At 45.9% G+C, this 72,089-nt stretch overlaps 1 protein-coding gene, 2 long non-coding RNA genes and 3 other non-coding genes across 6 annotated transcripts in view; 3 read left to right on the top strand and 3 right to left on the bottom strand.

The window, feature by feature from the left end:
- Window positions 1-10,797: 10,797 nt before the first annotated feature.
- LOC142769313 (uncharacterized) lies at window positions 10,798-16,407 on the bottom strand. Its single transcript, XM_075872453.1, has one exon. It carries the CDS (start codon window positions 16,146-16,148, stop codon window positions 14,289-14,291), a length of 1,860 nt encoding a protein of 619 aa, XP_075728568.1. The 5' UTR covers window positions 16,149-16,407; the 3' UTR covers window positions 10,798-14,288.
- Window positions 16,408-21,350: 4,943 nt separating this feature from the next.
- On the top strand, window positions 21,351-21,422 carry TRNAG-UCC (transfer RNA glycine (anticodon UCC)). Its single transcript has one exon. It is a non-coding gene; the product is annotated as a tRNA-Gly (tRNA).
- A 2,814-nt stretch (window positions 21,423-24,236) lies between these two features.
- LOC142768713 (uncharacterized) lies at window positions 24,237-39,885 on the bottom strand. Its single transcript, XR_012885410.1, has 3 exons — window positions 39,548-39,885; window positions 30,239-30,377; window positions 24,237-24,613 (listed from the first exon to the last, which is right to left on the bottom strand). It is a non-coding gene; the product is annotated as an uncharacterized LOC142768713 (long non-coding RNA).
- TRNAG-UCC (transfer RNA glycine (anticodon UCC)) lies at window positions 34,203-34,274 on the top strand. Its single transcript has one exon. It is a non-coding gene; the product is annotated as a tRNA-Gly (tRNA).
- On the top strand, window positions 37,905-37,976 carry TRNAG-UCC (transfer RNA glycine (anticodon UCC)). Its single transcript has one exon. It is a non-coding gene; the product is annotated as a tRNA-Gly (tRNA).
- An 18,800-nt stretch (window positions 39,886-58,685) lies between the features above and the next one.
- The window catches only part of LOC142769315 (uncharacterized), a 14,944-nt gene continuing 1,540 nt past the window's right edge, over window positions 58,686-72,089 (bottom strand). Inside the window, exons 3-4 of the long non-coding RNA XR_012885765.1 lie at window positions 67,656-67,851; window positions 58,686-59,977 (exon numbers count right to left, since the gene is read on the bottom strand). This is a non-coding gene — a long non-coding RNA (uncharacterized LOC142769315). The remainder of the gene's footprint in view (window positions 59,978-67,655; window positions 67,852-72,089) is intronic.

The following is a 72,089-nucleotide window of genomic DNA, read 5'->3' on the forward strand; positions in this document are numbered from 1 at the left end:
GTAATTGGACTTTCTGTTTACCGGGCACAGGTTCGCCCAAATAAACAGTTAAATCCCAACAAGAAGTCTCCTGTCTTCGGCCACGTCACGACCCCGTGACATTTGGTGGAGGTGCTGCTTCGTTCATGTACCGGACGCCCCCGTCAAGCCGTGAACCCAGCCCACGTCGCGGAGAAGACACCGACGCCAACCAGGAGCAGCGAACAAGCCGCCGACAGCAAGGGCTACCACCGGAGTACGGGCTTCTACATGTCAAGCCGCGGAAGACTAAGGCCATGACCGCGACTGCAGCGACAATGACAACCGCAGCGTCCCAGCCCACGATGGTCATGCATCAACCTAGGGAACCACCAATTTTCCATGGGTCATCGTTCGAAGACCCGGAGTCCTGGCTAGAGACATACGACCGTGTGGCCGCCCTCAACCACTGGGACCATGACGAAAAGCTGCGTCGTGTGTTCGTCTATTTAGAAGACACCGCAAGGACCTGGCTCGAAAATCGGGAGTCCACGCTCCGAACGTGGGATGTTTTCTGCAGCGCATTCCTGCAAACGTTCGCGAGCGTCGCTCGAAAAGAGAGGGCCGCTGCTTTATTAGAGACCCGGGTTCAGCTACCAAATGAAAATGTCGCCATTTTCACAGAAGAAATGACCCGACTATTCCGTCACGCTGACCCAGACATGCCTGAGGAGAAAAAAGTTCGTTTCCTCATGCGAGGGATCAAACAGGAGCTCTTCGCGGGGCTGATGAGAAACCCACCGAAAACCGTCCAAGAATTTGTAGCCGAAGCGACCACTATTGAAAAGACCCTGGACATGCGCACCAGACAGTATAATCGTCGCCTGACTGCAGACTGCGGTGCTGCTCAAGCCAGTAACTCCGGAGACCTGCGTGAAACGATCCGAGCGATCGTGCGGGAAGAGCTGCGCAAGCTGTTGCCTTCGGCGCAGCCCCAAGTGGATTCGATCGCCGACATTGTGCGAGAAGAAGTTTGGCAATCGCTTCAAATTCCCCACGCACCGCTGCCCGAACCGGAAGCTATGAGCTACGCCGCTGCACTGCGCCACAACGCTCCTCCCCGTCCGCGCCAAAACGCCGCCCCATCGCACTTCCGTCGACAGACGCCACCACCGCCACCACCCCCACCGACGTCATACCGTTCGCCAGCGGCCCAGCGCAGTGCACCGAGGAAGACTGACGTCTGGCGCACCCCTGACCATCGGCCGCTCTGCTACCACTGCGGCGAGGCCGGACACACATACCGCCGTTGCCAGTACCGACAGATGGGATTGCGTGGCTTCGCCGTCAATGCACCGCGCCCACAGCCAGGAGAACGACCACGTGACATCGCCGACTACCTGACAGGAACTCGGTGGACACCACGAAGCCCTTCGCGTTCGCCGTCGCCCAGCCACCGCACGTCACCGCACAACAGACAGTACTCTGGCCCAACGCGGGGCCGGTCTCCTAGCCCGTATCCGGGAAACTAAGGGCAGCAACCGATGGAGGTGCGGTTGCTGTGCGACGAACTACCGATGATCCTCCGACGACGACGACGCCGCGACGGAGCTTTCCGAACACAACGCCAACCAGGCAAAGCCCTGACAGCGAAAGCTCACTTACCGAAGGTGGCCTGACGACGCAACATGGAAGCAGTGGAACAAGCCGACGCAGCCGTGACCCGACGCCACGCCCTAACTGTAATGCGAGACGGCGAACTAGCGACCTCGACGTTCTTATCGACGGCCACAGTGTGACCGCTCTCATCGATACTGGAGCCGACTATTCTGTCATCAGTGGGTCGTTCGCCGCGAAGTTAAAGAAAGTTAGGACAGCTTGGAAAGGCCCTGAAATCCGCACAGCTGGAGGTCATCTCGTAACGCCTGCAGGAGTCTGCACAGCGAGAGTCACCATTAACGGCCGTATTTATCCTACAGACTTCGTAGTCCTACAGCGTTGCTCGAGAGATGTCATCCTTGGCGTGGACTTCTTATGCCTCCATGGTGCTGTCATCAACCTAAAAACAAAGTCGATAACGTTATCCACAGAAGAAGCACTACCGCCGCGCACGCCGTCTGGACACCATGCCTTGAATGTGCTGGAAGAACAAGTCACCATTCCGCCTCGCTCAAGCGTCATTATTTCAGTCGGCGCTCCTGAATCACCTGACTTCGAAGGCGTCGTTGAAGGCAGTCAGCATCTGTTGGTCACCCGAAATATTTGCGTCGCAAGAGGAATTGCAGAGTTGCGGGGAGGCAAAGCAACGGTTATGCTCACAAATTTCAGCAATGAGTACAAACATGTGAACAAAGGAACAACGGTCGCATACATCGAAGAAATTGTCGAAGCCACCAGTGCTTTCGCCCTCGCCGATTCTGCGGAACCTGCTCAGAAGAACCAAGCCCCTCCCATAGCTTTCGACGTCAATCCCAGACTTCCGAACGATAGGCAAGAACAGCTCAAGGCTCTGCTCCTGCAATACGAAGATTGCTTTTCGTCGTCATCGAAAGTTCGGCAGACCCCAATCACGAAACATCGCATCATAACCGAAGAAAATGCCAGACCACTCCGTCAGAGTCCGTACAGGGTTTCGACGCGAGAACGTGAGGCCATCAAGAGACAAGTTGATGAAATGCTGCGGGATGACATTATCCAGCCCTCCAAGAGCCCATGGGCATCCCCCGTGGTGTTAGTGAAGAAAAAGGATGGGACCCTACGTTTCTGCGTCGATTATCGCCGCCTGAACAAAATCACAAGAAAGGACGTGTATCTTCTCCCACGAATAGACGACGCACTTGATCGGCTCCATAACGCCAAGTACTTTTCGTCAATGGACCTCAAGACTGGCTATTGGCAAATCGAAGTCGACGAAAGAGACCGAGAGAAGACGGCGTTTATAACACCGGACGGCCTCTTCGAGTTTAAGGTGATGCCCTTCGGCCTTTGCTCAGCGCCTGCAACGTTTCAACGCGTTATGGATACAGTACTGGCAGGATTGAAGTGGCAGACTTGCCTTGTGTACTTGGACGACGTCGTCGTGTTTTCCTCGAGTTTCGACGAGCATCTTCGGCGCCTTGAAGCTGTACTTCAAGCCATCAAGACTTCCGGACTCACACTGAAGCCAGAAAAGTGCAGATTTGCGTATGAGGAGCTTTTGTTTCTGGGGCACGTTATCAGCAAGTCTGGAGTTCGTCCCGATCCACGGAAAACAGCCGCCATCGCCGACTTCCCGCCGCCCACTGACAAGAAAGCCGTGCGCCGATTTCTGGGCCTGTGCGCCTATTAGAGGCGGTTCGTGAAAAACTTCGCCCGCATCGCCGATACTCTCACTAACCTTACCAAGGCCGACGTCGAGTTCAAGTGGGAAACGCCACAGGAACACGCTTTCCAGGAGCTTAAACATCGCCTCCAGACGCCTCCGTTACTTGCCCATTTCGACGAATTCGCCGAGACAGAAATACATACTGACGCAAGCAGCGTAGGTCTTGGCGCCGTTCTTGTGCAGAGGGCTGACGGACTTGAAAGGGTTATTAGTTACGCCAGCCGATCGCTATCCAAAGCAGAAGCAAATTATTCCACAACAGAAAAGGAGTGCCTCGCCATCATCTGGGCTACGTCGAAATTTCGTCCATACCTCTACGGCAGGCCCTTCAAAGTTGTGAGCGACCACCACGCCTTGTGTTGGCTAGCCACTTTGAAGGACCCTTCAGGTCGCCTCGCACGATGGAGCCTGAGACTTCAAGAATATGACATTACTGTCATTTACAAGTCCGGCAAAAAACACTCCGACGCCGACTGTCTCTCTCGTGCGCCTGTCGACCAACCGCTACCCGACGACCCGGATGACGAGTACTTCTTGGGAACGATAACTACCGACGACTTCGCTGAACGACAGCGGGCCGACCCGGAACTTAAGGCCCTAATAGAATACCTCGAAGGCAGGACCACCGAAGTGCCGAAGGTATTCAAGCGCGCACTTACGTCGTTTTTTCTACGAAACGGTCTTCTACAAAAAAAAAACTTTTCACCGCTTCAGGATTAAGTATCTCCTTGTGGTGCCTTCAGCTCTGCGACCAAAACTCCTGCAGGCCCTGCACGACGATCCGACGGCAGGGCACCTCGGTGTTTCTCGCACGCTCGCGAGGATACAAGAAAGGTACTACTGGCCACGTCTTACCACCGACGTCACTCGTTATGTGAGGACATGCCGGGACTGTCAGCGACGCAAGACACCGCCGACAAGGCCAGCGGGACTTCTGCAGCCAATTGATCCACCTTGCCGACCTTTCCAGCAGATTGGTATGGACCTACTGGGGCCGTTCCCGACGTCGGCTTTCGGAAACAAGTGGATCGTGGTAGCTACCGACTACCTCACCCGCTACGCCGAGACAAAAGCCCTGCCAAAAGGCAGTGCATCCGAGGTAGCTAAGTTCTTCGTCGAAAATATCGTCCTACGTCACGGCGCCCCGGAGGTCCTTATCACCGACAGAGGAACGGCATTCACTGCCGACTTAACTCAAGCGATCTTGGCATACAGTCAAACAAACCACCGCCGGACGACAGCGTACCACCCACAGACCAACGGCCTCACCGAGCGGCTTAACAAGACGATCGCCGACATGCTGTCAATGTACGTCGATGTCGAACACAAGACGTGGGATGCCATTCTTCCGTATGTGACCTTCGCATACAACACGGCGGTGCAGGAGACGACGCAGATATCTGCATACAAATTGGTCTACGGAAGGAGCCCGGCAACGACGCTCGATGCCATGTTACCCAACGTCACCGACGAAGAAAACCTCGATGTGAGCGAGTACCTTCATCGCGCCGAAGAAGCCCGACAACTTGCGCGGCTCCGTATCAAGAATCAACAGACGACCGACAGCCACCGTTACAACCTTCGACGACGCTTCGTGGAATACCAGCCCGGTGAACGTGTTTGGGTGTGGACGCCGGTACGCCGACGTGGACTAAGTGAAAAGCTTCTGCGACGGTACTTCGGACCGTACAGGGTGGTTCGACGGCTCGGCCCACTTGATTACGAGGTTGTCCCCGACGGCATCACGAACTCTCAACGACGCCGATCGCGACCTGAAGTCGTCCATGTCGCGCGCCTCAAGCCGTTTCATGCGCGTTAACAAACTGAACTAGTGTTTTTTTGTATTATTGTTGTATCGTAATTTATTCATTGTACTTTCTTGCATTATTATTGTACTTTCATCTTTAGTTAAAGCATCGAGACGATGCCTTTTTCAGAGGGGGGCAATGCCACGTTCCATTTCCCAAGTTTTTGTTATCGTCCCAAAACACCACACGATTCTCAGCGCAAACCGCGCCTGCAGTTTTCGAGAGGGTTCCGGACTGTAGTAGATCATTTCGATAAGATCACGCCCACTGTGCGAATGGTACAGATTGTTCTGGAACGTACGCCGCCGCCGACGATAGCGCTAGAACATTCGACGGCGGGAGTATAAATGCCGACGCGCTTCGCCGCTTGTCAGTTGTTGATCGAAGGCCGACGCTCCGTTCGCCGCTATCAGTCTGAGACTGCTATCTCTGCGAGACTGCTGCTGTAATTGGACTTTCTGTTTACCGGGCACAGGTTCGCCCAAATAAACAGTTAAATTCCAACAAGAAGTCTCCTGTCTTCGGCCACGTCACGACCCCGTGACAATATGATCGTGCGTAATAATGCTACTGAGCACACTTTTCCAGACTGTATTTGCCGCAGTGCGTTTCCTGTGTATAATCGAAGGACCTATTTGAAACGCAAGAACTGGACATTCTACATATATTGTATTGTTGCTCACAATAGTACAATATGAATGCCGAGAATCGGAAAACCTCTCAGCCTTGCGTAAGAGCACCACATAGCCTACAGATATGTACTAACAGAAAGGCAGTGTGTCTAGTGTGTTGAGCTGTTGCAAACAGGAGAACTTGTCTAGGTACAACACAGCTGGCAGATGTGCTCTTATATATTACACAAACTACGCTCAAATGTTTTATTTTCTTCAGGCGAAACATCACGTAAGAGATATGGAGGCGCTACATTGAGAGAACATGAAGGAGCCCTGCAGTGAGCACAACACACTGCAATTTGTTAATTTATTTTGCTCGGCTACGTTCTTGACAAAATCTTAGGCTCCCCACCTGTCGTTTGTCAGTACAACAATAGAGAAAAAGAAATGATGTCATAACTTTTCTATGGCGCAGCTGGGCAGGCTCAAGTCCACATCTGCTACAAGAAGTGACTACGCGGTACATTGTAATTCAGTGAGCATTCTTTGCGGGCGTCATTCGCAAAAATTTTTATAAATGTGGTCCGCATGCCTCCCTCTTTTCTGGAAGCCAGTTGTGCTATTCGGAATCTTATAACCTATGCGTATAAAAGCACGGAGACTTGCGAATATGTCGCCAAAAAGCAATACATTACTTTAATAAACCTACATTTTGGAAGCTCCTACGAAAGACATGGTATGGATTCTTAACTTGATGTTGGGATAGTCAGTTCACTTAGTGTCTCCTTTTTTTTTCTTCAGTATAACAAATATGCGTCTTAATTAACGACAACTTCGTCGAGGATGGTCAAATTTGCGTCAAAAATATTTTTACCAGCTTAACACCAATAAGTCCTTAATTAAGTATATGGAAAGCAGCAGAGAGGCCATGTGTTTGAATGACAATCTAAAAACATAAAAAGCGATATTCATGAGTAACATGCTGCAAGCAGAAATCAAACTCAAGCCTTCAACTGTAACCTAGAGTAGCTGTTAATAAATATTGTTTCAGTGCACAATCAAACTATAACACTTTTCGTTGCTTTGCATCACACAGTTGATTGAATGAAAAACAATTGTAAAGTTAAGGGCTTGTTTTTGTTGTCAGGCATAATAGTAATGGAACAAACTGATGATAACACCATGTTAAGTATAATAAATTTTCTTTACAGAAAGCGTTAAATAAATGCGATGGAAGCAAAATTGAGAAAAATCTATAAATTTCCAGCGGCAAGCTATCATTTCGTCCACTTTTCTTCATTCTCATTACGTTACCCTTGCTACTAATAGCAATCTCTATGCTTTCCCTTGCAGCATTGCCTGCGCTCAATAATTAGTTCACTTAGCGTCACTTAACTAGTATAACGCCTATTCACCTTCGCGGTGGTGTTCTTGTGACGCTCCAGGAAAGTTATTCGCAAACGTTTGGACTGTACGAATGAAGTAGGGCACAGAAAAAAGAAGTGACAAGAAAGTGCTAAACAGGTGGCACTGTGCCCAGAATTTTCTCTCATTCATTCATTATTCCACTCATTTTTATTGTAGCCATGCAAAGTCTTAGGCTTGTACTGTCGAAGTGAAAAATAAGGTCGTGAAATTAAAGACAAATAAAATACTTATAGGAAGACTAAAAGTTGCAAAAGCCGACGACTGTAATTGGTAACATTTAAAAAAAATTAGACGTTTCCATTTTGTCGACCATGAATTAACAAGAACAACAAAAAATGGCAGCATATCCACGGAGTGAATGATGGGGAAAGGAGCGAAGCATTCGTCCGTCCATTCGTTCTTGCTTCCGTCCGTTCCTGCGTACGTCTGTGTAACCGTCCATGCGTCCATCCACCCGTCCGTGCGTGCGTCTGTTCGTGCGTCCGTCCCTGCGTTCGTTAATGCATCGCGCCTGCATCCGTTCATGCGTCCAACCATGCATCTATCTGTGTGTCCCTTCGTCCATCTCTTCAGCACTCCAAGTACCACCATCTCGCATCTTTTCATCATACAGTCTTCATATAGAAGCACCCCCATCCAACGGACATTTCAAGGACTAAACGGGAGGTGGCACATGCACACTTTCTTACGGCTTGCGCTTCGGGTTTACTTTCCACCTTTAACCACCTCGAGTTCATGGTATATACTGGTTCACTGTATTCATGGAGAGTGTGCCTCGGTCTGCCCAGATGTACGTCAACAGAAGCAACAATTGCAATTGCTGGTGACTATCCGATACAAACTCACATTGTTGTAGAAGTCCTGAGAACGCACATCCGACACTTTGCACGTGCTTCCGGCCATCACCTTGCACTGTTGCCTTCAGAGAGGCGCCAAGCATCGTTCTCCAAAATTATCGTGAAATACAACGATAAACTTCCCTCGGGCTTCACTCATGCATCTAAACCATCCATACCACCTTTGTGTCTTATTCGACCCACAGTGCATCTTAGTGTACCAGGGATCCGGAGGAAATCTGAGTTTTCGTCACCCGTGCTGAAACAACTGTCTCCTCTTCTTTTGCACGAGAAACATTCAGACAGCATACATGTATACACCGATGGTTCCACGAACCACCAGTGTTCGTCAGAGGCAGTAGTTATCCCAGCAAGAGGTGTTACCATCAGCTTTAGGACTGACCACTCCACGGCATCTACAGCAGCGGAACTAGCTGCTTTGCGCGCTGCACTTTGTGTGGTCAATCGGGAACCACCGCAACAATGGTCGATTTTCCGCGACTCAAGGACTGCCCTACAATCTGTGCTCTCAGCACTGCGTCGCGGCCCGTACGAACAGCTTGTTTTCGAAATTCGATGCCTTCTCCACACTTTACTCGAGAAAGGGCATCATGTGACGCTTCAATGGCTGCCAAGTCATTGCGGCATCATAGGAAACGAACATGCCGATACTGCCGCGCGGGCAGCCCTTGAAGGAACACGAAAAGAAGCCATACCACTTTCGAGGACTGATGCTGCCAGTAATCTTCGACGACTTGCGCGTGAAATCACGTTTTCACTATGGTGCTCACCAAGCATCGATACAAATCGTCAACACCATCTGTCCTATTTGATGGATCTTCGCATGCCCACTGGACTCGACCGAAGAGAAGCCACCCTACTTCATCGCGTATGGCTAGGAGTGGCATTTACAAAATCTTACTCTTTTGTCATAGGAATGGCCGACAACGCTCTCTGCGATGCCTGTCATTGCGAAGAGACGCTACACCACATCCTGTGTGACTGTCCATTGTATGAAATCCAGAGACAGTCACTGGCGTCTGCTTTTGCGCGCATCAACAACAGCCAAATGTCTGTGGACACTATTCTGTCAAGTGCCCGAGAGAAGACACTGCAACAGAAGGCGACAAAAGCTCTGTTGAAATTCCTACGCGACACCGACTTGAACAAGCGACTGTAACAGCAATGTCACACACCGCGAAAGACAAGACTGGACTATGACTGAGTGTGCGCGCATGTGCTCCCAAATGTGCTATTTCTATCTTCCCTCTCTGCTCTCTTTCATCTCCCCCATCCCTCCCCCATGCGCAAGGTAGCAAACCGGCTGCCTATAGGCTGGTTAACCTCCTTGCCTTTCTTTTCCCTCTATTTTCCTTCCTTCCTTCATGGCTATGCGGCCCAACGCTCGCTAAACCTTTCTAAAACCAAGGAGGTTACACACAGCAAGTATAACGTAGCAACCCTTTCTTGTCAGATCATGCTCAATGTACATGCCAATAGCTGCTAATGGGGATCGCAGCGTGCGCGTTACCTAAAGGCCGAATGCTTCTGTCTCTCATTTCCCCTTAGCAGCCATTAACATGTGCATTGAGCACTATCTTTTATTGTTCAAAAACGCACAGAAGAAAACTCTCACCGGAACCACCTTGGAGGTCAAAATCGTAAGGACCGCTATTTCGGGTACGTGCAACTGGTGGTTGCTTACTACGAGGAACGCACAAGCCACGCCATAAGGAGCTTCGCCCCTAAAAATGAAAGCCTTGATAATATGGCGATTTCAAATGTGTTCACCAACCACGAAATGCATGGAGCTAACCATCTTTTAAATAGCACGCCGCTCGGACGTGAATGTCTAGTGGAGCCGGTTCATGCACGGTGAACGACCTGGTCCCTCCTCACCCGCCAGCTGCTTGCTCTCTTGTGGACTGATGCCCTCGATAGGTCCTCAACGCCAACAATTCTATTGCGCAGCGTGCGGTGTCGGTGGTATAGCATTCTTTCGCCGGCACTCGCACGCGTCGGACGCAGGAATCATGGGCTCCCGCGGAGTGGCAGAGGCGGTCCTTGGTGGCCGCGGAAACAGGATTACAGACGAAAGTGACAAGGATTATGAGATCATCTTGCCGAATCTGCCAACAGGACGTATTGTTGTGAACACAGTGTTTTTGCACGGTGATATTCGAGTGAGGCCTTTCAAGGTCGAAGAGTTCCGAGACGCTCTGGACAAGGAACGACTGCTTCCCGACGTAATTGCATTGGGCGCCTACCAGATCAACCATGTGTGGGCCGTCACCTTTAACAGCCAGGAGGCGACGAAGCGGATCACTGATCTGAAAGAACTCCAGGTCAAAGGACGCCGCTGCCTCATTATCGACCCTCAGGAGCAGAAGGTGAGACTGCGGCTTCACTGGCTGTTACACGGCGTTTCGGACGAAGATGTCCGCACGGCGTTGGCAGCGTTCGGGAAAGTTACAGAAGTGACCCGGGAACGCTAGCGTGTGGAAGGAGTCAATGAGAAGAATTCGACGACCCGCACTGTTTTCATTAAGCTGAAAAGCGGTATGAAAGTCGAGGACCTGCCTCATCAGATACGAGTCGCCGGTGAATTAGCCTTAGTGGTAGCCCCAGGTCGGCCTATGCAATGCCTGCGTTGCAGCGGAACAGGACATGTGCGTCGCGAGTGTAAGGTGGTGGTGGTAGAAACATTTATTGCCACTGTGTAGCGTGGGGGCCGAGCCCCCTCATGGCACGTGGGTGCACCCTCGCAGTGAGGAGGCACCCTTACAAAGCAAAGGAAAGCCCTTGTAGTGCGATCCTCTTCATGGCGCACGAGATGATCCGGCGCTGATCGAACGCAGAAGTGCTGGTCATGATGGTCTCCCAGTATGACACTGCCACAGCCGGAGGTGGGGGATGTGGGAAGGTGGGACATGTGAGGAGGATGTGGAGGAAGTCTCCTGGTTTGTCGCAAAGTTTGCATGAAGAGGGGAAATGGTCTGGGTAACGGGCGTTTAGTAATACGGGATATGGAGCAGTTCGAGTTTGTAGGCGTCGCCAATGTGTGGCCTGCGCTATGTTTAGGGATGGGGCTGGGGGTGCGTATATTCTTCGTTGTTCCCGGTAATACGATAGAATATCACGAAAAGAGAGCAAGCGCTCCTCGACCTGTGGAGGGGGCTCCATTTCTCCTGCCCGGAATGTGAGACCTCGGGCTAGAGAATGAGCCTCCTCGTTGCCAAGGAGGCCGGCATGTGCTGGCGTCCAGATCAGGGTTGTGGAGCACTGAGGCTGCCAGAAGCGTAGCAAGCGAGCAGCGCTACATGATATCAGGCCATTGGCGTAGTTAAGAATAGCTGATTTCGAGTCGCTAATGATAGTGGTGGCAGGTGTGGAGATGAGAGCAAGCGCGATGGCTGCCTCTTCTGCCTCTGTGGTGGAATTTGTGACAATTGAGCAAGAAGTTAGGAGATTTGCCTGATTGTCAGCCACCGCAAGGGCCATGCGGGATCTTGACGCATATTCCGCTGCGTCAACGTAGACTACATTCTGGTCCTCGCCATATTGTCTCTGGAGGGCCCGGGCCCTTGCCTTTCTGCGTTTCTCGTCGCGTACAGGATGCATGTTCTTGGGAATGGGCGGTACGTTTAGGTGAGAGCGGAGGTTAGAAGAAAGAGGGACCCTTCCAGGTGATTCTGTTATTGGGGATAAGTCTAATTGGGTCAAAAGAGCGCGGCCACTCACCGAATTAGACAGACGACATATTTGTGCCGTAAAGGTGGCTTCAGCGAGTTCCTCAAATGTATTATGTACACCAAGTTTGAAGAGTCTGTCATTGGATGTGCTTGGGGGAAGGCGTAGAGCTGTTTTTGTGCAACTTCGTAGAAGCGCGTTAATGCGGTCTCTCTCTTTTTGTCGGAGAGGTAGGTATGGGAGGGCATACGTGGTGCGGCTGACGATGTAAGCCTGGGTGAGGCGAAGCGTGTTTCGCTCGCGTAGGCCAGCCCGACGGTTCGCTATGCGACGAATCAGCCGAATGGTCTGCTGAGCATGTGTTTGGAGAGTCCTGATGACTTCTCCATGTGCGCCATGTGAGTAGAGTACTAGCCCTAGCACCCGAATTTTTGAGACAAGTGGGATGGGGTGGGCACCTAGCGTGAGAGAGATAGGGGGAATGGCTGAAGCATGCTGCTTCGGTCGGTAAAGAAAGAGCTCTGATTTGGAAGGGGAGCAGGTAAGGCCACGTTCTCGAACATATGTGTCGATGGTGGTTAGTGCCAACTGTAAGTGTTCTTCTATTTCGGCGTCACTACCACGGTTTGCCCAGACGGTGATGTCGTCGGCATAGAAGCTGAAGTGGATGTCGGGGATCTGACCCAGTTTTTGGGGCAGATGTAGAAGTGCTATGTTAAAAAGAATAGGTGAGAGGACTGCTCCCTGGGGCGTACCACGGGCTCCAAGCGTGATGCCTGGCAGGCTGTGATCGCCAAAGGTAAGTGTTGCTGTGCGGTGGCTGAGGAAGTCGCGGACGTAGTTGTACATCTTTACGCCGACTCCCAGGGTTATAAGGTTCTCTAGAATAGCTGAGTGCGCAACGTTGTCAAATGCCTTTGTTAGATCTACTCCTAAGATAGCTCTGGTATCGCAGGTTTGAGAGTCAAGAATGTGATGTTTTAGTTGTAGGAAAACGTCCTGTGTGGAAAGTCCAGGGCGAAATCCAAACATGCAAGCAGGCAAGAGATTCTTGCCTTCTAGGTACTGGCAGAGCCTGGTTTGGAGTACGTGCTCCATGAGTTTGCCGACACAAGAAGTGAGGGATATGGGCCTGAGGTTAGACGTAAGGAGAGGTTTCCCAGGTTTGGGTATAAAGACAACCTTGGCCTCTTTCCATTGTGGTGGGAGGATGCCCCTTAGCCAGCACTCATTAAAGTATTCAGTAAGCTCGGCAATTGATTGGTCGTCGAGATTACGGAGTGCTTTGTTGTGAATATTGTCCGGACCGGGGGCTGAGGAAGTGTTTAGTTTCTGTAGTTCGGCTTGAACTTCGGCTACTGTAATGGGTTGGTCGAGGAGCTCATTAGGAGGACCTGTATAATCGGGATACAATACGGCAGGGTATGTTGGGAAGTACTGATTTCGAAGTTCCTGTAGTAGTTCTGGTGGAGGTTTATCGCAAGTATGTAGGAGTTTGGTGAGGTTGTGTCTTTGGGTAGTCTTTGACTGAGTTGGGTCAATTAAGTGTCGGAACAAATTCCAAGTCTGAGGCATACTCATATTGCCATCTAATTTGTTGCAAAGCGATTCCCAGTTCTGTCGCGAAAGAGTGGCTGCATGGGTCTCTATCTCTTTGCTCAGGCGGGCCAGGCGACGTCTAAGAGTTCGGTTCCAACGCTGGCTTTGCCAGCGTCGTTCTAGGCTTGTTTTAGCGTCCCATAAATGTAGGAGACGAGAGTCAACTGTGTCGCTTGGGCAGTCCTCTCGTACTAGACGAGTTGCGGATCGGACATCACTCCGGAGTTGTTCTGACCATTCAGTGATGTCCGTGATAGAGGCGTGGGTGCGTGTTGCCCTATAAGTGCGGAAAAAATCCCAGTTGGTAAAAGTGGAACCTCTGAGAACCCTGCGGGGTAGTTGCATATTTAAGAGAATTTCGATAATGTAATGGTCACTACCCAAATTCTCTTGTGTGTTGCACCATGTGGCATGAGGGAGGCGATGTGCGAACGAGAGATCTGGTGTAGTGTCCTTGCAGACACTATTCCCTATGCGTGTCGGAAAGGCAGAATCGGTGAGCAGTGAGAGGCCGGCTTGCTGCGCTGCTAACCACACCCGACGTCCTTTTGGTGTGTCGCGCGGATAACCCCAGGCTGTATGTGGGGCATTGAAATCTCCCACGACGAGTAGGGGGCACTTATTGGCTATGCGTTTCGCGAGCGTAAAGAGGCGCTGGAAGTTGCCCTGTAAGCACTTAGGGCTGCTGTATACATTCAGGATGAAGAGGCTTTTAGCTCTGGCATGTTGCGGCACAAGCTCAATTAAGAGGTGATCAATGTCTTGGACTGCTAAACAGTGGGAGATGGTGGTGATTGAGCGATTAATTAGAAACGCCACCCGAGAGGGTGTAGGGGATGTGGGTGTAATAGAAGTATAGCCGGGTAAGGTTAGGGGGTTGGAGGGTTCTTGTAGGGCAAGGATATCGGGTCCCGCAGCGCAAGATAGCAGTTGGTGGACAACATGACGCTTCTGGCCAAAACCTCGGCAGTTCCACTGCCAGAGTGTCAGATTACGGTTTAGAGCTGCCATCATGAGAATTGAGAAGGGGCGTAGCCGCCGCGCAAGGTTGGGAGTCGTTAGTGACGTCAGGGAGTGGATTGTCTTGCCCTTCAGTTGCTTTGGGCTTCTTGCGTTTACTTGGGGTGAGATCCCGTTTTGCAAGGCATGTTGCGAACAAATTGAGCTGTGATTCAAGATTGTTGTAGCGGTCAGTTAATGTTTGAGCTAGAGCATCAAGACGATGATTAAGTGCTGCATTGTCTGTTGTTACACGGATTACCGCATCTTGGAGCGTTGTGCATTCCTGATTGATGCTGGTGATACCTTCCTGCAATTTTGCCTCAAAACGAGCAGTAAAAGACTCAAGCATGGTTGGAATATCGGCTAGTGAGCTGTGTGTTGAGGGACGCGGGGTAATGTCCTGATTTGTGTGCCGAGGAAATGCCGTGTCGATATCTAACTCAAGCGAATCAGAGCAGGATGTCGCGTTGACATGGCTGGGTGGGAAAGACATGCTAGAGGTGTTGGGTGGGTTGTGCGCAGGAGTTTGGGATGTAGTAGGAGTTGGGGTAGGTGGAGTGGCATGGCTTGTGGCGAGAGTACTTATCTGGGTCTCCAGCTTCGCGATGTGTTCTCGAAGGGCAGCGGCTTCAGCTCGGGCTGCTTGAGCTTCTGCTTTGGCTGCCGCTGCCTCCTCCCGAGACTTGGCCAGAGCGTCTTGCAGACTGGAAGTCACTGTTGATGATAGTGCGTTCTTGCAGGGCGAACGGGGAGGGCCCCAATCTTGTTTAAGCGGCTCGGTCCAGGCTTGCTTGGGTTGGCTGAGTTGGCTGGGCTGAGTGGGTCCCGCTGACAACTGGGGGAAGTTGTCCCCGTGTGGAACCGGTTCTTGTCGCTGCGTTTGAGGTTGCTTTGTCGTTTTGCGTGGCTGGTGAAGGTTGCGTCCTTTGCATGAACCAGTGCCGGTAAGATGAGGGCCCTCGCACAGAATGCACTTAGGCGTGCAAGGAGGTTCCTGGGGTGAGTGTTGGCTGCCACAGCGTGGGCAAAGATTAGTCTTGGGGCTTGGGCATACGTCGTGACGATGGCCCGGTAGTCTGCAGTTCGTACAAGCATCCGGACTTCCGCGGTATGGAGTACAGCGGTGAATGGCTCCCATGTATTTAATGGAATGTGGCACCTCATTGGCGTCGAAGGTGATGAGAATGGAGTGCGTCTTCCCCATTCGTCGGGCTGCGAGTATAGAGTATTCAGGATTCCGTTTGACCAGGTCTTCGTACAGCTGGGTTGGCGTCTCGTCGTCAAAGGCGTTTGAGATGACCCCTCTTGTAGCTCCTGGTGGGGGTGCCACGTAAGCCATGCAGGGGTAAGCATGGCCACCAATGGTGAGTGAAGTCAGCGTCTTTAGGAGCTCGGCTGCGGCGGAGTGTGTTGTAGCTGCCGTGAATGTATTATTAGTGGGGTGTATGCGCAGGCAGAAATCATCGGGCAGAGTGGTTTGAAGTGCGGCCTGCACTGCCTTCATGAGTCGAGGCGTTGGGACATCTAGGAGTCGCAGTTGACCTCGCGGACGAACAACGACGCGAATAGCGTTCGGTGGGAGTGGCGGCAGTTGCTTGCTGCGTTTTACAATGATGCGCGTCTCCTTGGTAGCAGGTGGTAGGTGGGTTGGCGTCTTGCCTCTTCCAGTTGCAGCTGCTTCGACGCGCATGGCGTTCGGGTTGGTCTCCTTGACGGTAGCGTTGGGTTGCGAAAGTGGTTTCTGTGAACAGGCTGGTCGAGACGCATAGGCTTTATAGAGAACTGGTGTCCAATTGCCTGCCTGGAGCTCTTCAGCGGAGATGGTGTGGCCCTCAACCGTTACTTCCATAATAACGGGAGGCGTTGCTGCCAGTGTCGACGAAGGAGCGGAGTCTCAGAGAGGCTTAGCTCGGATGCTCAGCGTCTCGGTTCATGAATTGTTGCACACAGAACGTCGGAGCTTGCCCGGAATGGGCGTCGTCTCTGTCTTCCTCAGACCCTTATGTCGCTGTTCGAACAGGCTAGTGACCGCAGGAAAGGTTGGTAAAGAGTAGCACGTACCGTTTGCCGGAGCCGACGTTGCAGGCATCCGCTCACGTTGGCCCCCTAGCGGCGAATCGCGAGTGTAAGGTGCCTCGGTGCTCGCGCTGCCGGCGTTTCGGGCATGGAGACGCGGAATGCGTCCGTTCGTACGCCGCAGTGACCGCGTCAGCGGAGGCCGAAGATGCGTCAGAACACATTATGGACGTGACAGAAGCAGAGGACGCGGCTGAAGGTTGCGGAGATCAAGTCGCAGAAAATTTGAACTGCACATCTGCAACATCAGAAGACGAATATACACCGGCACCTGTTGACACTCAACCAGGTTCTGCAGCTGTATCGACCGATACAGCTGACAATGCGGTGACAGACGCAGGCTGTGAGGTACACGGAGCGTCTGCCCATGCGTCGGAGCAAGGCCAAGTTGTCGATGGTGCCTCCTGTAGCGTTGGTTTCGACACGAAGATAGAAGGAAACACGTGCAACGCCAGCCGCGTCTCTTGGCCCAGCGGTGCCGTTTCACCCATTAAAAGACCATTGGAAGACCCTGTGAAGACGGCAGACAAGAACAGTGCAAGTAGCGTGGAAGAACCACCGGCAAAGACGCCGACTGGCAGACGCACCAGCATGAGAGCAAGAGCTGGTGGCACCACGGACAAAAAAAATTGCCCGCAGCTTCCCTCGGGGGAACACTGAGGAGGATGCGGAGCATATAATTGGTTAACGGGGTGTTAAAGTGCGACTTACTTGGGTCGATGGCTAAATTGGTTAACGTGGTTGTGAAATGGGGTGTTAAATTGCGACTTACTTGGGTCGATGGCTAAATTGGTTAACGTGGTTGTAGGAGGGGGTGTTAAATGAGTGAACACGTACACACGTATGCGAAAGGGCGGCGCTGGTTGAAGGGACGTCGATCATTGTGTTTGTGGCATCGTTGGAATTCATTTCACCGCGACCTTGGACGTCGACGCGCCGTACAAACCAACCGACGAGCGGCAACTGAGCGAGCGAGCGCCGACCTTGAGTATATATACAGCGCGACGGCACATGCACTGTCAGCTGTCGAATGTTCGAGAAGGGGGAGAAGCGCAACGGCGCATGCGCGCGCGTCAGCTGCCGATGTTTCCGAAGCGCGACGGCGCATGCGCGCGCGTCAGCTGCCGATGTTCTCGAAGCGTGACGGCGCATGCGCGCTACATTATACAGCAGGCGAATGTTCGTGAAGAGGAGAAGCGCACGTGGTGTATAGAGGAGGAAGGGTGCACAGATGGTGGAGGAGTGAAGCGCGCGCGGTGTGTAGAGGAGGAAGGGATGCACAGATGGTGGAAGAAGGAGGAGGAAGCTTGCGGACGGCGCCGCACTACAAGCCTCGAGTATTAGATGCTCCGCATCTAAAAAGCTGTAAACAATTCTCTTCTACTGTGCAGTGAAACCGGGCGGTCGGACGGGCCTGGAGGCGTCTAGCGTAGCGCTGGACGTGCAAGGTAAGCGCCATGCTCCGGGCCTAACTCCTCCACATGGTTGTAATGGCACCTCAAGTATCATTTAGCTACGCCACGCTGAATGTTAGAGGCTTGGCTTCAAAGAAGAAGCAAAGCCAAGTATACCGGTTGTTACTGGAAGAAAATCTGGATGTGTTTGCAGTGCAGGAGACCAAAGTTGAAGGCGAGGAGGAGACTGGGAGCATGGTGCTTAAGTTTACATCACGGTATTTTGCCACTGTGAGCCAGGCCATAGGCACATCAGGGGGATGTGTTCTTTTTGTTAGAAAACTGCCAGGATTAGTCATAAAAAATGCCTTTTCTTGCTCTTCAGGCCGAGTAGTATGGTGTGATATTGTTTATTGTGACACTGAATGGCGCATTATATGTGTTTATGCTCCAACTATTGGCCAGGAAAGATCGGGTTTTTTTTTTCCAATTTACGACAACATATGTGTACTGGTAGGAAACTCTTATTGGTGGGTGATTTCAACTGTGTCTTGAATGAAAGGGATAGATCAAGCAGGCGCAACGTTAAAGATAGAAGCAGTGATGTCCTGGCACAGGTGATTATTGAACACGAATTAGTAGATGTTGCGGAGTGTTTGCATAGTTCCCAAGATGTGAAGTATACCCACTTTCAAGGCACAAGTAATGCCCGATTGGATCGACTTTACCTTACTGCAGATGCGATAACCCAGTGTAGCAGTTATAATGTTGTCCCTGTTTCCTTTTCCGATCACTGTCTTGTAAAATGCAATATCGGGTCAAAAAAAGAAAGGGACGCCTTTTCTTGGGAACAGTGGAAAATGAACTCTAACCTCTTAAAGGATGAGTCGTTTAGCGCATCAGTTATTAAAGAAATAAGTAATATTAACAAAGAGTGTATGGACAAAATAGGAGAAGAATCGGAGCTATTCAAGCAGCGAATCAAAATAAAAGCAATAGAGAGATCTAGCGTTTTATCTTTTGAATCTAAGAAGAATGAGAAAGAGCTTAGACGAACACTTGAGAGACTAACAGCTCTTGAATGTGAAAAACCTGGAGTATATGGTGACGATTTGCGGAGTATTAAACAGAGGATAGAGGTATATGAGGAGGAACGCTATCGCGGAGCGCTAGTGCGAGCCAGAGCAGCATCAATGACTGTGGATGATCGCCCGACGAAGCGAGCGCTTGGATTAGAGAAAAGTCATGCCAGACGAAATCACATAGATGCCACTGAAATCAACGGTATCGAAGTTTCGGACAATGAGAGCATAGGACGAGCGTTTGGCAAACACTACGAAGGACTCTTCGCTGCCACGCCCATTGATTCAGAGGAATTTAAGCAGGAGTTTCTTAGCAAAATGCCGAAGTTGTCAGATAACACCAAATCAGCTTTAGAGCTATCTATAACGCCGACGGAAGTAGAAAGGGCTATAGATAAAATGAATCCTGGTAAATCTCCAGGGCCGGACGGGCTTAGTGCTTCGTTTTATAAGGAGTTCAAAAATGAATTATCCCAAGTACTTGCAGATGTCTTCAATCAAGCTTATAAACTTAATGTCCTCCCTAGGTCCTTTAGTGAAGCACATACAGTTTTGATACCTAAGACAGAACACTCGGAGAAGTTAAAATTAGTTTCTTCGTATAGACCGATATCACTAACTAATTGTGATTACAAAATTTTAATGAAAGTACTAGAACGGCGACTTCAAGGGGTAATCAAAGAATTAGTAGGGCCTCACCAAACATGTGGGATTATGGGACGCTCCATTGTGACTAATATACACAAGATGCGCTGTGTGCTCGAGTGTAGCGATGCCAATCAAGTAGGGGTAGCCATTCTACAGATTGATCTCGAGAAAGCTTTTGATTGTGTTTCCCACAACCTTCTGCTTGCCATTCTTGACCATGTCAACGTTGGTTTTGTAATCAGAGATGGAGTATCTATGGCATACCGGAACTGCACAACCCGACTGGTAATCAATAAGACGCTAGGAGATACAATTAACATAAGGCGTTCTGTTCGTCAGGGCTGCCCGCTGAGCCCCCTACTTTTCAGTTTATATATAGAATTGTTGTGCTTAGCAATAGCTCAAAACATTTGCATTCGTGGCTATAGATTACAAGAATCCGAAGTTAAAATTTTGGCATATGCCGACGATGTGGCTGTTTGTTGTATCGATCAAGATAGTGTTACCACTGCCATCAGTGTGGTTAAAAGGTTCGGCAAGGCAACTGGCAGTCTAGTAAACTGGGGAAAGTGTCTGGGTTTCTGGCATGGAGAGTGGTCATCAAAACCAGACTATTTTGCCAATGTTAAATGGGTGACCACACCTGTCAAGTACTTAGGGGTGCCACTGGAATTTTATAAAGATAATGAGAACTACTGGCAAGAACAAGCCAAAGAAATCCGGAAGAAAGCTAATAGATGCAACGGTAATCATCTGTCAGTGTTTGCTAGGGCGACTGTCTGTAATCTTTTCTTTGCCTCAAAACTTTGGTATGTGATGCAAGTATTGCATTGTTCAAGGGCAAACATACAGAAGTTCCATCGTATCTTCGCTGTGTTCGTGTGGGCTTCGAACTGGGAGAGATGCAGTCGAACTAATCTGTTTCGAAAAGTGAAACACGGAGGGCTTGGTTTAACACATCTTTTCATACGCCAAGTCGTAAATAGGTTCTTTTTCTTTCGCTACACAAGGGACCCTTTCTTACGTACAGTGTGCCAAATGAGACTGACGCGGGCTTTACCTGGATATGTGGTTAGCACGCATGAAATGACCGGTGCTGTGCGCGGGTATCTTAAAGAGGTTATTCTAAGTGTACGGTTTTTATCGGTTAGATTTTCCAATGAATATTTGTTTTCAGTGACTCGAAAGAAGTTGTACAAAGATGTATGCGACGTTGTTTTACCTGAACCGCTGTACCGTGCCATGTACACTGGAGGTGAAGGGAAAGATGTGCTTAAAAGAGTGAAGAGAATGCAAGTGGCTCCTGGCGCGAAGTCTTTCTTTTTCAAGCTGCACACAGGTACACTATCAGTCAGGACATTTCAAGCAGACCGTGGTTTTTACTTACCTTGGGGGACAAATTGCCTTATCTGTAAAAAACCGGAAAATATTGACCATGTTTTCTCACATTGTTGGGAAGGAGTATATTTTTGGGATGTACTTCAAAGGACGTTACAGAAAGAATTACCTTTAAATTCATATGGTATAAGATTTCTGCCAATAGTGGACGAAGAGGGAATGCCTTTTGATTTGATTATGCTATGTGGACTTCACTGTTTATGGCGGGCCCGTATGGCGGGTTTCTATCGCGAGCAGGATGCACGGCCTGCACGAATGTATTTCCGTGAATGTATGGCCAAGTTTGTTGAACTGCAGAAAACTCAGGAGGTTTTACCTGAGTGGTTGTCGAGGGTGGAGCCCTTGGCAGCACTTAGGGAATTTTAAGTTTCTGTCCGACTGTTACTGCTTGTTTTTGTTCTGCTTGTGGTTTGATGTATGCGCCTGTAAACAGGCAAGAAAGCAAAAAAAAAAGCGTCGGTGGTATAGTGGTTAGCATAGCTGCCTTCCAAGCAGTTGACCCGGGTTCGATTCCCGGCCGACGCACGTTTTTTTTTTATTTTTACTCGAACGTTCGCCTTGAGTTCCTTGTAGTTTTTTTTTTTATTCGACAACGTTACTTCGCATTTCACACTTACAACATGACAAAGACTTGGAGCTTCCATGGGTGCTTCACAAAGTGAATGATTGAAGTGAATGAGTGATTCACAAAGTGAATGAGGGAATGAACGAAGAAAAATTTCGGGACCATCGCCACTTTCTTTGCATCACTCTTTTTTTTGACGCAAATCTTCACGGGGAATATTAGGCTGGTTCACTTGCCTTCAAACATAAGAAAAACGCGGTCATGGGAATTCGACATCAAATTGCTACTTTGAATCACTTCAGAGGCTAGGATGTTCTTAGATCCTGGATTTTCAGGCATTAAGTAGGCGTGTTTCAGGCGCAGAATACGCTGGTAAAAAAAGATTTATGCTTCGAACATCGTCAATATTGCCATTCGCGCTCTCCTTGCAACTCATCTTTTGCAAACGGCACGTTACACATATAAGCACTTTCTTATATAGGCAACGTTACAGATATCAGCAATGCTTGGAAAACTTTAGGAATATTTTAGAATCTTCTCATAAGCTCCAGCTCGCTAAACCAACAGTTCGTAATGTCAGGGGTTTTACGTCTCAGAAAAGCGATGTGACTATGAGAGAAGGGGTAGCGTAGATATCCGGCAAAATCAATCCCCTAATATTATTTAAGGTGCACTTTTACATCGCAGAATACACGAGCATCTACTATTTCTCCCTTAAGAAAAGAAACTGCCATGGCCGCAATTAATGTAACCCGTGACCTGTGAGTCAGCAGCCTTGCAAAGTACCCTTTTTTCCAACGAGGTGGACCCAAAGCGTACAGTTTATTCAGGAACTCACGTGGCCACCAGCAATTAGGCTCGAGTATATCATGTCGCCCATATAATTGCAAAGCGTCGTATTGCCGTGAATCAGATGAATGATGACCAGTGCTGAGTTTCCCGCTATAATTGTGTATGTCACGTGGCCCGGCAGATTTTTTTTTCAGGCAATGCTGTTACAGAGACGCGAGTCTTGCACGCGTCGCATGGCTGTTTGGCCATGGATGGCTGCTATGAGTGAAGCCGACGATTGGGCTAAGGTCGTCTCCTCGTGCTCCGTTAAGGCGTAGCCCATATTTTGCTTCACCTATTTCCAAGCGCACCGGGTGAGCTAGAATGGCGTGTTGCAGGAGATAACTTCATTTTACCAACTCCAGACAGAGCCAACAACCGCCGAAGAAGAGCGATCCTAGAGGACAGTGGTAGCGAGGAAACACGTGTTCATATTGCCTGTAGTGAGTGTGACCATGGCGCAATAGATAGCCCGTCCGGCCTCTGTTGTGTGGGTGTTCGACGAGGGCTGGTCTCTCGCTGTCAGACCTAATAGAGCTTGCTGTGGCTGCTATGTGGTGTTCGTATTGGACTACCGTTGCTGCAAGGTACACTGCATCATGGTTGCCTCACAGCTGAACTAGGCGACTGTCTTCGGTGGATTGCGTACGAGTCCAGTGAAAAGCTTTCCTTTTACTCCATGCTTCAAATGCCACACCTTATTTTCCTCCTACACGACAGGGTCCGCGCACCTGAAGAGCCGAAGCGCGCCCTAAACAAACGTGTAAACTTGTTCGGTGGGCCACTGGTTCCTGCAGGATATGGCTTGTTCAGCCCTCGCCTTTCTTTTGATGTTGCGGAAGGCGTCGCGAAGCTGACGGCTAAACTCTTGTTATGTCGCAAAGTATCCCTTGTGGTTCTCGTACCTTGTCTTCGCAGAATCGTCCAAATAGAAGTAAACTCGACGCAGCTTGCGAACTTTGTCCCATTCGTTGATACTGGCAACCCGATCAAAGTGGTCAATTCTGTAATCAACAGCCTCGAAGATGTCCCCATGGAGCGGTATTGGAGTCCGTGGCGCATGAAAAACGTACACGAAAAGAGAACCAAGAACATCGCTGGTTTGAACTACCTGGCTTATCCTCTGAGTTGTAATTTTTCCGGGTGTCGACGCCAAGAGACCAAATTCGGGGGGTAACTCACGCATGCAGTGACTTCTTCTTGCTGTGAGAGATGTAGCGGTCTACAAGGTGCTAAGGCTAACGAAGCCAAAGTGCACTTTCCAGTACCCAAGTACACGTAGTACAGAAATGTCACGAGCAAAACAAGACCGACAGCCAGGACTTGGCAAGAATCAGCACATTTGCTAGTTTATTTGTTTGTTTGTTGCCTGTGAGCATTGGCACACTAAGAAGAAGGAAGCGCCTGGATTCTGTAGCACACCTCACACTAGGGAATTGGCCGAAAACCGGGTAGCTCTAAGGAGAGGCTGTTAATTTGTTGGCTCACGTCTTTCGAACTAGTGAAAGTGATGAAGGGAAAAAATTAAATATGAAAAATGATAATTAAAAATACGAATGTATAAAACAAAACAGGTAGTTTAAGCAACAATAAATAAATGAATGAATAAACCAGTTAGGAAAAAATATTACTTTAGGAATAATAATATGTTCCACAGTCTGAATCTCTTTGAATCTTTAATGAACTCCTGCAAGGTATCGTTAACCTTCCCGTCACTGAATTCTAGAGATAAAGCCTCCAAAAAAGTACATTTGGAGTGTCTCTAATCTCACTATACTCTGTTTCACCACTTCAATTCAGCATTACCAAAACTACGAGGTACAAGAATGTCAGACGTATGCGCAGTGAAACATAGTCCCAGATATAAGTGCCCTGAACTGGTCAGAGCTGTGTGAACATGGCTCTTGTTTGGTGCGTGTGGCACCTAACTGGTACGCAATATGTTTATTCATCGCATTTATTTCCTACGCTTGTAGTAACTTGCGTCACTTACCAGCGGTAACTGTAGTTACAAATCAACATGGCAGCACCCATGCAGCAGTGACCACACACGTCGATCTGAACTTGCTCCTGCTGAACGCTCACAACGCTTACAGCAACAAATAAATGGTGAAATCAGCCATCGATTAGTTTCATCTCCCTCTGAGGATGACTCATCAGGTTTCCTCGTTATTAGCGAGGTATGCTGCTTGCGTAGGCCTATTCGATAAGCCTAACGTACCGATGCCAGGGCTTGGGCTGTGTCACCAGACCAGGAACGCTGTATTTCCAATTATCAGACATGCAACCTCGCACAGCATTCCACGTGCGTCGGGTGGTCCTTTAGTGAAACAAAAGATATATAGAAAAGAAGCATTACAGCGAGAAACCGGAAGGAACGCGTCGTGAAAGAAGCAGTCGTGACGGAGCCACTAACAGCATCGGAAAGCCATAAAGTTAAGTTGTCCGTCGGCAGAAGCGTATACTGAATTTCTGTAGAGCCAGAAATCACATTGTTAATAAGCCAAACTTTCTGATGTTGAAGGCTTGTTTGACAGTTTATTTATTTTTAGGTTAATAAAACACCCATGTTGAAAAAAATGAGAGTGCAAGGAGAACTCAGTTAGCAGATGCCGTGAAGACGGTTAGCAGACGACACGGCGCGGATGAATACATGTGGAGGGGCTAATCGCCTTTCCTGTTGGCTGGGGGCCCTGTAGCCTCCACAGTGCTGAAGGAAATTTCTAAAACAGAGTATAGAAAGAAGGTGGCCTCTAATGTAATTTAGCGCTATGTGGCGTGTCTTTTACAATATATCGGATAATGGTCTGTTGTCTGAGGCACTACACTAAACCAACAATTAGGAAAAGTAGACAGACCACCTCTGTGTAAATAAAAAATATGATCAGGATTTTGAAACCACAGCCGCGACTTCCACTGTAGGCATGTGACATGTTTAACTATTCCAACAATGGTTTAGGTGTTGAATTTTCAAGGGGCTCAATATGTACGGCTAACAAAATTCTTCGCACATTACTTTCCACGTAAGTCTAGCCCAATATTCTGGTACTACGTGAACTACCGGGCCATTCAACAATGACTTAGCTAACGCATCAAGCCATTTTATCGAGGAAAAGTCTGTTATGCCCTGGTACCCAAACCAATTCAACCAAGAGCATATACAGTGTAACTAATTGCTTGAAAGTACCCAGCACTAAGAAATTTCCCTTTGCAGTGAGAGAAGAACACACCGACAGCGAATCATTTAAAATTATGGCTAAACTAGTTGATGCTGCTAATTTGCGGATAGCTAACCTGATCGCAAAAAAACTCTAACAAAATGGTTTCAAAATCTGGAATTCATAGAAAAAATTACGGATTTAAAACCAGAGCAACATAACCGTTTTCTTCTTAACAGTTGAAACGTGTAAGTGCCACAGCAGCTCGTTCCTAAATGGCGGCCTGCGTCAATATGCACAAAATGCATCTGCTTCGATTCGAAGTTTACTTGAAAAAATACCTTCCCCAAGCGTTATGTCATGAAAGAACAAAAGTAACGTACATAATAAAGCCTGGTAGAAGAGTAAATTAGTAACAAGCCATTAAAGAATTCGAGTAATGTGACCAGGCTTCAAAACACACAAATTGCGTAACGTGAGGCTCATCACATGCTTTCAACCCATAACAAAGGGTTCAGTTCTCATTCTTCATTGTCATCAGCCTGCGGATCAATTAAATCCGGCCATGTTAGTCAAGTGGACAAAGCCCTCGGCTGCTATTCCGCATGCCGCCGGGTGAAATCGCGGCGGCGTCGGTCACGTTTTTGATGGAAGTGAAAATGCCTGAGGCCCGTTTGTTCAGAGTTGATCATCATCATCATCATCATAACCATCATCATCATCATCACCATCATCATCATCATCATCAGCCTGACTACGTCCACTGCAGGAGAAAGGCCTCTCTAATGTTCCGCCAGTTAACCCGATCCTGTGCTTGCTGCTGCCAATTTATACCCGCAAACTTCTTAATCTCGTCTGCCCACCTAACCTTCTGTCTCCCCCTAACCCGCTTCCCTTCTCTGGGAATCCAGTTAGTTCCCCTAATGACCAGCGGTTATCCTGTCTACGCGCTACATGCCCGGCCCCTTTCCATTTCCTCTTCTTCATTTCAACTATGATATCCTTAACCCCCGTTTGTTCACTAATCCACTCTGCTCTCTTCTTGTCTCTTAAGGTTACACCTACCATTTTTCTTTCCATTGCTCGCTGCGTCATCCTCAATTTAAGCTGAACCCTCTTTGTAAGTCTCCAAGTTTTTGCTCCGTAGCTAACTACCGGCAAGATGCAGCTGTTATATACCTTCCTCTTGAGGGATAGTGGCAATCTACCCGTCATAATTTGAGAGTGCTTGCCAAATGTGCTCTACCCCATTCTTATTCTTCTAGTTACTTCAATCTCATGGTTCGGCTCCGCGGTTATTACCTCCCTATGTAGACATAGTCTTTTACAACGTGAAGTGCACTATAACCTATCTTGAAGCGCTGCTCTTTTCCGAGGTTGTTGTACATTACTTTCGTTTTCTGTAGATTAATTTTAAGACCCACCTTTCTGCTCTCCTTGTCTAACTCCGTAATCATTAGTTGCACTTCGTCCCCTGAGTCAGCAATGCCATCTCATCGGCGAAGCGCAGGTTTCTAAGGTACTCTTCATTAACTCTTATCCCTAACTGTTCTCATTCTAGGCTTCTGAAAAGCTCCTGTAAGCACGCGGTAAATAGCATTGGGGAGATTGTGCCCCCTGCCTTACACCCTTCTTGATTGGTATTCTGTTGCTTTCTTTATGAAGCACTATGGTAGCAGTTGATCCCCTGTAGATTTCTTCCCGAATGTTTATATATACTTTATCTATGCCCTGATTCCGCAGTGTCGGCATGACGGCTGATATTTCTACTGAATCAAACGCCTTCTCGTAATCTATGAAGGCTATGTATAGTGGCTGGTTATACTCTGAGCATTTATCTTTTACCTGATTGATAGTACGAATGTGGTGAATTGTTGAGTAGCCAGTTCGAAATCCTGCTTGTTCCTTTGGTTGATTGAATTCTAATGTTTTTTTTTTACTCTGTTAGCATTTACCTTTGTAAATAGCTGGTATACTACAGAGAGCAAGCTGATCGGCCTGTAATTTTTCATGTCCTTGTCATCTCCTTTCTTATGTACTAAGAGACTCTGGTACCCTTCCCGTTAGGAGACACCTCGTAAACAGGGTGGCTAGTTTTTCTAACACAATCTGTCCTCCATCTTTCAGCAGATCTGATGTTACCTGATCCTCACCAGCAGCTTTGCCTCTTTGCATGCTCTCCAAAGCTTTTCTGACTTCTTCTATCATTACTGGTGGGGTGTCATCTGGGTTACTGCTAGTTCTTATAGTATTAAGGTCGCGGTTGTCTCGACTACTGTACAGATCTCTTTAAAACTCCTCCACTATTTTAACTATCCTATCCATATTGGTAGTTATTTTGCCTTTTTTGTCCCTTAGTGCATACATCCGACTTTTGCCTATCCCAAGTTTCCTCTTCACTGCTTTGACGCTTCCTCCGTTTTTCAGAGCGTGTTCAATTCTCTTCATGTTATACCTTCATACATCGCATAATTTACGCCTATTAATCCACTTCGAAAGCTCTGCCAGTTCTATTTTGTCTGTTGTACTTGACACTTTCATACTCTGACGCTTCTTAATTAGGTTCTTCGTTTCCTGGGAAAGCTTTCCAGTGTCCTGTCTAACTACCCTGACTCCAACTTCCACTGCACACTCCGTAATGATACTCGTTAGATTATCATTCAATGTATCTACGCTAAGGTTGGTTTCCTCACTAAGAGCCGAGTACCTGTTCTGCAGCGACACTCTGAATTCCTGTACTTTCCCTCTCAGTGCTAGCTCATTGATTGGCTTCTTGCGTATCAGTTTCTGTCGTTCCTTTCTCAAGTCTAGGCGAATTCGAGACCGTACCATTCTATGGTCACTGCATCGTACCTTGCCAACCACTTCCACATCCTGCACGATTCCTGGGTGTGCAGTCATTATAAAGTCTATTTCGTTCTTATTTTCGCCATTAGGGCTCCTCCATGTCCACTTGCGGTTTTCTGGTTTTCAGTAGAAAGTATTCAAAATCCGCAAATTATTGCGTTCTGCGAATTCTACTAGTAGCTGTCCTCTGGCGTTTGTAGTGCTGATGCCATAATCTCCTGCTGCCTGGTCTCCAGCCTGCTTCTTCCCTACCTTTGCATTAAAGTCGCCCATCACTATAGTATACTGTGTTTTTACCTTACTCATTGCCGATTCCACGTCTTCATAGAAGCTTTCAACTGAAGCGTCATCGTGGCTGGATGTGGGCGCGTAAGTAAGCCTGTACTACCTTCATCTTGTATCGTTTATTCAGTTTAAATACAATACCTACCACCCTTTGATTATAGCTATAGTATTCCTCTATGTTGCCAGCTATGTTTCTGTGAATAAGGAACCCCACTCCCAGTTCTCTTCTGTCTGCCAAGCCCCGATAGCAAAGGACGTGCCCATTCTGTAGCACAGTATAGGCCTCATCTGTCCTCCTAACCTCACTGAGCCCTATTATATCCCATTTAACACCCTCTAGCTTCTCGAATAGTACAGCTATAGGCTTCCCTCACTAGATAAGGTTCTAGCGTTAAACGTTGCCAAGTTCAGGTTCCTAAGGCGGTCTGTAGTCCAGAGATTCTTAGCACCCTCTGCTACGTTGCAGATCTGACCGCAGCCATGGTCAGTTGCTTCGCAGCTGCTGGGAACTGAGGGCCGTGAGTTAATTGACGTATGCATGTGGGAGGTAGTGGCCACATACTGCGCCAGGGTGGCCAATCCTTCTCTGGTGAGGGAGTGCAATCCCGGCGGTGGTTACCGGTGAGGCCGCACCCCAGGCCTCTTAATGCAGTTCTATCAACACGCGGATTTTTTTTTTCCGGTTAGGAACTGCGCGGCACCGGGATTTGAACCACGGACCTCTTGCATGCGAGGCGGATGCTCTAATCACTACGCCATCGCCGCACCCTGTTTAGAGTTAGGTGCACGTTAAAGAATTCCAAGTGATCGAAATTTCTGAAACTCTCAACAGCGGCGTCTCTCCTATTCACATGGTAGGTTCTGAGACGTTAACCCCCAACTACTAATAATATATTCCGAAACAATTATTGGAATACGGCGTACGGTTCAGTTGTTTTTCGAGCAACATGACGAAGACGTACGATGCGCAGAGCATGCTGCTGCTCGTAAAAAAAGTTTCATCGACTATGTTCTACACAGAAAAGTAGGTTTCACACATGTGGTTTTTTCGGTACAAGAAACTGCAAAAACACCTGATGTCGAAACGGCTCCACGACGCAGTTGACCAGGCTTTGGTCTAGATATGCAAGAAAAAGTGACGCCGTACATCGTAATGCAGTGAACATTGTTCATGGGTGTCACGCACAGCAAATTTGGGGAGTCGTTGAAGATGCTTGAAGCCTTTCGTGAAGAAGATTTCGCTTTTTTTAAATCTTTTGACAAGCGGGTTTTTAAACACTGGGGGATGATTCATGGTGCCAAAGAAGGAATGCGCATTTTTATACTAACAGTCATTGATAAACAGCTCGCGAAGGCATTCTAAGAAATCTTTTGGTTCCGTAACGAAGTTGAGGCAGTCTATGAATACTCGTTGTATCCTGTTATAAATAGAATTATGCTTAGCTAACTAACAACGGTAACTCAGCTTACAAATTCAGAGAGAACCGTTGGATAAGGAATTTGCTCAGATTTCCTGAGTTACAGCAGTAACGCCATAGAAAGTAGTGATGATAATCGATGGCATAAACTGCTGCAGATAGAATTCGAGGTCAATCGATCGGCATGAAAATGCTGTAAATAATGTTTTAGTGTGTATATAAACTGATAAAACTGACCTTTGCTTTCCACAACGAAGTTGGATCAAGTAACTTGGTGTCCTTCGATGTTGTATACCATATTTGTTTACTCAATGTGATGTTTAGATGGAGCTATAGGAATGTAGCTTCTTCACCTTTTCTATACGAGTCAGGATCGCTAGGTGGCAAACCAGAAAGTGTCAAGAATTAAGGTGTGGTCCTGTAGGGGGTGCCAAAGTGCGCAGCAATTATCGGCATTCATTGATTCATTTGTTAATTTACTCATTCCGTTTTAGGCCTACGCAATTAAAGCTCTAGGTGCTTGTTATGTACTTTCAAGATAGAAACTAACGTTGGAAAACAATGCAAAAAGAAAATACTTGTAACGAAAGTGAAAGTTTTGAACGCTGGTGAGTGTATGTAGTGACATTTAAAGAAAGAGCAAAAAGTAATAACATATGCCCTAAGTTCGCAGCAAATAAATATATAGAAGAAACATTATGAAAACACACTGCCATTTTAAACATGTTGAACAACCGCAAATTGCGTGAAGAAAGCCGCTTTTAAAAAGCCCGCTATTCGTACCCCAGCCCAAGTGGCCCAGCCGGTTCACGCTCGGTCAGTCACTTGCTTCCTCCAGGATCGCAGGCTTGCTTTTTGGCCGCGGAGGCGGGGAAAAATAGCAACGAAATAATCGCAAACGTATGGGGTCGGTGGTATAGTCGGTACAATGCGTGTGTGAGCTATGCAGTGGGAGCATCAGCCGGATGTATTATTTTTGTCAAGAACTCTCTTGGTATTGTAGTGGAAGAGGTAAAAAGTTGCCTACATGGGCGTTTTGTTTTGTGCGACTTTTGTTACGGGAACACTAAATTTAGAATTATCTGTGTATACGCACCTACAAATTCGAGAGACAGGTGTTTGTTTTTTCGGGAAATGCAAGCGTACTTTGAATGTCAGAAATGTGTGATTCTGTTGGGTGACTTCAATTGTGTTTCAACCCAAGAAGATTGCACGTATACTGCTAAATTAGGTGATGAAAGCGTTGGTTTGCTTAGAGACAGCCTTAATAAGTACTTTTTACATGACGTAGCTCTGTTTGCGATGGGTGGCAGTCGCCAGCACTTCACACATTTTCAAGGTTCGAGTCACGCACGACTAGATAGAGCATATGTTTGTTCTGAGATAGTACCTTTATGTCAGAACTATGACGTTTATGCCGTTTCCTTCAGTGATCATTGCTTAGTTTTGTTTGAGATAGGTAGAAAGTGCAAAAAGAAGGTTGTATGGGAAACATGGAAACTGAATACTAAGATAATTACGCACGAAGGGTTTGTAGATAAGACAAAGAAGGAAATCAAGAATTTTTTCAAAAACGCAGAAAGCAGTGCCACGGAAAGATGGGAATTATTTAAGCAAAAGATAAAAATGAATGCAATAGAGTGTGGTTGCTACATGCAGTATACAGCTCGAAAACAGGAACGTGAGCTACGGGCAGAGCTAAATAATTTGGTGAATATTGAAGCAGAAAACCCGGGCTTATTCACACATCAACTGCAGGTTGTCAAAAACAAAATTGAATGTCTTGAAGAAGATAAATATAAAGGCGCAATTATACGAGCAAGAGCTGAGAGATACCTCGTGGGTGAAGCCCCGACAAAGCGAGCCTTGTCAGATGAAAAGGCATATGCTCGAGCTCACGACATACTAGAGATAGAATGGAATGGTAAAATATTGAAAGAACATAAAGATATTATGAAAGCTTTTGAAAACTATTATCAGGACTTGTTTGCTTATCGCGAACCAAAGGAGCCGGGTTTTGTAGATGAGTTCTTGATAGAAATGCCGACACCTTATGCTGAGGACACAAATTTATTGGAAATGTCTATTAGTATAGGGGAAATTGAGAAGGCTATCGATGATCTCGGCATGGGCAAATCACCTGGTCCAGATGGCATTAATGCCGCCTTTTACAAGGCATTCAAGGAGGATATGGCTGCCGCATTGCATGAGGTTTTTTCAGAGTCTTTAGATCGCGGAGCTCTGCCTCCATCGTTTAATCGAGCACACACCGTGCTCATTCCTAAAGGGAAAGAGCAACATGTTTTACGCAAAGTGACAGGATACAGGCCAATCACGCTAACAAACGTAGATTATAAGGTGTTTATGAAAGTTCTGGCTAGGAGGTTGCAAGGAGTTATATACAAGTTGGTCGGGTCACATCAGACTGGCGGCATCAAGCGTATACAGGAGCATATTCACGAATATTCATGTTGCCAGGAGCATTTTGGAGTATTGTGACGCTGCGCTGCTAAAACTAGCTATGTTGCAAATTGATCTAGCCAAGGCTTTCGACATGGTTCCACACAATATACTCTTCATGCTAGCTGAGTACGTTGGTCTTGGTGCGATCATATGTTAAGGTATTAAATTGGCATATAAAAATTCAACCACAAATTTAATTGTAAATAGAGAACTCTCACAGCGCATACAAGTACTTTCCTCCGTGCGCCAGGGGTGTCCTTTAAGTCCTTTGCTCTTCGCTCTATTTTTTGGAACCACTGTGTCAGAAAGTGATTCACCATGCAGGGATTAATGATTTCAGGTTGCAGTCATGTGAAGTGCGTGTTTTGGCATACGCCGACGATATTGCCTTTTTTGCAGTTGATAGAGAGAGTGTCACTTCGTTATTAAAAATCACTCAAAGGTTTTGTGACACGAGTGGAAGTTTAATGAACAGAGAAAAAAGCATTGGTTTATGGCATGGTAATTGGGACCTTACGCCCAGTTCTTTTGGAAATATTCAGTGGCTCACGACGCCTAGTCGTTACCTAGGGGTACCATTGGACAGGTATCAAGACAGTGAAGCATTTTGGCTTGAAAAGGCTGAAGAACTGCGCGCGACCGCCGAAGGATGGGACGGTCGTGGCTTATCAATTTTCTCTCGGTCAGCTGTATGCAACGTGTTTCTGGCTGCTAAAATTATGTACCTTTTGCAAGTACTTAGTTGTAAGCGTAAAACCATTCACAAAGTCCACAGGATATTCGCCATGTTCATCTGGAGCTCTACGTGGGAGAGAACATCTAAAACGAACTTGTTTCGGCGAGTTAAGCAAGGAAGGCTGTCTCTGTGCCATCTGTTTCTTAACCAAGTAATATCACGTTTCCTGCTCATTAGAGACCAGAGATACTCTTTTTTTACGTTCTTTATTTCAAACAACGCTGTTACACCACATGGCTGACTTCTTTGTATCTTCAGACAGGCGAGAACGACACACCTTGTCACCGTTCTTGCGCGAAGTTGTGTTCTCATATCGTTTTTTAAGGGTGAGGTTTTCGATAGATTACCTAACTAATGTGAAAAAAAGCGCCTTATGAAAGACCTAATACAGAATGTTTTTCCTGTGCCCCTGTACCGTTCAAGGTATTACAAATCATATGGTCATGACGTACTAAAGCGAGTGAAAAACATGTGTATACCACCCAATGTGAAAACCTTCTTTTTTAAACTTCATACGGGAACCTTGCCAGTAAAAACGTGGCTTGAAGAGAGAGGGATGTATGTACCATGGGGAAGCAGCTGTCTCCTGTGTAACAAACCTGAGACCATTGAACATGTGTTTATTGATTGTAAGAACGCTATTTTCTTTTGGAACATTTTACAGAGGACTTTAAAAAAAGATTTACCTCTCACTTCATATGGAATTCGTTTTTTGCCTTGTGATAGTTCTGTGCAAAATTTGGATGTTATATTTGTACTTGGTCTTCATTCGGTTTGGCGTAGTATGCTATCGTACAGACACTGTGATGTGAGAGTTCTATCCGTTAATGAGTGTTTCGTGGAAGCTGTTATAAAAGTGCTAGATGTGTATAAGACTACCGACTGTAATGAAGATGTAATATCTTTGTTTGACGCGTTGTCACGCATGAAACACGTGTGATAGTGATTGTCATATTAGCTTGACCTGTAGTCAAGAAGGCAATAAAGAGAAAAAAAAAGGGGGGGTCGGTGGTATAGTGGTTAGCATAGCTGCCTTCCAAGCAGTTGACCCGGGTTCGATTCCCGGCCGACGCAATCCTTCTTTTTTCTTTCACATTCGCCGTGAGTTCACTGTGTGTTTTTCTTTTTTTTTTCACAATATTTTCTTGTATTTTGAGATTACAACATGACCAGAAGCTATAGATTCAATAGTTTTTTTTTTCATGAAATAAATGATTTAAACAATGAATGAATTAATTAATGAATGAATGAATCTACCGCGCCCACTGCCACCTTTTAGCACCTTAAAATTTTATGTGATTTTATTCTGAGGGTGACCGAAAATATAGAGCTGCTTTGTCGGTTTTCAAATGCTTGGAAGAACGTGGTCACGTGAAATTGGGTTACATATTGCTACTTTGAATTTCATCAGAGGCCGGATGTTATCGAAGGTCGGCTTTTTAGGCATTAAACAGGCAATCTTCAGGCACAAAGTACGCAAGTAAACGAACGCTTTATGCCCCTGACATGGAAAATAATTCCACGTGTGCTTTCTTCACTGCTTTTCTTTTCGTAGACGGTCCGTTACGCACGTAAACACTGGCCTGTGCAATCCGCGCCTGGAACTCTGGAAACGTTTAAGATTGCCTTAGAGTCATCTCGTAAGCTTGAACTCGCAAACACGACGAGTTCATAATAATATCAGGGGCTTTACAACTCAGACCCGCGATATGCTTACGAGGGACTCCGTTGTGGAGGGCTCCGGGAATTTTCGACAATTTGTTCTTCTTCAACGTGTACTGCCTTCGCTCAGTACGCGGGTAACTGCGACTTTGCCTCCTTGGAAAGGCGACCGCTGCGGCTGCGATGTAAATCCGCGGCTTTCGGGTGGGCAGACGAGCAGCGTACTTCCTTTTCCATCGAGTTGGACACGAAGCGTTGAGTTTATTCGGGAACTCACGCAGCCACCAGCGATAAGGCTCTTCGGTTGAACGCCACATGTATAAAACTTCATAAAATAAATCTCTACTTTTTTCTTATCGTTGGGATATTGTGACATGTGTATTACACATTTTGTATCTGATTTCTCTGTGCCATATCATACCAAAGATTACTTTGCATACTGCAATTGCTTTATGCTGTTATAATCATATTTTCATATGTTTGCGTGTGCTATTACAGATATGCCATAAACTATAACAATTTTTGTATATACATTGAAAACGATAATTAGCCGAGATACGAGTTTTTTTTTTCAGCATATGAGCCCCCAAAACTCGACAGCCCCAATTATTTACTCCCTGGTAGTGGAGTGAACTCGGCACACGTCGTCGTAAACGCACCTTGCTGAATGACAGAGTTTAGGAACTACATGACCGTGTTAAACCCCCCGCAGAGTTTCATGTCAGTGGTTACAAGCTCTCTATGGGCGATTTCAAAACCCCTTTTTGATCGTGACCTGTGTGCGCGCGTGCGCACGTGCGTGTGTCTGAATATCTGTACGGGCACCTGTTTGACATGGTGTGAAACTCCAGTTTCTCAATACTAGTTCAGTATTGAGAAACTGGAGAAACTCTTACTCCTATCAGTTTGTAGAATGCGTCACCCATGCCACCAAATGTTCCCGTCTATATGAGCATGCGTGTTAATGGTACTGAGCACACTTTTCCCGACTGTATTTGCCGCAGTGCGTTTCCTGTGTATATACGAAGGACCGATTTGAAACGCAAGAACAGGACATTCTACATATATTGTATTGTTGCTCACAATAGTACAATATGAATGCCGAGAATCGGGAAACCTCTCAGCCTTGCGTAAGAGCACCACATAGCCTACAGATATGTACTAACAGAAAGGCAGTGTTCCTTGGGTGTCAAGCTGTTGCAAACAGGAGAACATGTCTAGATACAACACAGCTGGCAGATGTGCTCTTATATAATACACAGACTACGCTCAGATGTTTTTATTTTCTTCAGACGAAACATCACGTAAGAGATATGGAGGCGCTACAATGAGAGAACATGAAGGAGCCCTGCAGTGAGCACAACACACTGCAATTTGTCAAATTATTTTGCTCGGCTGCGTTCTTAACAAAATCTTAGGCTCCCCACCTGTCGTTTGTCAGTACAACAATAGAGAAAAACAAATGATGTCATAACTTTTCCATGGCGCAGCTGGGCAGGCTCAAGTCCACATCTGCTACAAGAAGCAGCTACGCGGTACATTGTAATTCAGTTAGCATTCTTTGCTGGTGTCATTAGCAAAAAAAAAAAATTTATAAATGTGGTCCGGATGCCTCCCTCTTTTCTGGAAGCCAGTTGTGCTATTCGGCATCTTATAACCTATGCGTTTAAAAGCACGGAGACTTGCGAATATGGCGCCAAAAAGCAATACATTACTTTAATAAACCTACATTTTAGAAGCTCCTACGAAAGACATGGTATCAATTCTTAACTTGGTGTAGGGATAGTCAGTCAGTTCACTTACTGTCTTCTTTTTTTTCTTCAGTATAAGAAATATGCGTCTTAATTAACGACAACTTCGTCGAGGATGGTCAAATTTGCGTCAAAAATATTTTTACCAGCTTTACACCAATAAGTTCTTAATTAAGTATATGGAAAGCAGCAGAGAAGAAGTGTGTTTGAATAACAATCTAAGAGCATCAAAAGCGATATTCACGAGTAACTAGCTGCAAGCAGAAATCAAACTCAAGCCTTCAACCGTAACCTAGAGTAGCTATTAATAAATATTGTTCCAGTGCACAATCACACTAATAAAACTTTTCGTTGCTTTGCACCACACAGTTGGTTGAATGAAAATAGAATTGTAAAGTTAGGGGCTTGTTTTTGTTATCAAGCATAATAGTAATGAACAAACCGACGATGACACCGTGTTAAGTATAATAAATTTTCTTTATAGAAAGCGTTAAATAAATGCGATGTAAGCAAAATTGAAAAGAAAATTATATAAATTTCCAGCGGCAAGCTATTATTTCGTCCACTTTTCTTCATTCTCATTACGTTACCATTACTACTAAGAACAATCTCCATAATTTCCCTGGCATCATTGCCTGCGCTCAATAAAATAGTTCATTAAAGTAACTTAGCGTCACTTAATTAGTATAACGCCTATTCACCTTCGCGGTGGTGTTCTTGTAATGCTCCAGGAAAGTTATTCGCAAACGTTTGGACTGTACGAATGAAGTTCGGCACAAAAATTAGAAGTCACAAGAAGGTGCTAAACAGGTGGCAGTGTGCCCAGAATTTTCTCTAATTCATTCATTATTCTACTCATTTTTTGTTGTAGCCATGCAAAGTTTCAGGCTTGTACTGTCGAAGTGAAAAATAAGGTCGTGAAATGAAAGACAAATAAAATACTTATAGGAAGACTGTAAGTTGCAAAAGCCGACGACTGTAAATGGTAACATTTCAAGAAAAACAAAAAAAATAATGAGACGTTGCCATTTTGTCGAACTTTAATTAACAAGAACAACAAAAACTGTAAGAATTGAAAATATATAGCTATTTCAAATGTGTTCACCAACCGCGAAATGCGTGGAGCTAACCACCTTTTAAATGGCACGCTACTTGGACGTGAATGCTTAGTGGAGCCGGTTCACGCACGGTGAACGACCTGGTCACTCCTCGCCCGCACTCTGCTTGCTCTCTTGTGGACTGATGTCCTAGATAGGTCAAAAATGCCAACAATACGAATGTGCAGCGTGCGGCGTCGGTGGTATAGTGATTAGCATAGCTGCCTTCCAAGCAGTTGCCCCGGGTTCGATTCCCGCCCGACGCACGTTTGTGTTTTTTTTTTTTTTGTCGTTGCTCACTTTTTTCTTTTTTATTAAATGTTTGCCGCGACTTTACGGCCAATTGATCGGGTTTAAAACGAAGGGACGAAGGCGTGCACCGGACGTTACATTGCTGCAATGCCATTTTATATCATCAGTTTAGGCTGAACTTCAGGGCATTAAAAAGGCGCGTTCCAGGCGCCAGTAATTCCAGAGGAAAGCAACGTTTCAGCCATCGCGAAATTCACACAAAAAATGTTTCGCACCAATGCGTTCAAGTGAAGTCAAGTGTGACCTACTTCTGCAATGCGAAAAGAAAAAGATAGGTTTATGATGGCACAACAACGCCAGTAGTAGAAGATAGCCGTGTGTTTGGAGATGCTTCTGGCACGCTTCACGGAAAATGGTACCTCCTGTAGCATGGTGTGCCGGGTGCGCTATGTCGAATCTACTCTCTCCTCAGTCTTTCTTTTTTTTAATGCGTATGCATTTCTTAGTCAGACTATGTCAGGCTTCCCTAGAGATCAATCCACCACCCTCATCGATACCTACAGCTGTGGGCGCGCGTGTCCCTAAAACCGGAGCCCCCCCACCCCCCTCCCCTGTCACGCATCGGCATAGGGGAGACCCACGCCGAGAGAGGCGCTGCGGAGCGTGACGCTGTCAGTCAATGCGGGGAGAAAACTGGTTACTCGAGTCTTCGCCCCTCCGCTGTCCCATTCAACCTGCCTTGAAAACGCGTTTCTTTGCTCGCGCGCTGCGCGCGTTCTGCACGTGTTTTTGAGAGTTTCGCGTCGTGTGCGGTGCGCTCTGTCCGCATTTATTGGGATGCCGCAATTGAGGATTTTTTTTTCGTGGCAGCAATTTAGTAAAAAGGCAGCGAAGCAAGTTGTAGCAGACGACGCCGTCCACGTCAGAGCGAAGTGCGTTTCGCAAGTGAAAGACGACGCTGTTTACGACGTTAGAGGTGAATAAAACTTTCTGTACGTTCATAATAATATACCTGTTTTATTTGGTTTACTCTGTCTACTATGCACTATGTTTGTTTCTGGATAGATGGGTAAGGCCGCTTCTCGTGCTTTAGGTTAAGCGGTTAAGCGCATTGCTATAAAGGCATTTTATCTCGGTCACGTATCAAAAGTGTGCCGTGTTGTTCGGGCTGCCCCTGCACACACAGTAACAACTAGTTCACTGTATCTGCCAACGGACGTGCAACAACGGCTAATGCATTTTTTTCTTTTTTTTTCATAGTTGCTCAAGCTTTTGGCAACCACACACTTCCGTCGGCGCTACGTAGATTTAAAAATATATAACACATTACCAATACCACATGTGCACACAGCTTCAACTACTACGTCCCCAACAATGTCAAATAATAGTAGCAGCATAAAATATTTATTTACTATTTTTAACAGTGCTCTAAAGACGGGCGTTGAAAATCTATACTTTTAAGATGGGGACGTGCATCTCCCAGTAACTCGATAGATTAGAGAAACGGTGACGCTGGAATTAACAAACGTAATTTTGAATGTATTGTGCGCGTGCTAATGTTTATGGAAAAAAATTGTTTACATACTTTTTTCGGCGCACTGCTTTAATTCATTTCTGTCGTCTGCTTGTTTCGTACCATCGGTTTGGGAATCGGTAGAATTTCACTGGTGGAGTCGACCTCTTCGTGTTTGCATGGTTATTGTGACAGTTGACGACGCAGCGATGTCACCCCCTTTTCTGTTGGGGCGACATCGCGGAACGAGGGACGTTTCACGTGCAGCGCGTGCTTCGCAAATGCGTGGAAGCCAAAGGGAGCGGAAGGGTCGGAAGACTCTACTGTTGTGCGCTTTTTCTGGCAGGGAAAAGGCAAGCGCTGGCGTCGCCGGGCAAACTTGAGCGGGTCTCCTCTATTGGTAGAGTAACTCAAAACGTAGCATGTAAAGTAACTCTATGCGTCGGCACCTGTCAGGGACAGCTGTGGGCGCGCGCGCTTATCCTCGCCTTTAGCAACCACAGCCCCCCCCCCTCCCTCCTTGACTTGAAGGTGACTTGCCACGCGTTTGTAGCGTTTGTGCTGCCAGTGCTCGTGCAGCGTTTGTGTTGACAAGACGCCGCCATTATGACCGTCAGGTACAATGACAGGTGCAGTGCTTCGCCGCTCCTCTCGCCGTTCGCTCTGTCTCCTCCCTGCGGCCCATTCTCCTGTCCGCTTCTCGTACGTATATATAAACGTAGTGAAGCACGCGCCTCACCCTCGACCAATCTGTGGCTGATAAATGTGTACACCAATGGTTATGGTAGAAATCTTCGTCTTGTCATTATTTACGCCAATAAAATTACTACGCCATGTACTCTCGGCGCAAGAAATTCATTCGCATTTCCTCACTATATTTCTCTCGCGGAGTGGGGGGGTGGGGGGGGGTTCCAGCATTACTGAGTAAAGAAGCACATGGCCATAGCCAGATAGCTCAGAGGCTAGCTGGAACACGGCCGGACTCGACTCCTTCTGCGGCGCTCCCCTTACGGCCTTCGCGTTGGGGCGTTTTGCTGCCTGCCGCCGCAAGTTCGGGCTGGCGCTGCTAGACCACTACTGCTCCGCCGCCTCCAAGTGCGTTCACGGGCGCACTGTGCGCGCCACAGCGCTATGGCCATCATAACAGCGCTGAGTACGAGGAACAGAACCAACTGCGGCGCCTGAATTCTTGAAGATGAACGATTTATCCACACAATACAGCTCGGTCGTTGCATGTGATGAGGTTAAAATGGTATAGTCGACCTCTGAGAGCACCGCTTACCCAGTCACAACCATTCCGACAGCCTTCCCGGATTTTCGCACGCGCGTGTTGTCACAAGCAAGAGTAATCCATTACAGCGCACAAAATTCAGAAAGAAAAAGCAATATTTATTTTGTCGTAAGGTGGACTAGAACTTAAATAAAAAAACAATTTCTGTGCGAGGTGAGCACAAATACCTTTTTTCTTTCAAACCCACGCTAGCAATACAAATTAACACAAAAACAAATGCATGGTACAAATAAAGCGAACTTCCATGACATACTCATCACAGTCTCAAATATTTTCTAGACGGCTTGTGCACATACACAAGTGGTTTTTTTCATTTCTATCGCTCACCATCTTGGTGTAGTTAAAGAGAAGAAGTCTGATGAATTTGTCCGCAATTAAACGAGCTGTGTGCCTTGCGTGGCTGCTGTCTACACCCTCTGGGCAGAGGAGGACGGGTGATTGATCGAGGTGTGGGGTAACCAGAGTTGCAGCACTTCATGCACTTTTGTACGCGGAAGTTTGCTAGCAGCTTTTTCAAAAAAGTAACAATGTTGTCCAACAGTGTCAAAAACATACGGTTTGGGTAGTGGAGTGCACTTTTGTCCTGGCTGTGCAACAGAACATACAAAGGATCAGCTTTGTTCGTAGTCGTCAGCATCGTAACACAAGCATCACACTCAAACGTTGCCCCCACACATGGACCTTAGCCGGCCAAAGAGTGCCTCCACAGGATCACTGTTAAAGTTCTTGGTAGAGACGTACTTGACACCCCTTCTTAAAAGAAACCGTGTTGCGTCCACTGTGGCCCTCGACGTGAACAACAAAGCATGAAACGTTTGCTTTGTGAATGAACCATCTCCCGATGCAAGTGAAGCCTCTTGTACCTCTTTTATGTAGTCGGTGAACTCCTTCTCAAGCCACGCGAGTCTAGGGTCATCCTCGTTAGATATTGGCCTCTTGTGGTCACTCCCTTTGTACGTTGTGTCATGAACGTCAAACCACTGTCTCATCATGTTCATGAAGAAAATGGTTTGGCTGGCTTCCCTGTAACCATAGAGACTGGGGTCCTCACCACCGTTCTCTTTGAGATGACACAACGCAGCAGTTACCTGAGAAGAAAATACTTGAACTGCCCAAAGCACGTTCATCTTTTCCAAGTTTGATGGAAAAACGTGTTTTCTGGTCAAGTTTCGAGCCAGTTTTACAGTTTTGTCCTTCTGAAAGTCGTACAGCTTTTGGACAAACGTTCCAGAGATGACCCCAATGCTGTCATGCAGCTCACGTTATAAGAATTGGCTGCGCACGTTCTTGACCACATGACAAGGGTCAAAACTCAGAAATATGACCCTATTTGGATCATGTGGGTGAGTGACAACAGTTGACAAATTTCCATTACCCGTGTGCGTAAACATAGTTACATTTGCAGAGTAGTTGTCCGTCACGATTCTGACAATAAGGAATCCACACGATTCCACTGCAGCGATTACCTCTTTGGTCCATGCAAATAAGTCCCTACCGCTTAGGTGCTTCGTGAAGTAGTAGGCACAAGGAAGCTTGTAGGAATTGGTGACACCGTGGAGAACGAAGCGCGGGGACGCGCGGGGAGCCGGCGGAGATTACAGTGAGGTGGTGCTGCCCTCGCGCGGTTAGCCGCCGCACTACGCGTCAGAAAAAAAATATATGCGCTGCGCCGGTATTGAGAAGGCCGTAAGGAGCGTGCGGAGGGAGCGTCGAGTCCGGCCGTGGCTGGAAAGGACGCTGACTATTCCCAACTTTCAAAGACGGTGGTGCCACACGCGCTGACAGGTGAAAGCTGGAAGGCGGTGATAGAACGACAACCTCCCTGGCACCAACGTGCGAGTTGTGCTTCGTCGGCATTGTGACCGCAAGTTTTTGTGCGTGCACCCTGTGAAATCGTTTTTATGTGCCGGGACAAATAAATTCGGTTGAAAGGCAGTGGTGGAATCTGGAGAACTTATAATCGACAGTAATCTCTCAGCGTCCCGGCGGGCCCAGCGAACGAGCGGAGAGCAAACTGCGCATGCGCTACACGCTGAGCGAGCGGCTCTCCCGCTCATTACGCCCACTCAGCAGAGCGTAAGCAGCGGACCAGCCAGCGAGCGTTCTCCAGACAGAGCCTCTGCTCAATCGACAGGAGCTTCAACCATATTCATCGTGTGGCGCTGCAATGCGCCCTGCTGTACCCTTCTGTCTCCCCTTCAATCTCCTTCCGCACGGCGGATAGACGTGTTTGGCGAGAGCTCCTGATTGGATATCCAGATAAGTGTCTTTGCATGTTTCGAGCTTGCTTTATAATTAATATGCGTGTCATGTCAAACATGGCAACAAGCTACGCTCATAGCGCGCTCACGGCCGTTTCAATCGCCTCACATTTAGCAGATGTGGTATTACGCGACGTGAATAGACAATGAAGGTAGATGACACGTCCAGACATGATAATCATGAAATGTGTCATATAAAACATGATTACATGCTACGCTCATAGCGCTATCGCGGCGGTTTTTCTAGCTTCACATATAACGAATTTGGTATTGAAGACGAATGTATGTGACTGGTGCAAACATGATAATCATGCAAACATGATAAACAAGATAATCATGATAATGATGCGCTTGTGGCCGATCCGCTAGCTTCACATATACCAAATTTGGTAATAATGACGCGAGTGGACGAGGAAAGCAAACGGCACGTTAAACATGACAATCATGATGTACGTGTCATGTAAAACATGTCTACCTGCTACGTTCATAGCACGCTCGTGGCAATTTCGCTTGCTTCACATGTACCAAATTCGGTATCAGGTGACGTGAATGTACGACGAACAGGAATTCCAGGCGTCAATTTGGTAGTAGTTACATGGAAGTGATGTGCAGCATGCTTTACATGCCTACCACTGCTAGAGCTGGTATCGCGAACGTAACTGGTGCCGTCGTTACGCGACTATATGAACATGCCCGGATCTAGTATATACATACGTTAGTACAGACACGGCCGGACTCGACTCCTTCTCCGGCGCATCCCCTTACGGCCTTCGCATTGGGGCGTTTTGCTGCCTGCCGCCACAAGTTCAGGGTGGCGCTGCTAGACCACTGTTGTTCCACCGCCTCCAAGCGCGTTCACGGGCGCAGTGTGCGTGCCACAGCGCTATGGCCATCATAACAGCGCTGAGTACGAGGAATAGAACCAACTGCGGCGCCTGAACTCTTGAAGATGAACGTTTTATCCACACAATACAGCTTGGTCGTTGCATGTGATGAGGTTAAAATGGTATAGTCGACCTCTGAGAGCACCGCTTACCCAGTCACAACCATTCCGACAGCCTTCCCGGATTTTCGCACACGCGTGTTGTCACTAGCAACAGTAATCTATTACAGCGCACAAAATTCAGAGAGAAAAAGCAATATTTATTTTGTCGTAAGGTGCACTAGAAATTAAATAAAAAAAACAATTTCTGTGCGAGGTGAGCACAAATACCTTTTTCTTCCAAACCCACGCTAGCAATACAAATTAACACAAACACAAATGCATGGTACAAATAAAGCGAACCTCCATGACATACTCATCACAGTCTGAAATATTTTCTAGACGGCTTGTGCACATACGCAAGTGGTTTTTCATTTCTATCGCTCACCATCTTGGTGTAGTTAACGAGAAGAAGTCTGATGAGTTTGTCCGCAATTAAACGAGCTCCGCGCCTTGCGTGGCTGCTGTCTACACCCTCTGGGCAGAGGAGGACGGGTTATTGTTTTAGGTGTGGGGTGACCAGAAGTTGCAGCACTTCATGCACTTTTGTACGCGGAAGTTTGCTAGCAGCTTCCTCAAAGAAAGTAACAATGTTGTCCAACAGTGTCAAAAACATACGGTTTGGGTAGTGGAGTGCACTTTTGTCCTGGCTGTGCAACAGAACATACAAAGGATCAGCTTTGTTCGTAGTCGTCAGCATCGTAACACAAGCATCACACTCAAACTCACTGACGAGCTTCACGATGTATCCACTCCCCGTAGGTAGACGGCGATGACTCCGCTTTCCGTTTCGTCGGCTGTCAAGGAGCCGAGGTGGCCGAGGGGCCACGCACTGCAGGTTCTTTACGCGGCCTCTTCGTAGCCGGGACCATATACGAAGGATACTGATCGAAGACCGTGGGCGCTGCTCCTGGACGCAGTTTCTGGATACGATATCCGGGAACATAGTCATTTTCCGTGAAGTGTTTGCTGCACACTACAGTCGATGCGGACTTGTCATTGATGACGAGGTTTTCACGTGAAACATTTTTCCTCCACTTCGAACACAGTTCCTCATCGCTAGGAAATGGGTGGTACGACACACCCGGTGTCTTCCCTTGCTGTGACTTACAAAGAGACACGCAACAATAAACCATGGCTACGCTAGTGCAGTTAGCGTGCCTGAGCATGTCTGATGCATTGTTTACCCGAGGTCATCGAACGCAGTCAAGAAAAGTCGCAGTCGGCGACGCAGGTGCCGTCGGCGACGCAAGGAGCGGGCGGAGCTTACAGTGAGGTGGTGCTGCCCTCTACGCGTCAGAAAAAAATGTATGCGTGGCGCCGGTATTGAGAAGGCCGTAAGGAGCGTGCGGAAGGAGCGTCGAGTCCGGCCGTGGTACAGAGTAAACACAAATCGAAATGTTGTGCGTACTATGTCCGTCCACCTCGTAACGTTGCGCCGATATCAACCTTCCTCTTTCGTGCTTCTCATATCATCGAACCATCTGTCTGACCTCAAAATTGCATATGTTTCTGCTTGCTATTGCCCTTGCTTATGAGGCAACATTGACTACGTGTTGACAAAACACGTTCTGTGTCTGGTCACAAGAGTGGAAGCTTGCGATAGTTCGTGCGTTGTCATATTTCCAAGATGTTTCAGCGCGCGAACAAAGGAAAAAGGACAGGGTAGACAGAAAGAGCACTGACTTCTAACTAAGTTTATTTCACTGAGTGGCAAGAATATATACATAATGGAATAATTGGAAGCGCAAACCAACGGGACACAAGATAAGAGACAAACAAACGCAATGAATTTGTACCAACTAGCTCGCCTGTCAACCATACTGCAAGAATAAATACGTCAAAGCTGGTTACCCCACGCATGTTCTCGTTTCGGTGGCGGAAAAGCTGGTCACTGTCGTGAAGCGAGGCCACAAACCGGATAAGCGAAACAGTGCCTGAAAGAAGCGGCCTGTCGTACTACCTTACGTGCACGACGTCTCACACAGGCTAAAAAAGATTGCTCGAGACGCCAACGTTCTTCTGGTTGTTTCAGCAACGGAAAAATTTCAGAGGCCTTGCAAACGGGTCAAACACCTCGCGCAAATTCTGTCTCGTGCTCTGTCGCGCACAGGACACGCTACGTCTCATGCGTAGTGGGAGTCGTACACCTGATTCCCCTGACGTGTGGGTGCATCTATGTCGGCCAAACCGGCAGGTGCATAAGCGACCGCCTCAGAGAACACCGAAACTATGTGCCCAATGAGGTACTAGGGCATCTTGGCATTCATTGCCGATATTGTGGGTGCACCCCCCTCTTTGATCACTGCTCTATATTGGCAAGGCACAGGGACCAGCTTACCCGAGAAATCATCGAAGCCGAAAAAATACACTTAGTAGGAGATAAATGCGTAAGCACTTCATTGGCTGCTTTATCACAGGCTGAACGTGATTACCTGGCTGGGCTTTGAGGCAATAGAGGACCCGTCACACGTGCTGTTACTTGTGTGCAGATTAGGCTTGTTTTTTACCGTCATGCTCTGTAATCTTCCTTTTTTGACGTATATATTCTTCCGCTCTGTGAAATAAAGTTAGTTGAAAGGCAGCGCTGTTTCTGTCTACCCTGTCCTTCTTCCTTTGTTCGCGCGCTGAAACATCTTGCAAATAAGGCTATGTGTGGTGGGTGGGTTTTTGGGTTTCGGTTTCTTACACGTACAGTAGTACTGCCTTTAAAGAGCACTGCTTTTATGTATATAATATGACTCCTAAGCATTTATTCTGATTATAAAATGCTGTTTTCTTTAGCACCAGTGCTGCTTAAGTCTGACAAGGCACCGTTTCCTTTGTGCTCAACTGGGCCGTCAGGTGCCAACGAAAGCGGATATGTATAAAGTGGAGTCAAAATACCTGCAAGGCAGTTCATAACGTAGTATAGCCATGGAGAGTATTGTATGAGAAGGGAGTGAGGAGGTAAAATAAGAATAAGTACGAATTATGTGAAGTGATTCATTTTTATGTTGATTTTAATTTCCCAAAAGCATCTTATGCTTATGAGAGAAGCCGTAGGGGAGGACTCCAGAAATTTCAACAACCTGGAATTCTTAAACGTGCACCTTCATCGGAGCACACTGGCCTACAACAACGTCGCCTCCACCGAAAATGCAGCCCCTGCAGCCGGAATTTGATCCCGCTACTTGCGGGTCTGCAGCCGAGTACCTTAGCCACTAAACCACCACGGCGGGGCGATCTGGAGTGAATAAGGAAAGGAGAACTAAGGGTTAGGTTTGGCCTATTCCTGTATAGTATTGTTTAGCAAGGAATAAAAAAAATAAAAGAATGAGAGGTGTATGAGGACTGATCTAAGAGAGCGAAGGAGAAATAAGAGGAGGTTAAAGAAGAAGTGAAAGGGTAGCAAACGCATAGTCATGTATAACAAAAGGTGGCAAGTGAGTGAGTGGGACAAGAAGTGAGGCAATGGTTGGGGAAAAGAAAGTACGAAAGAGGGCGACGTTTGATTGATCGATATGTGGGGTTTAGAGTTCCAAGTCCACCATATGAACATGAGAGACGCCGTAGTGGAGGGCTCCGGAAATTTCGACCACCTGGGGCTCTTTCACGTGCACCCAAACCTGAGCACATGGGCCTACAACATTTCCGCCTCCATCGGAAATGCAGCCGCCGCAGCCGGGATTGGAACCCGTGACCTGCGGGTCAGCACAAAGAGGGCGATGTGGAAAGAGGTAAAGAAATTATGGGGGAAAACAACGAATGAGACGTAGGGCTAGAGAGGCAAGGAAACAAAGACGAAATCATCATCATCATCATCAGCCTGACTACGTCCACTGCAGGACAAAGGCCTCTCCCATGTTCCGCCAGTTAACCCGGTCCTGTGCTTGCTGCTGCCAATTTATGCCCGCAAACTTCTTAATCTCATCTGCCCACCTAACCTTCTGTCTCCCCCTAACCCGCTTTCCTTCTCTGGGAATCCAGTTAGTTCCCCTAACGACCAGCGGTTATCCTCTCTACGCGCTACATGCCCGGCCCATGTCCATTTCCTCTTCTTTATTTCAACTATGATATCCTTAACCCCCGTTTGTTCACTAATCCATTCCGTTCTCTTCTTGTCTCTTAAGGTTACACCTACCATTTTTCTTTCCATTGCTCGCTGCGTCGTCCTCAATTTAAGCTGAACCCTCTTTGTGAGTCTCCAGGTTTCTGCTCCGTAGCTAAGTACCGGCAAAATACAGCTGTTATATACCTTCCCCTTAAGGTATAATGGCAATCTACCTGTCATATTTTGAGAGTGCTTGCCGAATGTGCTCCACCCCATTCTTATTCTTCTAGTTACTTCAATCTCGTGGTTAGGCTCTGCGGTTATTACCTGCCCTAAGTAGACATAGTCTTTTACAACTTAAAGTGCACTATTAGCTATATCGAAGCGCTGCTCCTTTCCGAGGTGGTTGTACATTACTTTCGTTTTCTGCAGATTAACTTTAAGAGCCACCTTTCTGCTTGCTCTCCTTGTGTAACTCCGTGATCATGAGTTGCAATTCGTCCCCTGAGTTACTAGCAATGCAATGTCATCGGCGAAGCGCCGGTTACTAAGGTATTCTCCATTACCTCTTATCCCTAACTGTTCCCATTCTAGGCTTCTGAAAACCTTCTGGAAGCACGCGGTAAATAGCATTGGGGAGATTCTGTCCCCCTGCCTTTCACCCTTCTTGATTGGTATTCTGTTGCTTTCTTTATGAAGCACTATGGTAGCAGTTGATCCCCTGTAGATTTCTTCCCGAATGTTTATATATACTTCATCTACGCCCTGATTCCGCAGTGTCTGCATGACGGCTCATATTTCTACTGAATCAAACGCCTTCTCGTAATCTATGAAGGCTATGTATAGTGGTTGGTTATACTCTGTGCATTTCTCAATTACCTGATTGATAGTATGAATGTGGTCAATTGTTGAGTAGTCTGTTCAAAATCCTGCTTGTTCCTTTGGTTGATTGAATTCTAATGTTTTCTTTACTCTGTTAGCAATTACCTTTGTAAATAGCTTGTACACTACAGAGAGCAAGCTGATCGGCCTGTAATTCTTCAAGTCCTTGTCATCTTCTTTCTTATGTATTAAGATGATGTTAGCGTTCTTCCAAGACTCCGGTACCCTTCCCGTCAGGAGACACCTCGTAAACAGGGTGGCTCGTTTTTCTAACGCAATCTGTCCTCTATCTTTCAGCAGATCTGATGTTACCTGATCCTCACTAGCAGCTTTGCCTCTTTGCATGCTCTCCAAAGCTTTTCTGACTTCTTCTATCATTACTGGTGGGGTGTCATCTGGGTTACTGCTAGTTCTTATAGTATTAAGGTCGTGGTTGTCACGGCTACTGTACAGATCTTTGTAAAACTCCTCCGCTATTTTAACTATCCTATCTATATTGGTAGTTATTTTGCCTTTTTTGTCCCTTAGTGCATACATCCGACTTTTGCCTATCCCAAGTTTCCTCTTCACTGCTTTGAAGCTTCCTCCATTTTTCAGAGCGTGTTCAATTCTCCCCATGTTATACCTTCTTACATCGCATACTTTACGTCTATTAATCAACTTCAAAAGCTCTGCCAGTTCTATTTTGTCTGTTGTACTTGACACTTTCATAATTTGGCGCTTCTTAATTAGGTTCTTTGTTTCCTGTTAAAGCTTGCCAGTGTCCTGTCTAACTGCCCTGCCTGCAACTTCCACTGCACACTCCGTAATGATACTCGTCACATTATCATTCATTTTATCTACGCTAAGGTTGGTTTCCTCTCTAAGAGCCGAGTACCTGTTTTGCAGCGACACTCTGAATTCCTGTACTTTCCCTGTCAGTGCTAGCTCATTGATTGGCTTCTTGCGTATCAGTTTCTGTCGTTCCTTCTTCAAGTCTAGGCGAATTCGAGATCGTACCATTCTATGGCCACTGCATCGTACCTTGCCAACCACTTCCACATCCTGCACGATTCCTTTGTGTGCAGTCATTATAAAGTCTATTTCGTTTTTATTTTCGCCATTAGGGCTCCTCCATGTCTATTTGCGGTTTTCTCGTTTTCGGTAGAACGTATTCAAAATCCGCAAATTATTGCGTTTTGCGAATTCTACTAGTAGCTCTCCTCTGGCGTTTCTAGTGCCGATGCCATAATCTCCTACTGCCTGGTCTCAAGCCTGCTTCTTCCCTACCTTTGCATTAAAGTCGCCCATCACTATAGTATACTGTGTTTTTACCTTACTCATGGCCGATTCCACGTCTTCATAAAAGCTTTCAACTGAAGCGTCATCATGGCTGGATGTAGGCGTGTAAGCATGTACCACCTTCATCTTGTATCTTATATTCAGTTTAATTACAATACCTACCACCCTTTCATTAATGCTATATTATTCCTCTATGTTGCCAGCTATGTTTCTGTGAATTAGGAACCCCACTTCCTGTTCTCTTCTGTCTGCCAAGCCCCGATAGCAAAGGACGTGCCCATTCTGCAGCACCGTATAGGCCTCATCTGTCCTCTTACCTCACTGAGCCCTATTATATCCCATTTAACACCCTGTAGCTCCTCGAAGAGTACAGCTAGACTTCCGTCACTATATAAGGTTCTAGCGTTAAACGTTGCCAAGTTCAGGTTCAAATGGCGGCCTGTAGTCCACAGATTCTTAGCACCCTCTGCTGCGTTGCAGATCTGACCGCCGCCGTAGTCAGTTGCTTCGTAGCTGCTGGGGACTGAGGGTCGTGAGTTATTTGACGTATGCATGTGGGAGGTAGTGGCCAGATACTGCACCAGGGTGGCCAATCCTTCTCTGGTGAGGGAGTGCGTTCCCGGCGGTGGTTACCGGTGAGGCCGCTTCCCAGGCCTCATGATCTCGTGTGGCTCGGGCGCGACACGTTTATTAGCGGTTCTCGTTATATTCTTTCTGACTCTGTATCTTACGGTTACCTTAAGCTATCAAAATTATTCTTACACGAAAAAAAAACGAAATGTTGTGTACTAAAAGAAGATATTAGCTATTTTTTGGTGGCGTTTGTAGCTCCTTTTGAAAATTTGTTTTAATGAAATGAGCTTTTTGCTGGTTACCACTTTAATTAAGGGCCTAGAGTGTACGTAATTCGGTCTCCTGGTAGCCTATGGGGTGCGGTTTATTATTTAATTAAGCGGACAAAATTTAAAGGCGTTTGCGAGGTGATATTACAAATTTAATCTTTTTAGTGATTATGCCTAATTTTGATTGCGGAATAACTCTGGAACTATTAAACGTAGCCTAATCAAACTTCACTAGCGTTAGGTCTACCCTAAGGACTTTCAACTTTATAAGTAAGAAGTTTACCGGTAGAATATTAACGAAGCTACAAGCGATCGTAAAAAACACGTGGTCCGACTGCTGTTGTTTTCACAGATTCACACTGTTTTCCGCTCCTAAAGTTTAAAATTTAAAATATTCGTTTGTGATAGCAGTATTTTTAGCGGTTAAACTCCTTGTATCTTCATGAACGAATAGACACCACTCTGACCCTCCTAGAACCAAAATTGCTAAAGTTATAGGTAGATATGTGCAGAGCTCACTTACCCGTGCTGCTGACGCGGCCGCTCCCGCTCCCGCAGTTTGAATGATCTGTGCTTATTGACTAAAAGGTGGAGGAGCAGTTCCGGTGAGCTTAATTTGCTGTGGAAGCTGTTTCGCCAAACCCAGCTCAAGCAGTGACAGTAGTCCAGCAACACCGAGTGTGTCTTCTGATTAAGTCTCTTTTGACGCCCTCAGTTTAATTGGGCGCTCGTGGTTTTTTTCTACGGATATCTCCGGATTTTAATGACTCAATTGAGACCTGATTTGTCATCCTGGGGTGTGTAAAAGCCGAGATATGACTCGTTGTCCTCAAAGTGGCTTGGTCCCACACAAGTTGGCGGCCCCCATATGGTCATAAGGTGGGAAAAATTGCCTGTGGGTTTGTTTTCGCAGGTCAGAAACTGATAAGATTGAGCTCAGAGCCCGAAATACTCCTTCTGCGTGATTTATTAATGTTACCAATATTTGTTGTGATCTTTTGCCTTTCATTCAATCTTTGAGCTCTAGGGGGCAGGTGCTAAAGTCCCCTGCAACATGGCAGCCCCCATAGGGCGGATACACGTGTTACCCACAGTTGATTTTCGGTGAAAAAAACCGTTTTTTTTTCCCGCAGATTCAAGATAAGATGGTAGCGGCGAGGCTCCGGAACGTCCCAAGAAGAATCGAGGGTGGTTTTCCAGGTGCGTAGTAGCTTTTTCTCGCGGAATTCCTGATTTGATCGAAGTGGAGCCAGTGGCTGCTGTTGTTAGGCCTAACCGAAGTATGAGTCGTTAGTTTCTCAAGTTGTAACTGATTTGGGCGGCTAAACCGTGCTCCTCGAAGTGCTCCGAAGCCTCATAAAACCATGCGAGGAATTTTAGATTGTTACTCACAGTTTTGACGGATATTTTGAGGTCCGAAAGCTGAGCTGTTGTGGAGCCGCTCAACCAACCCGGGCCCCCTGCAGCAAAACACCACTGCCTCCATCGGAAAGGCAGCCACCGCAGCCGGAATTCGAACCCGCAACCTGTGGGTCAGCACAATGAGGGCGATGTCTAAAGAGTTAAAGATATGATGGGGAAAGAAAGAGGAATGAGACGTAGGGCTTGAAAGGCAAGGAAACGAAGACGAAATAAAGAAGAGAAAAAAAGGAAACGCAATCTGTGTTTAGAAGTTGGGGCGCTTGCTTGCCAACTCCACTGTGTACTCGAATTTTTCAAGCTTGAAAGTGAGTTAACTTTTATTATGCCATGGTTAACTCTTGATGCATGGTGACTGTAAATAAACTAAACAAAAAATATGCTTTAGACCAGTCGCATATATGTAGCTGTTGATCATAACTATTTGGAAAATAAAAACTATACCAGAATGAATTTGCCCATGTACGGAGCGGGCCGGTATAGCTAGCGGAGCATTCGTCGCACGCTTACGACATTTGAAAAATGATGTGTAATCGTTCCGTCTTAATATAGGTTGCGGCTGCTGATAACAAATATTTTCCCTGTGTTTACAGCACTTGAGAACGTCCAGAAAACAGTCCCAAGGCAAGCAAATGCCACGACCATGAAAGCACAAACTTGTCATGAACAGTGAGATGTATTTTTATTTCCCGTACGTGTAGCTCTCCCAATCACCTCTACATCTTTTCCTGCCAAAAAATCTTACTTCTCTCACACGATTTTCACCAAAGCCTTCATTTAGTGTGTAATCTTGAGCAATTGCTGGCTATGGCGGCCAGACACCGCTTGTAGTAAAATCATTCTCACCACAATCATTTGCCTCCTTGCTACATTCGTCTTTTGAAGCAGGTAAAAAGCATTCATGTTCTTCACTGATGTTAAGTTTTCTCAAGTAGGAATGTGGATTAAAGTGCTTAAAAAACCGTTTACGAAGCGTGAAACCCACGCACTAGAGTGATATTCTCTTTCATTTTCATTTATTCACTTATTTCTTCTAACAGCACTCGCGTTTTGTCACACAGTGGCAGAAGCACGCTTGTCTAGTTGAACAGGGAGAAATGCTTGCGAATTTTACCGCAAAATTGGCACTAAAATCAGATTTATGCTTCCGTTCGTGTGTTTGAGTACTTGGCACCACTTGTTCCAATGTACAGCATCACATGAGCAGGGCCGCTCAAGAAGCGGACGCCAAACAGGGGACAAAAAACTGGCCCCGTATCTGCATGTTTCTGCAAATGTCGTCGAAAGACGATAGTCTTGCGTGTGGAGAGAGTGAAGACAGAGAAAGAAACGTTTATTTAGAAACGGTTTTCTTAGTGAATGCCGGTGTCACCCTTAATAAGGTGGGAGGGTTCCCTAGTCCAGGAACCATCTGGCTTCGACTGCCTTCTTGGCCCCGGCGACGAGTTGTCGCTGGTCTTTCAGATCCTCGAAGACGAGCTTGGCCTTCCACGTTGCCATTAGGTAGTGTTTGATGTTCTGCGCGAGAACATTGGTGAATGGTATCCCGGAGGCGCTGCGTTAGAGTGCCTCGAGCGTGCAGCGAAGGCGAACGAGCGCATCAAGTCACGTCACACGTGAGACATGAGCGCCGTCTGACTGTTTTTTTTTTTTGAAAAACAAAGCGCGCGGTGCTGAGACAAAGCTAGTGCGCCTGTCTCAGAGGTGATAAGGTGTAGAACGCAAGGCGAAGGGTAGGTGCCACCACCGTGTCGTCTTAACAAAGCGTTGGAAACACTCGCTTCTTCGTGCAAGCGTTGCATGGTCAGCGGAGCGTGATAAACGCTACAGTCCTTAGAATTACTTATCTATGCCTTTTCTAGTAAAAGTCGCACATGCGGAATATATACGTGTTTTTATGGTGCCTCAGATATGCGCAATGTTTGCTTTTTAATTGACAATCGCACAATTCTGAATGCTGATCCTTGAGCAATATTGGTGGGCACTGCGGATGGGGTCAGCCGTTCGAAGTATTTGCTAGTGCTGTTTAAAGTACCCGGTTTCTATTAGGGTTGGACAAACAGACAGACAGACCAAAGTTTTTGTGTCGAAGGTCCCCAAAAAAGGCCATCGTATTTTAAAAAATCACAGCATATCCATGGAGTACATGATGATGAGTGGGGCGAAGCGTCAATTAGTCCGTCCGCGCGTCCGTCCGTCCGTTTGTTCTTGCTTCCGTCAGTCTGTGCGTCTGTCTGTGCGACCGTCAGTGTGTCCATCCGTCTATCCGTGCATCCGTTTGTGTGTCCGTCCGTGCGACCGGGTGTCCATTCATCTGTCCGTCTGTCCATCCGTCTCTGCATACATCCGTGCACCCGTCCGTGTGTTCGTCCGTGCGCCCATCCATGTGTCCAACCCTGCGTTTGTTCATGTGTCCCTCTTTGCGTCCATCCATGCGTCCATTCATCCATACGTCCTCCCGTCCGTCCATTCATCCATGCGTCCGTCCGTGCGACTGTCTGTCTGTTCATGCGTCCGTTCGTGCGTCGGTCCATCAGTTCGTCCATCTATTGAACACTACAAGCACCGCCATCTCACTTCTTTTAATCTTATATTCATCACATAGCAGTACCGCCATCCAGCTGACATACGAATGACTAAACGAGAGGTGGGATGGCTGGACTAAAGGAGTGACACGTGCGCACTCTGTTACAGCCTGCGCTTCGTGTTTATTTCCCACCTTTAACCGCCACTAGGTCACGGCATTGCAGCCACACCCTCACTAAACCTGTGTGTTTAGAAAAAGTGGTTAACGATTTACAGTACTTAGTACTCTACTATGACAGAGCAACGTCACTCTAAGAAAGGCTTGATTGCTCGCCTTGCTAAAGTCAAGGAGGTTACGCCCAGCGAGTTCATCATGGCAACCTTTTCTGGGGAGATAGTGCGCAGAGTGCGTACTTCTCCTAAAAGTTTTTTACTTGGCAAGCATTTCTTAGCGAGCCTCGGAGACTCTGAGCGTATCTATCTATCTATCGATCTATCTATCTATCTATCTATCTATCTATCTATCTATCTATCTATCTAGCCGCTTACGACTTTCAGCTCTCGTGGCCGTTTCGATAATGGTATCGACACCAAAGTTGGCATGCCATAACATGACTGTATGAAGAGTATGAGTAACTAGTCATAACATGAATATCATGATATATATATCATGGATTCAATGATTTACATTTCATGGTCTTGCTGCTCTTGCGGTGGTTTTGTTCACATGATATGTTGCAAACCTGGCATGGAATGACATTACTGCATAGCAAACATAAGTGACAGACCCTAACGTCGAAATCATGGCATGCATGTCATGATTTTTATGTTATGGTGCGCTCGCGACCGTTTCGCTATCTTCGCATCTACCAAATTTGGTATTTGATGAAGGTATGTGTCTGGTGCAAGCATGATAATCATCAATGTAGGTGCATGTCATGTAACAACATGACTACATGCCACGCTCATGATGCGCTCGCGGCCATTTCACTAGCCTCACATATACCGAGTTTCGTATTACGTGAAGTGAATGGATTACGAGTCTATGAGGCTGGTGGAAACATGATAATGAGGAGATGCGTGTCATGTAACAACATCAGTACATCCTATACGCTCATGATGTGTTCGTGGCCGTTTAACTAGCTTCACATGTACCAAACTCGGTATTACGTTACGCGAACGGACGACATGGGTAAAAGACACGTCGAAACAGGGTAATCATGACATGCGTGTCATTTAACAACAAGACTACATGCCACACTCATGAAGCACTGCAGTTTCGTTAGCTTCACGTATGCCAAATTTGGTATTACGTCACGTGAATGGATGACGAAGGTATGTGACTAGTGCAAACATGATATTCATGAGATGCGTGTCAGGTAACATGACTACATGCCACACTCAAGGCGCCAATAAAGTTCGACGTGACCGGGCACGCGTGAGTGCCGGCATTCGTTTCGTCGCGTCACGCCGGCGATGCCACGCCAGGTGCCGATCTGCCTGCCGTATACTTGCAGGCGCACGCCGTGTTGCGTTGCTTTGACGCATGCGCGTTTGAGCGCGCCCGGCGTCCCTCCATCACGAAAAGAGGCAGACGCAGCGCTGTCTAGGTAGAGCTGGGTGACGTCATGGGCGCGAGTGCCTGTTGCCGCCGGGCCGCGCCGACGGACGCTGGTCGCGCCGGTCACGCCTGGCGTCAAGTTTACTATTGCAGCGTCGCTTCGCCAAGCGTGCACACTCGTCACCGTTAGGTCGGAGAATATTGAGCCCGTCATGATGCATTCGCGGCCGTTTCGCTAGCTCCACGTGTACCAAATTTGGTGTTACGAGACGTCAATGGATGAAGAAGGTAAATGACTGGTGCAAGCACGATAATCATGACACGCGTGCCATGTAAGAACATGACAACAAAACACCCTCATGATACGTTCGCGGCAGTTTCATTAGCTCCACATATAAGAAATTTGATATGAGGTGACGTGAATAGATACGAAGGCAAATGACACGTCCAAACATGATAATCATGATGTGCGTGCCATGTAAAACATGGCTACATACTACTATCATAGCGCGCTTGTGGCTGTTTCGCTAGCTGTACATGTACCAAATTTACTAATAAATGATGTGGATAGATGTCGAAAGTAAATAAAGCCTGCAAATATCATAACAATGAATTCGAAGTCATGTACGGCATAATTTACCTCCTCCTCGTAACATTGTGCTTATTTTAAAGTGGCATATCAAACTTCTTCATTCGTGCTTCGCATATCATCGGTTCCCGCTGTACGTGGTTCCCGCTGTACGTGGAAAAAAACAACTATCCTTTTATGTATTATTCACATCCGCGGGTTCCCTCCTCAATTCAAAAGGGTGCGCGTGTCGATCCTCTAGTCCGGCCATGGAGGTGGCTATCTACTACTACTACTACTACGACGACGACGACTAATTCTACTACTACATTCATCGCAACCGCACGAACCACAACTTTGGGAGCTCCCAACGCCCCCCCCCCCCCCCCCCCCAATAAGACGGCGTACCGGATTGCCCGGATATATGAAAGAGGAGCAGCGCAGACTCCAGCAGAAACACTCTTATTCGTTACATAATAACAGCGTTTTATAATCAGTGACCACATTTCAATAATTCTGGCGACCAGTATAAATTATGCAACTGAAACCTCACGTCAAATCTAATTACCTCTATATCACGTACGGGAAAGACCCGCTTTTGACCGGTAAGTTTGTGATGAGGTTGCTGATATCCCCTAATCAAACCTGGAGCTCCGCCCTTGCAAGTTGCGAGAGAGACCACCAGAAAATGTGGCCGACAGAGTCCCTACCCATGATCTCCGCCAAATGTCATGAAATTAATTGGGGTTATGAGGTCGTAGCGAAGGAAGACTGCTACAGTGAATGAGTGCGATGCTGGCGAAGACAACACAGGTTCTCGTTACACCAAAGCACGAGTCTGTTTTTGTCATTTTACGGGTGTATACTCACTGGTGCATAGAGCTTTTCCAAAGAATAAGACCCTGCTGGATATTTTCAGATTTTTCACTTTGAAAGCTGTTATAAAATCACAACTCGGGTCACGCGCAATTGTCTGCCGCCGCCGCCACCGCCGCCACCGGTGTCCAAAACCACATCGCACGAAATTAGAAGAATAATTCCCTACTGAAAAATCCTGTACAAATAGGACCCGTATCATACGATGTTATTGGATACGGGGATTATGGGCCATATGGGGGATACAGGGATTATGGGCCATATGGGGGATACAGGGCTTATGGGGCATACAGGGGTATATGGGCCATACAGGAGTTAAGGGGCTTGTGGGTAATATAGGTGATAGGGGTCCGAGGAATTCTCCGGTCCTGCTGAAAATCATAATATAGTGCAAAAAAGAGAGAACAGTCACACAAAACCACACACCATATAATTTTAAGCAAGCATAAACTAGCCCAAAAACAAGTCCTTCCGCAGAACAACCCCGGTTACTTTGGGCAAGTAGTAAGGGTCATAAGTAATGTTTGCCTAAGCATGGTAACAAGGCTATGCCAGTTTATAAAGTGTAAAAAATATGAATATGCCACAATGGGCAATTTAATGGTGCTTCGAAAGTGCAGTTGATTAAAGGGGTGGAAGTGTTGCATGTAGTGTAGTGTCGGGACATTTGAGAAAAACAAGACAAATATTTTTGCATCCTCGAATTTATTTATATGATCAAACATTTTGCAAGGAAGTGTGTTTATCTTTCTCAGCCTGCTAGGTGCATGCATATCTGCTGGCCGATTCACAAATTTTGCAAAACCATTTGCTTAGTACTGGGCAAACACATGTAGCACTTACTAAATACTTTAGTTATTTGTTTAACTGTAAGTTAAAACATAAAGCAAAATACCATAAAGAGTACTGACACAAAATTTTGTGGCTAATATAGCCTACGACATCGATTCCCTTGAACATGCGTATATCTACAAATTGGATGAACAATTATAGCTCAGATGGCCAATTATATGAATATTAAAGTTTGCGTGCCTGAACCAGTGCTATATGCCGCATCTCGCATCATTGAATCACTGAAAGTGACCTGAAGCTGAGTCCCAACTTCCAGGTGCCACCATTGTTGCCGAGCTCAGAGTTGGCACAGCTACATTATTGACATCATAGTCGTTGTTGCCTTTTGGCCACACTTGTGCTAGCAGGCTACTATTCAGTGACTGCTGTGTCCATGCCTAATGTAAACATGTGGAACGTGAGGATGCCCCAAGAAAATCTTTGCACCCAAACGAGAACGATCAACTTGACGACAACGACATTGTGCTGCATATGCAGCAGCAAAAGAATGTGAGCACATAACGCAGGCAGCACGGAAGTGCGTCAGTGTTCTGTGTGTAAGGAGGAAGAAGAACAATACGCCATAGTGGACCATCTCTTAAGCCAGAAGCGCCGAGCGGGAGCTGTTTGCCCCAGCGGCTTGATTACTGTGTCGGTTGTCACCGCCCACTTTCACTATTGATAGACCTGCTGTGCAAGTGCTTACACCTGGAAGCCCCGTTTATGTGTACCATTTAGCACACTAGCTGGCATATATTTGTTGCATTCCGTGGCTCGTGTTCTCAGAGCTGTGCCAAGATAAAACTAGTCTGTAATAAACAGACAGCAATTGTCCATCTGTCCCATGCTGCAGCAAGCAATCCGCCACATTGTGACTAATAGGCTGTCAACAATGTTAATATTGCAAGACAAAAATTTGCGTCAGTACCTCTTTAAGCAATATTCACTAGCCACAACCTCCAAATTTCTCACTGTCAGGGCCCCGTTCAGGGGCACCTGTTTGTCCTCTTGATGCACAAATACTCCAACACGGGGCTACTATGAGGCTCTTGTTCTGAAGCTGAAGGACACTCCACAGGAGCTTTGTGGCCTCCTTGCATCACGACCGCAGCCTCGCCCACTGCTCCTTCTTCTGCCTCTCAAATGAACCTGCAGGAGAAAAATGTCTCTGTGATCGTTTTTTCTGGTGTGGGAGTTAACATCGTTACACTCACTCTCAAATTATTGCTTTAAAACTTAAAACTTACTAGCACAACTACTTCAAAGAACAAAGTTTCAATAGTGAAAACTGATCCAAGAGGTTCCACAATTTTGAATTCAAACAGGTAAATAGAAGGTCTCACAGAAGAATATGCGTGGAGCTCTAGGCACGTGCATGAGTTGTGATCTGTGGTCTTAGCACAGCATTTAGAAGGGCACATGTCTTTTCTACTGAGAACGAAAAATGGGGTGAAAAATGTGAAGTAAACAATAAGTAGGGGTACACAAATATTCATATTTTTGAATATCTTTTGAATAATGGTTGCTATTCGATTCAATTTGTACTGCAAATTTTGCTATTTGAACTATTATAACTTACCAGAGACAAAACAAAGTCAATGTCTGACTGATAGGGACCCTCCAAATTTTTAATATGTTTCACCTCATCACACTCGTATTGCGTGAAAGCTGCCTTTCTGGCTCTGCTACGGTCACAAATGTACTGACTCTAGAAAAGGTTGATCCTAACAAGGAGATGATAGGTGTGGCAGAGGCAAGGGCTTATTTATAGTGGTTTTTGACCTGAAATTTGATCAACTCTTCGGCTGCATGAAATCGTGCATATAAACACATTCGTGCATACATAAATTCAATTGTGCAGTGCCTTATTCTTTATAAGGCAACTACGAAATGCCACCTTACCAACACTTATCAATTTTGCCAAAAGGAAGACTTTCATCTCATAAGAATAAACATTGGAAGCCTCTCCAACTTTTTTCTAGAATTTCACATGAAGTATTTGAAAAAAATTCTAGAAGTATACAAGAAATTTCAGAAAAATATTCAATTTGCACACACACTTCAATATTAGAATTCACTTTGGCACACATACTATAACAATAAAGTTCAAGAGAAGTGGGAAAATCAGAAATAGTTGAGCATTTTATCGGACACTTGTGCCACAGAGAATTATTCTCCTTGTTCTTCAAGCACTTCGAAGATGTTGAAGCAGGCAAAACCATATAAAGCATAGCCAATTAAGGGCACACTTGCACCAGAGAGAGCTTTTCCTCCTGTTTTTCAAATGCCTTGACGGTAACATTTAATGTCCAGCAATTTAAGGGCCCCGGTCATCTACTGTCATCACTTAAATCGTTTTCAAATTGTTCTTATAAAGTGTAGCAGATGGCAGATATACAGGAATTAGGCATACTAAAATGGGCATTTCTTTCACAAATTCAGTATAGTATACACAACACTCTCCATGAAGCAATTTAAGTCGCCCAGCAACCCTTTTCGGGCATGGTCAGAAAATGCTGCCGAGGGTAGTCGAGGCACCTGAGAGCATGTGAGACAGACATAATAGGGCAACACGCAGCTTGTTATTCATAATTTATTATCAGTCACCTGAAAAACGCTGTTTCTCCTGAACAAATAAGGCTCCGAATTCAACTGACTGCGCTTCAAGTGCAATGTGTACAACCGAAACCGGAGGCTGCCACATGCCCCTGCACCTGTTCGTGATTACACTGAAAAGAAGCCCCATGTTTGAAGAAAAAAAAGGGGGGGGGGAATAAAAATAAAAGAGCTCAAGTTTAGAACGCACGTTGATAAAAAGGCATAGCTTCTTGTCCCCCAGTCATCCCCTCCCGCGTGGCTTTGAGTGAGCTCACTCGAACGAAAGGTAAAAGAAAGTACGTAAAGCATGTGACGAATTCCTGTAGCTCCGCTAGTACTTCGCAGATTGCAAAATTTTTTCCAACAGTCGATTTGGGATGAATAAGTTTCTCTAATGAAGACATTTGATGATTACTTGGAAAGGCTTTTCAGGGCTTCTTCATTACAAGGCAATGCGAACATGTGCCTGTAACATGAAGGTAGGAACTCTTCAACCTGATATGGTTTTGTTATGGCACAACGTAGTCATCACAATTCCAGCTTCCAGTTTTAAATTTAGTCGACCTGTTCCAAAACTTTACCCACTGTACAAACCACACCTTTAAATCAGTAAACTATTCAAAAATGAAGAAAATGCAATTATTACGTGAGCAAATACAGTACATGGATATAAAAAAGATAAGTGCAAGCAGCAGGAGTGTAAATGGCATGCATGAGGAATGTCGTGGAACTGGTAGAGATTAGTATTAATGCATCAACAGCAAACAAAACAAAAATTTTCAAAAAAAAAGCACAGCTGCCTACTTTGTTGTTTATGAGGGCCAGAACTGTAAGCGGCAGTCCCATCACTGGGTGCTGCCCCTCGAAAAGCAAAAAAAATTTATAATTAAGTCAGCTATAAAATAAGGTGATTCCACACAAGCATGCAACCACAGCTGACACAAATGAGCACTTAAACAGCATTAAAAAAGAAGCGCCCAAGCACAGCCCCTAATGAGCCCTTTGCAGCTACACGAGCTATCAATAGCTGTTTCTCTGAAGCATGCATGCTCCTGCACCCTCCTCTGAAAGAAGGCACCGCGCAATAGCCAGCATGCTTCACACCAAATGCTGGTGCAAAAGCCCCCCGAAAAAATGAGAACTCAGGACACAATGTCATGTGGAAGCCGCTACAGTGCTATGAGAAAAGCATGCAAGAAACTTATTCATTTCAAGCCTTTGCCTTTATTTTGCTATGCATGGATGAGTCATGTCAATATTCCTCGAACCAGGGTGCAAATGGCAACTATTGGCACCCTTGTTCAAGAATTATAGCAATTGAGAATCGATATTAGCAGTTACCTCTTTTGGATTCAATCTCACTTAACTCTACAAAACAAAACGCTGGTTAAAGCAAATGTGAGTGCTCCCAAGAGTGAAGGGTTTTTGTGTTGTTAGTGACTAATGACAAAGTCTGGTGAGTCAACTTACGAGTCCATTAAAATATGATTATCTTTTTCACCTATAGTTTCAGTGCTCCATAAAAGCAATATATTGCATAATAGGTGCTCCAGCTGGCACCTTGCAGTGTCTCGTGGCAGTGTAGCGGCCTCCCTCCACATGGATTTGCGCCTTGAGCTCTCAATTTTCACAGCTCACACATATCTCAATGCACAAGCATTTGTGCACCGACTCAATATTTATAGCTGAGAGGCCAGAACTACAAGTAGGGGGGGGGGGGGGGAGTCGAGGTTCTTTGACATGCCCTCCTGTGAATTTCTTCCCGGGACATTCTCATAAAGTATCTGAGGTGCCATCTCTTTGAATAGAGATTACCTTACTGGATCGCAGTCACTATATAAAGGTCTGAGATTAAAAGGTTGTAACTGCAGCACCAATTATGCAACACATTACTGTTAAGGAGCATTGAAACCATGTGTGGAAAAGATCATCAACTGGAGCACCAATTATACAACATATTGCTATTAAGGAGCATTGAAACCATGTGTGGAAAAGATCATCATATTTTAACGGGCTCGGAAGTCGACTCACCAGACTTGTCAGACTTGCATTGAGCCGCGAGTCTGAGTCAATGCGAGTCTGAGTCTACTAGTAAGGCTTAAGAAAAAAATATATTTTATGAGTGAGTGTGAATGATTCGCAGATTTCTTTTTAACCTATGCAGGGTGCTGCTCAATATAAGCACGCAGAGACAGGGTAAATGCAGAAGTGGTTCAGTTGGTAAGGCAATGTGTTATGATATAGAAGAGTTCTTCGGTTGTCCAGAGAAGTGTTACATTATTAAGTAGTACCATCGGTCATCTTACATCACTGCCGAGAAAAACACTGGCCAGAAAAAATTTGAAACAATGCAGTGTGATGTTTTGCATACCAAACAGCTTCTAATAGCACCTTATTAGGGCATCAGTCAGTCAGTCTATGATGAAGATTTTATAGATGATGCTGTGCAGTCATTGAAGAGGTGTTTTGAAAGAGAGTCTCACACAGTGACACTGAGGAGTAACAAGTATTCACCGACTGCAGCAGGGGAGCCCCTGGTCAATACTGCAGTCTACATGGAGGGACTAGTCGGGCTGGTGACGGAATCATTGCTTGAAGCATTGAATAATCTGGAGTGCCTGAGTTTCATGCTTGTGATGAGCAATACTTGATTGTTTCACAATCATTGTTAAACCCATTTGAGTTGTCCAGTGATTTAACTAGCCATTCATTTAGAATAAAATATTGCAATGGCAATTATATGGACACTTTCAACAGCTGCTACCATTGAACATAAGGGCGCAGTTACGAGTGCTGGTGCGTGCTATTTGGATAAATATTACTACACGGCTTGTTTACGTGGTGTGCTTTCAGCACTTTCTATTCGTTGAGACTACCGACAGCACAAAAACCCACTCACTCTCAGAAGCACTGACATTGACTTTAACCAGTGTTTCGTTTTGTGAAATTGAATCTGAAGAGTTAAGTGGTAATCTTTCTATAGCATTCCCATTTGCTCCTATTTCCTTCATTGCTTCATGCTTGTAACAAAACTCTGAGCTCAGACTTTATCTTTGGACCCCAACCGGCATTTGCTGGCATGCTTAAACAGGGGTGCAACAGCCAAAATACCATTTAGAGCAATTTTTGGAGCAGCAAAATGTTACTTTTGGAGCACTAAATTCCAAGTTCGGAGATGGTTATGGAAAAAAAGAACATGCATTTTTATCATGACATAGCAAATTTGGAGCACTATAAAAAAGGCTGCTTACATTTAGAGAAAAACATGTATAAACAACTCAACATAACCTAAATTATGTAGTGTGAGCATAGTATTTACTACTACTTCAATGAAGGTAGTATTTTGAACCACCTCTCTAAGGAACCCATGATAAAGTCCATATTAGCATTTACTGCACCTGTTAAATCAATTGACAAACTCTGACAATTTCAATATCAATCTGCCGATATTGTGAGCTTGAAATTTGGAAGATTAGTAAAAACGAGAACTAGAGGTGGTAAAAAAAAATTGGCGCACAATTTAGTTTATTTCTGTAGAGAAGCATAAATGTCACACACTGCTTCAAATGATTGCCAGTAGCTTATTTACACGTCGGTAACTATACTGGTACTCAGAATTTAACGGTGTACAAACGCATGAGTTACTGAGCAAAATGTGAGGTGTCCCAGTATCGCGAACAGCCCCTTGTAAATCTCAACACGCTTTTTCGCGGGCACCGGTCTAGCGCGGCAAAGGTGACTCAAGCAGCTTTAGAACCAAAGACAACAAGTTTGCTAACCACTCACCACCCCCTTCCAACCCACCCTTTTCAGCATGGGGCTATGTGCCGCTTCGGCTACCTTGCAAGACGAGTTTGACCAGATAAAGTAACAACGGCGTACGCCTGTTGCCCCGGCGACGGTACTAGATATCTATCGCCAAGACCGTGGCAAGGACTCAGCTTCCAGCCAAAATTTGTTATGTGCCACTGCTAAGGTAATCAACGCCGGCATTTGCAGCACGTCGAGCTTGTTCGAGCCTTAATAAGCCATAGCCGCGTTTCTGGCAAGAGAACTTACATTTTCCGTGAAGGGTTGGTGGCTACACCAACACATCTTTGTTTTAAAGTTCTGCCGTCCCGCCGATACGTATCTGTTGTGGTCAGCGGACCGATAGGCATGCAGTGTTGTTACTTTATCTGGTCGATCACGTCTCACGAGCATAGGGTGGGTGGCTAGATTATTTTAGGTATATTCTAGGCACTTTACTTCGGGTCTGCGCGCTTTGACTGATGGCGCAAAGCTGCAGGTGGCCGACATGGCCTGCACTGCTCACCGCAATTAGTACACCTGAAAAAAAAAAATTGAGGCTGGCTGGGCATTTTGGCGCAGCGTGGTGCAATTTTAACAATTTCACGGGTTTGGCGCAGCTCGGTGCAACAATCGGGAATTGTATCAAATTGGCGCGATTGGCGCAGCTGTTGCACCCCTGCTAAAAGGACCTGATGTTAAACTGTTCAAGCTTTAGCAGTGCATTTTGGGGGCTGTTAAGTCAGCCATTGGAGTCTACCCGGTTACTGCCTCCAATTAAGGGGTAGCAACAATAACTTTTCTGCACCATGTATCTACTTTTCCATTACTGAATAAGACAGCTCTGCGGGTGTATGTAAACACTGCCTTATTTCAGAGCACTGTGTCGATTACAGAAGACCGGCAAGTCCCAGACTTCCACGTATTTTTTACCCTATTGTAATCATTTTTAAGCATGTAATAATGATAGCAACCAGAAGTTTATACTAATTTGATCAGAGCCTTGTGTTCTATTGACCGAACCAAAGAATGGTTTATTTTATTTAAAAAATTGCATTTTTTGCTCCTGTACATGATTTTGGACATTTTGCACACTTTCTTTTAGATCAAATGAAAGTTATTCTAAAAGATCAAGTTCAGTTCAGTACACCACCATGTGTTGCTTGAGTATGTGCACACACAATCAGCATGACATCTTTTGCCATTTCAAAATTATCATACTGACATAACGAAAAATGGCATTTCGAGAAGATGGAGCTCTACTTATGCAATGAAAATTGCAGTTTTTTCTGTGCTGACCTATTTTATTAGTGTGCCACCTTATCTATTTCACTGTGTCTGAGTTCGGTAAATGCGTAAACATTACTAGTTGGACAGCTTTTTCTTTTCGCTAAAGAATGCTAAACTTCATGCTTTTCGTCAATTTACAAAGAAAATAAGCTACAAATGCTACAAAAGCTACAATAAGCTACAAAAGGGCCATTTACTTTCAGGTCGCTTGTTTCAGTTGATTAAAAAAAGATACGCAGGATGAGGACAATACTGTAATATCTCAAGCAAGCGCCCCCAACCAAGCTAGTTCCATCCTCTCTCTTTCAAGATATTCAAAACATGCATGAACAACTGAGCAAGCACTCCCCCCCCCCCCCCCCCGCCTTCCTGCCATTTCTGCAGTTTCCTTCACTTTCTTTATTTAGAAGCGCAACGAGGTTGCAGAATCATAGTGAATTCATGCATATTTATTAAAGTGTATCAGTTTCGTTGGAAGCACTTGCGACTTTTTCACCACAATCTTGATTTTTGATGCAAGACCGAGCAAGAACCCCCCCCCCCCCCCCCCCCTCCGATTCTCATCACCTTCACCATAGTGGGAGCACTTGCTCAGGATTGCACGGTACATGAAAAACGTGGAAAAAGAATCTGCTTTCATATCAAGCAAACAATAAAAAGTACTTTATTCTAATTTTTGCTTGCCCTGCTTTCTTCATACACAGAATTATTAACATAACCCTTACAAATATTATTCAGTTCTGCACACCATTTCGCAATAGAATATGCTGCCCGCTGATATTGTGAACTCCTCTTCTGTCAAATTTATGAACAGAATTCAGAACTTATATGAACACCTTGCTTACTGTACAATGTGCATATTTATTGCTCTTACTTGCTTTGTACATAAGGTCTATTTATTTTCCTCACATTTTTGTGTATTCAAGTTCAACCCATTCCTGCATGGGCCTGAGAAGAGGCCTGCAGTATTGCAAAATAAAATAGGAATAAGCTACTTTGAAATTCAGATAAACTTGGTTCCCTACACTGACAGACACACGTAGGTTCAACCCTGTTCAAGAAGCATGAAGTTGGCAGACTTGTCAATTAATCTGCCCATTGAAAACATCAATGCTACTGAAAGCTAAATTTCTTAACAGTACACACTTGCCTGATAGCTTCCTTTGGAAGCATATGAAGCCCTGTCAAGGTGAGGCATCATTGGGAAGGACTGTGGTAGCGGCTCAGAAAGTGTAATACTGGTTGTGATGCAGCAATGGCTGAAGTGAAATATAGGCCGTGGTGGTGGTAACAGCAGCTGCAGTGTTTGTGCCGAAGGAGCCTGACCTGGAGGATATGACTGAAACCTAAAGGGTGACAGATAATAGGTATTAAGAAATCATGAAAAAGAATGTTCACTACATTATAGAAATTTGCAACTTAGAGTGATGGACAGCTGAGCTTGTTGGTAGAGATTTATGATGGACTTCTGTGAACATAATAAGCGAGAAGCGTAGCATGTAACGGGTGTGTCGCGGGTAGTCCTTACATTCACAACATAGCTCAGGGGCTAAAGAAAGTGATAAATAGACACAACATCAATGCATTATGGCCACCAATAGACTAGGTACTAGGCGAGATATAATGTCATGCTGAAAAACAATGAGAGGGGACAAGAAGCTGGACTCACATTTGTTTCGTAAACACACCAAAAGTTTTGTTGATTACCATACAGGCGTAAAGTAAAATGTTCCTTTTAGCTTCGGCCATACCTACATAGGGCAGATGGGCCAGTGTTAACTATAGATGAATGAAAAAAAAAAAAAGAGAGCGCGAACTACAGGCTCACCAAAAATTCTATCTTTAAATTGTCGAAGGTGTGTTGAAAGCACAGGCCGACCAAAAAAAAAAAAAATGTGAAGCTCACTCAATCACAAAATGTATTTGCACATATGGCTCATTCAGATTCTCATTTATGGCCCAATCTAAGTTTGAGTCACTCGGCTTGTGAGGGAGTTTGCCGACCTATGGCTGAGAGGGGTTCTGAAGTCTGCCATTCCTTTCCTCCAAAGCCTCTATTTGTTGCTCAATCCACTCGTTCCATTGTAAAAATTTTCTGGAGGAGGCTCAATCAAACAAGCTTCTAATTGCCAGAGCCACCTTACAGGGCTCTTTTTCTTTCTTGAATTACTGCCTTCTGCGACTTTTTTTTTTGGAGGGGTGGGGTGGTCTTGGGAGTGTATATATAAACCCAAAATATTACCACTCAGTAGAGATGCTCTAAATGCCAAAAAATTCACAGTAAGCACTCCTAACAGAGCAAGCACCTCCCTACTTTCTTCAAGAGGTGCTAAATAAGTAGCCTCTTCTCCTTTTCCTTTACCACCATCTTCACTGTTTCTATTTGCCGAGTGAATGCGAAATAAAGCCGTGTATGCATGGGCATTCAAGAAAGTGCTTAAGTAGATGCACAGATGTGCATTTTTTATTCTCAGTGATTCTTCCACTTCCATGTTAAATATTGACCGATGACTGAGCAAGGGCCTACTCTTCAAACCTTGTCGAATTATCATTCACTCTCCAGGAGCACTTGCTGAGAATTTTTCGATAAACACAACATACTACGAAGTCTGTACTTTCCAGTAACACGTACCTAAAAACTAGAGTGGCAGTAACTACTTTACTAAGTCATATATTACTTCATAGGTAGCCGTGAATATTCACCTGAATATTATACTGTCTGCTGTGTTGCTGACCGCCACAGCTGTATGTGCTCCTTAATTTATAACTATGCAATAGTTGCACATCATATTTGCAGACTGATGTTTATGCAGTGATTTAGCCACATGAATTTATGCAAATCATTACAAAATTAACTGCTTCATGAACGTAACAAACATACAGTCAGCATGAGTATAACTTGAGAAGCTTGCTTTGGCATGTTGACACTCCAGAGGTACATTTCAGCTCATAAAATACAATGCCTATATTTTTCAAAGTCAAAATGGCCCCCGAATAAAAAGCAATTAAAATTTCATGATGCAACACATATGTGTTGTACGATTTCTTTAGTGTGCCCGTCTATCTTATGAGGTCCCAGCTTTCAGTTTTTTACGCAAAGCACCCATGTAAGCATGCCTCGGATAAGTGTGAAGTGTGTGCTAGAATTCAATTTCAGGGTTCTGAGCAGTGCAGTGCAGCTGAAATTCATCGAATATTGAGAAATGTGTACAGCACCACTTTCAATACATAACAGCAAGGCACTACAATAGTGTAGGAAATTAGAAGCATGATGCACAATATTTACAATGCAGACTGACTGGGAATGAAGCAAGTGTAAAACAATGATTTTGTTGACTGAACGGATCAGATAATTCGGGAAAATCATTGGGTCAGAATTTTTGGGCTGAGTAATTCATTTCCCAAAATATTGCAGTCAACTCAATACAGCACACATGGTATACCATGGTTGGACACAGAGTGAGACTCTAGTGCTGCAAACTGCGTGCAGTCAGTTCCTAAAATGCTGACTGGTCATGAAAACAAAATGATAAACGGGTGCCATTTTGACATTTCTCTGGCACTACCATGATCTACTCCAGAACTGAAGGTGCAATACAAACAGTGAAAGCATTCCGATGAGCGCAAAAAAATTCAAGTGAACCTTCTTCAAGAAGAAGTGCATGGCTGCTGTGTTTGGGGAAATAAATGGTGGTGTTTCCTTGATAAAATAGGTGAGGCATAAACCCACAAAGGCTCATGAGATTTGCCATCTGCATCGGCTCCTAGTTAAAGATATCCGTGGCACGCTGTTTCGCTGGCCGCGCTTTTGGAGACGTAGAGAGGGCTTTTCTTTCAATTGTGTTGCAATCTAGTAATTTGCACCATCATAGTCGGCTGTGCAGATGTCGAAAATAGTGCCGAATGGGAAAAAATGTTCAGATTTCCTTGGAACAAAGACATAAAATTGAAGTGGATTTTGTGGAGAGATATGGTGAGTGGTATAGCCTTTGGATGCCTAGCGTAAGGTGAGTAATATTTATCGACAATCCTGCATGGATGGTTTCGTTTGACACATTCGGTATTTATGTACAGGCGCTCCAAGAAAAGATCCATAGCAGGTTGACTACGTGCCATCAACATATTGGCACGTCGAAAGAGAATCTAAGACGCCAAGACTGAAGTACAAAAGTCATTTGGATGTGTAGTTTTCATCATCACAACCACAATCACTATCTACACAGCTACGACAAGCATACGGCATTTGCTTTAAAATGCACGGCCGCTATGCAACGTGCAGCCAGCTCTGAGCATGATACAGAAAATAGCAAGACAGAGCAGCCAACAGCCACACGATATCATGCCAGGGGTGACACCGTGGAATCCACGGCACCAATTGCAGTGATGTATACACAATTAGTAGTGGTTAAGAAGGCGACGACTTCGCACCAGTTGGAAAAAATGATGTGTCAGTAATGCTATGTAGACAAGAAAGGGCGCTCCACTATCCTATTTATAGAACAGGTATACAATGTGTTGCTAGTGATTTCAACTGTTCCTCAAAGGATTCATACCGTAGTAATCAATTTATTCATACCTGATCTGGTGCACATGCGAGCAGGACAGGTAACAAGCCTTAACAAACACGGTGCCTGACTATGAGGTGAGCATTGCCTAGACCAGCTTGTTCACTAAAACGATGTAATGCCGAAACGCCTAAGAAGCTCAACTTTACTAAATAAAAGTCGCTGTCATTCATGCACATTTGAACATTTTACCAGGCCGTCACCGCTGAACACGTAGTTTTAGTAACATATGATACTCACTGCACATGATGAACGTTGATACAAGATACTATATATCCAACAATCTGAGACAGCGACAGTGTTTCAATTGCAAATGCAAAAACAGCTGAGCGCCCTCACTGAAGCAAACACGTAAAAATAAGCACATTAGTCGGTGATGTGCATTAATAGCAAGTGTAAAATTAGTTCAAAGACGTGACAACCAAGGCCACGCCACTTAAAAGAAAACACATAATTGTGATAGCACATACAGTCAGTTGTTTGCCACTTCAAATGAAAATATTATTTGGCAATCACAGCACATGCTTCTCTTTTGTGGTCAGTCGTAGGTGCAGCCGTGCTATTGTGTGCTAGAAATTTGCAGCATATGCGTTGGGTTACCATGAAGAAAGCGAGTGACACGGATAAACGCCAATACTCAAGGAGGGATGCAGCACACGGAGAGCCATTGAAATGGTAGCTGGTGCAGACTGCATGCATCCCATGAGCCTTTGCAAGTTTATGCCTCACTAATTCATGGGACATGGCATGACCCTCACTGCAGTATTGTAGGTCTAACTCTCAAATGTCTACAGAGTGCAATTAGGAATAAGCAAAGAGAGATGTCATAAGTGACACTGTCTTTTTTTTTTCATGACAACATGGGGCCACAGAGGAAGCAGCGGGAAGTTCAGTCGCCCAACGCCCTACAGACCTAACTTAGCTATCTCTGATTGCCATATTTTTGTTAACATGAAATGCTGGCTAGGAGGCCTGTGCTTCCACCCAGTCCTGTTCTTCGCTCTGCTGCTTGATGCAGA

The sequence above is a fragment of the Rhipicephalus microplus genome, chromosome 8 (genome assembly GCF_043290135.1).
Source record: "Rhipicephalus microplus isolate Deutch F79 chromosome 8, USDA_Rmic, whole genome shotgun sequence".
Classification (NCBI taxonomy): Eukaryota; Metazoa; Arthropoda; class Arachnida; order Ixodida; family Ixodidae; genus Rhipicephalus; species Rhipicephalus microplus.

Bases quoted from the DNA above. Each gene is read 5' to 3' on its own strand.
- LOC142769313 (XM_075872453.1), bottom strand. From the start codon at position 16,148: ATGGAAGTAACGGTTGAGGGCCACACCATCTCCGCTGAAGAGCTCCAG.